The sequence below is a fragment of the Prosopis cineraria genome, unplaced genomic scaffold (genome assembly GCF_029017545.1).
Source record: "Prosopis cineraria cultivar Desert tree isolate PC_DT_omini unplaced genomic scaffold, ASM2901754v1 PC12, whole genome shotgun sequence".
In the NCBI taxonomy this organism is placed as follows: domain Eukaryota; kingdom Viridiplantae; phylum Streptophyta; class Magnoliopsida; order Fabales; family Fabaceae; genus Prosopis; species Prosopis cineraria.
The window spans coordinates 117,422-188,015 of NW_026555343.1; the positions used below are offsets into that span (position 1 = coordinate 117,422).

The window sequence follows — 70,594 nt, forward strand, 5'->3', positions numbered from 1 at the left end:
TCCAACAACTCTCTCATGGTCTTAATAATTTTTGTAAGTTTAGTTTAAGTAAAATTATTTTTTTTTAATTTTAGGCAAAATACTATCACTAGTCCTTATAGTTTTTTAAAAAATTGGATAACATTTATTTTTTGAGTCCCTATAATTTAATTTTTTTTCAACATTTTTAATTCCTGTAAAGACTAAAAAATATTAAAAAAAATAGACTAAAAGCAAACTATAAGGACTGATAATTATGTTTCCCTTGTTAGAATATTTACTTATGAATTTACATTAATTAATAAGCCCAAACAGATTGGTCTTTATAGTCTTATGTGGATTATGATAGGTGGACCACACAAGTGAGCCCAATGGGTAGAGGCCCAACCTATAACCCTATAGTCATCAATTATTCTCTATCTCTTAACTAACTGAGTCAAAGATAATGTAATATAATTAATTAATTTATTTATTAAAAGCGATTACTGATTTAGTCCATATAAGCCAATCAGCTAATAACTACAAACACATGATAGTTTTTATTTATCTTCATTATCTCTGAACTCTCTATAAAATTATGGGGTTTTTGTAGGTAGTGCATCTGTTTATACTCGAGGTAATCGAGGTATCTCAAGCAATAATGAATTCTTCAGGTACGTAACTTTGTTATTATTAGAGTTATATGAATTGAGATATTAAGGTTAACAAAAAGTACATTCCTTTTCCTCTATCTAACAGCAACGACCTTCTTTTGAGCTCCTCTTTAATCATCAGTGTTAGCTTCCTCTCTCCACCGAAAATCCCAAAACTGAAAAATCAAAGAAAAACATAGACTCAAAACCTTCAAGAGCAATATTCTAAAACTGTAAAAAGAGGGAAATTCATCATGAGGACTTCATTGATGCTGATGATGATAGGGACATCAACAACAAATGGCACTTTTGTTTGAATTGGGTCTAGGGCTTGAGCCATCCATGGGGATGCTAGCTAAAGTAAGTGCAAACATTGACCATGGAAATATATAATTCCAGCCTGATGAGGCTTCACATGGCTGCCCAATACGCGAGTTCTTGGTGATATGATAAGCATAGTCCTTACTTGTAACAATCTAGGTTCTGCAAATGGGAGCTCAAAGAATTGTGAGCACGCAAGGCTGAGGGGAGCACAAAATAGATGGCCGGGTGTTTCATGTTTGTTTCTCTTATTACTCATAAGGTTAAACAAGTAATTTTGTCAAAAAAATTTATGCCAATGAACTCTCTTTAGACTTCATAATAATAGGAAAATTAATCATTTGATCCTTTAGTTTTGATATAATTGTAATTTAATCCCTAAATTTTGACTCGTTGTAATACAATCCTTATAGTTTTAAGTCCCTATAGTTTGACCACTTAAATATTAGTTCCTATAATTTAAAAAATAAAATTATAAAGATTAAAAATATTTTGAACTTTTAATATTTGCAATATTTAAAGATTAAGAGATTAAAATTATAATATTTTGAACTTCTAATATTTATAATAGGGAAAATGACAATAAAGTCCCTCTAAAATATATAAATGACAATTTGATCCTCAAAATGCTATAATTTCCCCTAAAGTTTCGAGAGACTTTTCTGTCAGTAATAATTTGAACCCAATGCACAGCGGCCCAACCTACAACCAGTAGCCGTTAGTTATTTTCTATCTCTTAATTGACTGAATCAAAGATAATGAAATATAATTAATTAATATAGTAGTTACTGATTTGGTCCATATAAAGCGATTAGTCAATAACCACAAACACACGATAGTTTTCATTTACTCCATTATCTCTAAACTCTTTACAAACTATGGGGGGTTCAGTGGGTTGTGCATCTGTCTATACTCAAGATAATCGAGCTATCTCAAGTGATCATAGATTCTTTAGGTACACACATTATTTTACTCAATCTTATTTGATACATGAATTGAGATATACAGTTAACATCTCTTAATTTTAAAAAACTTGACCCTTAATTTTTCCTAATATTCCTTGATGTTAATAATATATCAAAATCAAATTTTATTTTAAAAAGTTAATGTAAAATTAATTAAATTTATTAACAAGTATAAATTTTTAGTAGTCTTGTTTTAATTAGAAAAGGAAGAGGAATAGAGAAGACTCCATGTTCGGAAATTATGCCATTGATTTTTTTCCTCTTTGATTTTCGCCCACGAATTTTCTATGGCTTAGAGGGTCATTTAGATACATTTTAATTGAATTCTCACTAAAGTAATTGTATCACGTTGTTTCATTTAAAAGTTTCTCCTCCTATTTCTATTTGTTGCTTGGTGTATATGTATTTATATATGGCTATTATATAAAGCCAATAACCTGCTTTCATTCCCTTTTTATATTTAATTTGATCGTGAACATATTACATAGCCGCACAATAATATTAATAAAAGTAACTCTTAACATATCGAGAAGGTAGAACGTTGAAGTATAAAAATAATGGTAAATGCTAAATATATCAGTCCGCAGAAAGAACGTTATTTATGGCTCTCCAAAAGGCCTTTCATTGAGTACCAATGCAGAATGTCAAGCAGAATTAACCCAAATCTTGTTCTCATAAAAAATTTGCCCTCGAGGTTCACTGTTTCATGCAAAACGACGCTTCAAGGGATAATTTTCGACGAGTGGGACTATATTTTGATAGAATAAAACGAGTTTTAAGAATTTTGCTAGTAGTATTTGGAATTCAGCCACAATTAAGTTCCTCGCGAACAGAAAGTTGGAGTTTAATATCACTTATATCCTTATATTATTTATGCCCCTCTCATTTTAAAAACGGTTACGAGGTAAAACGTAAAAGAGGAAGTTACGCGGGGTCCAGCCCACTCACAGCATAAGGCCACGTTGGCAAACATCATTATCGTTCGTTGGCCGCTGCGTTTATGGTTTTGCCTTCCTTGGGACCTCACTCTTCTCGTCTTTCTAAAATCTATTAAGGTCATATTTGATATATTAAAATTAGGTTTAAGAGAAATGAAATTGAAAATAAAATCATGATTTCAATGATTTGGTATGCATGAATTCAATTTAAGATAAATTCTAATTTTATCAAAATATCCATAATTCAATTTCATTTTCATCACGATGGAATTGTTACAATTCTATGGAATTGTTATAAGTGTCCCACATATATACTTCATTATGATGGTTGAATTTTTTATTTTTTATAAAGATATTTTGGTCTTTATCTATTTTAAATACATATATTTATTAATATTATATTTAAATTTTATTTTCATACTAAACATACATTTATAACTCAATTTTATTTTAATTTAATTTTAATTCCATCAAAAATTCTTCTATCATACCAAACAAGGCTTACATCATACCAAACAAGGATTACAGCATACATACATCGGACTCCATCTTTCCGGTTTCAACCATTGATTCTCTGCATGCTCGACACGTGTCTCCACCTGATCCCAATTCCTAATTCCACTCCATAAAATTGCTATCACTCTTTCAGATTATTCTTTCTCCCTTCTGTCCCCATCTTCGTTCATCAGTAAAATCTTTCTCCGCAAAATCTTTACTTCCTTAATTTTAGCTTCATCCCCTTAAAAATATCCACTTGTTTTTCCTTCCACTTCACCGTCTTTAATTTTTTATCTTCTTGGCTTCTTTTTCTCTGTTTACATATCTTCAAATTTTTATTTCTGATTCCCAGCGTATTGCTAGTGGACGAAGAGGATACTAAATTAAAAAAAAAATGAGAGGAAGAGGGGGAAATTACAAAGGAAGAAAATAATCCACAAGGTGTCCAACCTTTTTCGTTTTCCTCTCCTTATTACAGACGCCTCTTTATTGATGGTGCTCTGTTTCTCCTTGTTCTTTTGCAAGAACCGCACCACCTAAACCCCTTTTTTCATTTTTTTCATTTTTTGTTTTGTTTGCTGGTTTCTTCGAATCTTTAAAGTAAGATACAAGAGAAAGCCATGTCAGGTTTGTATAATCCCAACTTCTCCCCTGCTAGAGCCGCTTCGCCTCAGATTAGAAGCAACCCAGAAACCGAAAGGTGGGTTGGTATTGAATTTCTGATAATACATAACTAGGGTGGAAAAAAGAAAGATGGCGACTTGGTCCCATCTCGAAATTTCCATGGATTCAAGTTCGACATTTGATTTATGCTTTCGATTCAAAGGAAAAGACTTCTCGTTTTGCAGCCAGTACTTGTCGGAGCTGCTAGCAGAGCATCAGAAGCTTGGACCCTTCATGCAAGTCCTTCCGATATGCAGTCGACTGTTAAATCAAGGTCTCTTCCTTAGTCTCCTGTTGGTGGATCTACCTTTCTCCGTTTTTCACTTCTACTCCGTAGTACCATACTTGTGTTCAGATCGCATCTCAATTCTTTTAGCTCTCTCAACCTTAAACTAATGATTCTATTGGCTGTTTTCCTTGCAATGATCATTTTTTAGTCTCTTTGCAGCCATTGCCTGAACTGTGGTGCCACATTTGTCTTCTTAGTTCGCTTAATTCTGATGTTTTTCTTTGGGAAACTGGAAGCGTATTGGAAGTTAAAACTGAAATCAAGCCCGTTGTTGATAATGTCTGAACATCTGAGTTTGTTGTGGGTGATCCAGTTACCTAATCGATTATGCCTTTCACAAAATGTACTTTCATAATCTTGTACTAGATTATCAGTGTTTCTGCTCCATGATTTGTGGTTAATTTGACAATTAATGTGTGTATCAGTGCAAAGCAAACTGTTTTTTGGCAGCCATTCTCCCCAAATTTGAGTTTCTGCCATCTTCAGAGTCTGAGTAGTTTCTACTCTCGGGGTTAGTTTAAAATCTAAACAGATATTATAGTATATGCATTTTTGACGATATTGCGATGTAAAAAAGGAGTTTTTTTTTTTTTTCATATAAGAATTTGAGATGACATGTCAACGTACATTGCATAACTTCATTGGTTCCGTATAGTATATGGGGTTGGCAAAGAATCTCTGCTGACTTTCAGTTCGGGCCTTTTGGAGGATAGCTGTTAGCCTGCTGGAATACTATGCAGGGTAATGGTACTTGTAGCATATTGATACTTGACTGCAACAGATTTTCTTGATTCTAGATATTCAGGATTTGTTTATTCTCGTTGTTTGATAGGCCTTGCAAATGCAATGGAGTTTCTCTTTCAGTATGCAACCTTATTTGATATAGTGCATTATTGAATGATATTGAATGATTTTCAGATATAAATGATATTTTCTCTGATATATTTCATTTCTTAACGTCTCTTCTTCCACATTGCTTTATATACAAACTCCTCCAATCATTCTTCTACATTTTTAGTTGGGAAAAAGAGCAAATTTACCTTAAATTATTTTTCGAGGAGTATTTGGTATCCTATACTATAGGTGGAGCAAAATGATTCACCAACTATTTTTTCATAACACCCAGCACCTCCTGTTAAATTTACTCTGACATTCATTAGTTGACCATTTGGAGGAGCTTGGTTGACTGAAAAGTGATCTACCTAGCATCCACATGGAAAACTAAAAAGTGATATTGGGGCTTCTCCTACCGTTTTGTGAGAGATAAGAGAACGGGGAATGTGATGGATCCTGATTGATGAATCTGGTGGCACCCTTCACTTCGAATGAATTAGATTTGCATTGACAAACCAGAGCAATGGCAACGTGGTCTTTTACTGTTTAAATCCATTAGATCCATCACCTTGAAATCCAGGATGAAGAAAAACTTAATTGTCTACAAATCATCGACAGACAATTCCACAGCCTAAATGGGGAAAAAATGAAAATTACTTTTTTGAAAAACCAAGGATCAGTGAACTGAACCCATAAATTCTTGCATCAGGGTAAGAGGGGTTCATCGTGAAGAATCGTTAACTGAAAAAGCTTGTATCTCTGCAGTTGGATAAAGTTCATTTGTGCCTAAACGAAGGAGGAAAACGTGGCAAAATTAAGAGGGTAACTCAAATATACTTTTCTGATCTCTCTACTTGTGATTTCTGCAAAGTATTTGGGGTTGGAGATTGTCGAGCTGCCATGGCTGAACTACTTCAGAAAAATGGGGTTTGAAGAGATTAGAACAAAGAATCCAATCCATGCAACAGATTTTTCTCTGGTGGAGGTGCTGATCATCATGTCGGTTTCCTGCTCCAATGACTACTTCTGCGACTCCAACCTTTGCTGCGATAATACATCTGAATTTGGAATCTTGTCAGGAGATTTGTTGGAATGCTCTTTTGACCTTGATTCCTCATTATTGCCAATATTGCTGGAGGAGTCGATAATTGGATTCATTGAAGAGGTGCAATTAAAGAACTTATCTAGATTTTAATCTCACTTGCTTGATACCTCTGCCAGAGAAGAGATTAGAATAGAGAAGGCTAACACAAGAAGTCTATATGTCCGACACCCTACCACTTGTTAATTTCATGTGGGCCCCACAATATGGAATAAACGTCCGTTGGCATAAAACAGATGGTAGGGTCTGGGCACTATGAAAAAAATAGTTGATAAATTATTTTGCTCCACCCTATAGCATATGATACCAGATGTTTCTCAAAAAATAGTTCAAGGATAAATTTGCTCCTTTATCCTTGTTAGTATTATATATTACTTTCTTACTAAAATGTTTCTTTTTGTGCAGAGATATTAAGGGTTTCAGGAATGCTGTCCAACCAAGGATTTGGTGACTTTGATAGACTGCGGCATAGAAGCCCTAGTCCTATGGCTTCTTCGAACTTAATGTCAAATGTTTCTGGTACAGGTTTGAGTGGCTGGAATAATCTTCCTCCAGAGGTGAACACTTCTCATATTTCTTCTTGTTACATTTAAACTTTACATTATCAACTTATGCTTGTCACTGTTTGAGTATTTTTTGGTCCATGTAGCCGAGCATGCGTTTTTTGATGCTCAATAGAGCATATGACTGGCTAGTAACTATAATATGTGCTCAGTTCACAAAATGGTTGTCTGATAGAATTGGACACTTTTCATGATCACAGTAATAGTCCATTGGAAGCCATGCATGTGCTATATAAAAAGCTTCGAACTATTGTGATATTTCACATTTAAATTGACTGTTTAAGCATAGTAATCAGATAAAACAGTGCAATCTTGCAGTCACAATGTTATAAGTCAAAGTTCACTTAACTACCCAAAAGGATGTTACATTCTTGCTGGAAGCGATGCATCAATAAATTTACAAAAGATAAAGTGCCCTAAAGTCCTTCATGGGTTGTATGGATTTTGTTACCAAAAAGAGAGTAGGGGAGAGAGAAAGGTGGGGGAGGAACTGAGAAGATAAGGGACTAGAGGAAACGTGATACTAAAAGGTGTATTATGCCATAGCCTAAATTACAAAACTACTGTTGGTTATTAATAGGTGCCTCCAGCTGTCATGTCACTAACGCTTATGCACTCTAACTACCATAACTACTAATTCACTATACTTTTTCAATTACTGTATTGACACTTCCTCCCCTACAAGACCCTGTTGAAAGATAGAACATAGTATAATATCAATCCAAGATAAATTGCATCATTGAAATTTATGAAACCAGACCCTTGCAACATCTTCAGAAATCTCTCTTTCTACCATAAGACCCCTTACAATCTCCCCTTGAATTCCTTCCACAATTGACCTCTACCTACCGTTCCCATTTTAGGCTTAGCACTTTGACCTTCTGTCCATCCAAACTTCCTTGATGTGTTGGGGATTATGAAATAATAGATAAACGTTGCCACTATCAATTAAAATCTGCAGTGCTTCCCTCCTTACTTGGCCCTGTACCCTCACAAAGGAGGAATCTTCAACTCTTTCAAAGACATGTCAGGGGTTGCAGAGAGACTAAATCCCTTCCCCATCACCATTTTTCACTACTTGGGTAGCATTTTATTCTGGTTTTGCCAACTGATGCGCACAAATATGTAACAAATACGTGACGGACTTTGCAAGTGTATGGGTTGTAGTTTGTATGAGGTAAATCAAGCTCATTCTCACAGAGAATCAAGTTAATTGGTAAATAGGCATTAAATTTTTCATTTTCATTTAAGTTGAGCAAATCAATTTAACGGTGAGCAAGTTGCAAATCAAGTACTTAAAAGCACTAAAATTGAAGTTCCAACAGTCACAATAGTGAAGGCAACCTAGGGTAGCTAGTCCCTTCTTCAATTCATAGAGCATGCAATTACACAATTAAATGCACTTAATATTAGTTTGTTAATATAGAGTATTAATAGGAATAATTGTCTTTTGATTAATTACATCACTTTCTTGAATTAAAAATGTTATTTCAACACAATTACTCAAGAGGCACAAAAGCACAAATTCACTCTAATACAATTATATGGGTTCAGCAGGTATATTCCTATCCTATTGGCAAATTAAAATAAATTTTAATCCCACATTACTCAATCTAATGGTTTAATTTAGATTTCCCTTTTCCAAGGAAAAACCCAAACATCCAAATTCATATTCAATGGTGACCAAGGATTAAATAGACAGATAAGCACAATATTAAATAAACAAAACTAATATTAAGCTCAAATAAATGATTCATACATATTCTAATAGAAGAATCAGGTTAGAGCTATTCTAAATTAAGAAAAAATCAGCCACACATGACTCTAATGACAAAAAATCTCCACAATATATATATATATATATATATATCAATGTAAAGAGAAGAAGGAGAAGAAATGCTTCATCTAAGCAATCTTGAGCTAAACCCTTGATTTCCTACTAAACCTAAGCTTTCCAACCCTCCTTTGGCTCTTCTCCTTCACCCTCGATGTGCTGCAGCTACTGGAGGGTCGGAACTGTCGAAAATGAGGTCTCAACCCTTAAAATTCACTGTAGTGAAGTGCATTTTTGCTGCAACAAACATTATCTGTGCAGAATTCTTTTTCAGCTCCAAACTCTTGAACTTGGCCTTTTATCTTGACTATTTTAGAAACAAAATACACATGAATTAGTGCAGAAAATTACTATACTCCTCTATTTTAGACATTAGATGCTTGTCATCAAATTTCCTTAATCTCTTGTAAATATACACCCACTTAGTCAATAAAAACACCTAGATGACTCTCATTTTAATAAAATTGCGAGTGAAAATTAACAAAATATTTGGGATTCTTGCATGTATATTCAACATTACTTCCTCACATTTTAGCTTCCTCCTCTACTAAACCTAGTGGCATTCTTTGAATTCCTCCCTGTATCTTGCTCACTAATCCCTTGACTTCCACCGCCTAAACTATTAGAATTATTGAATTGCAAAGGTGGCTTGCTCTTACATTTCTGCATGATGATTTCTGGGAGCCCAGTAATCCTTCTGGCTTCAAGCAAGGTGGCAAGTTTAAAGAGCCACACCAAACCCACAAGATCTTCCTTGAGATTTGACATTTAGCAACTTATAAGATGGCTTTTAGGTATAGAAGCTTGCTGGAAATGTGGTTGAACAATTCATTGGAGTCAGTCAAACTACCATGCTGCCTTAGCACCATGACGTGTTCCATTGGATCTTTGCAAAATCTGAATTCATGTTGCATAGCGCCATTGTGGCCCCTTTGCAAATTTGTGGGACTCTAAAGATTCTGTTACGCATTGCCCTATTCATGCACCCTCATGGTCCCTGTTACTTGTGCTGACAGACCCACCTTTAATTATTGGACCTCTGCTATGAGACGCTTCACACTAGACAACCTCCCATTGATGTCTTTCATGCCACTTTGCTCCATTGTTGAACCTGCTCCTTCAAGTCTCTCAAGGATGCTTGTGTCCGTCATGTTGGTCTCAGGATAGACAGCTTTAATGCCACTATTACAGATAAGATAAGAGAGAAGGGGGGAGGGAGGGAGGGAGAAAGAGATGGAACCATTGGTTATTTATAGACACCTCCAGTGGTCATGCCACTAACGCTTATGCTATCTAACTACCATAACTACTATTACCTATGCACTCACAATTACTATATCAGTTTTTCTGTGTTTGAAATACGTAATTTGATAGGTATTAGTAATTGGGTGGATTTTTTAGGGTTTATATGTAAAAATAAACATATTGTGTGCAAGTGCACGGGGCGAGTTCCTTGCTTTCACCTGAAAGGTGCTAAAAGGCTCTGTCAAACAAGAAACAAGGCCCATTGCACCTGTCCCTGTGCTTCCCCCTGTCCTTCCTAGTTTCTCCTATAATATTTGCAGGAGGTTTTTTATACTCACACCCAGTATTTGCATATGATTTGATCACACTGAGAAGATGAATCTTTTCTTTGAATGATTAATTTAAAATGCTGATAATATCATGAGATCAAACTATATTAATTCAAAGGATGAGTTGTCTAACTGATCATGTTGTTAATATATTATCCATGAAAAACGTTTGTATGACCTGCAGATGACTGACACAGCCTCTTTCAATGACCCTCATTGCATATTGATATATATTGTTTGTGTCACTCATTTCTGTAAATTTATTAATTTCTTTCCAGTATTTGTTCCCTTTAAAGAGAATTCTGGTGCTTTGCTGATTTCATTTTTATCAAACGAAAAAAATAAGGGTTACCTTCACTTTGCTTGAAAAGCAGAGATTATGTGGACCCCTTGGAATGACGATGGATTGGCAAGGTGCTCCTGCAAGTCCTAGTTCATACACTGTGAAGAGAATCTTACGCTTGGACATTCCAGTAGATACATACCCCAATGTAATCTTTTTATACAAATTCCAGTTGTACACTGTCAAATTTGATTACTTGATCATGCACCTGTATTGCATCTTCTCTGAATCTGGAAGTTTTTTGATCTAGAAGTAATGGAAATTTTTTTACTTGTTTCATTAGTTCAATTTTGTTGGAAGACTTCTGGGACCTAGAGGCAATTCTCTGAAGCGAGTAGAAGCTACTACTGGTTGCCGTGTGTATATTAGAGGAAAGGGATCGATAAAGGATCCAGATAAGGTAATGCAAACCTAGTTATGATTTTCCAGGTCAAATATTGGAAGTCCAAAAAATTCCTTTTTTTTTTCCCGTCTTTTTGATCCAGTGTGTGACAAGTGAAACTGACTCTTGTTTCATCATTTTTTTGTTTTCCAAATCTCAAGGAAGAGAAATTGCGAGGAAGACCAGGCTATGAGCATCTCAATGAACAGCTGCACATTTTAATTGAGGCTGATTTACCTGCTAATGTTGTTGATTTAAGGCTCAGACAGGCGCAGGAAATTATAGAAGAATTGCTCAAACCTGTGGTATGTATATTACCTTAACATGTAATGTTGAGTAAGCTGGCAGTTCTGTCTTACTTTGCCTAAAGATCATCATCAATGTCCAGAAAAGGGCCCACACACATAGGTTATATCTTTGATATGAAGATTCACGCTTTTATTAGTCATTTTAAACGTTGCAGTTTGGTTTTTTGGTTTCCTTGGCTGAGTGCCATCATTTGTTTTTCGAACTGTGGAAAACCAGTTTAGGGGTTGAATTAGTTAGGCTACATTTTGCACATGAGAATGGAAAAAGGAAAGAATAGGGAAGGGAACAGCTACCTATTTAAATATTGATCTATAGGTAAATACACGATGTTTTTTATCAGCTTTAAATACATGATTTTACTTTAACTACTTATATTTTTAACTTTTTTGTAATTTTACATAATTATCTTATGATATTTTCAGTTAATAAGATTATCTTTAAAAAATTTTAACCCCCCTCACCCAAAAAAAAAAAAAAAATCACATGCTGGTTCGGCCCTTGGATATAGGGATTCGAATGAAAATGATAGGGAGTCTAATGATTCCATCGCAGCTTTGAAGGGATGTCACTGTATATTTTGGAATCACATGAGAAAAGTCTAATTGTCCTTAGATCTATTCTAAAAGTCAGCTTCGCATAATGTTGCAATGACCCAGATTTTGCTTGTAAGAGGAAATTTTTATAGGGGTATTTGAGTCTACAACTTTGTTTCCATTCCTATCTTAATTTTATTGTGCCAAACATTATTTGGAGAAGTAATCCTTTTTTCACGCATCTCAATAATCATTTTTCTGTACTTGTTATCTGATGGAACCAGGGCAAATAGACATAGGGTCCAGAGTTGTTGTTATAGTGGGTGTGAGGTGTCCAAAAGGATACAAAAAGGGTATTAATAAAAGGTCAGTACCTCACATGTGTCATGACTTGCTGGAGAGACAATGGGATTGAAACGGATGAGTGAATGATGAACGAATGCCTTCATAACTTTCTACATAAATGTCAGCCCGGAAACTCCTGTAACCCTTCCTAAGCTGTAACTCCTAATAATGAGCTATTTGTATTCCTGAAACTCCCATTTTAGCTTTAAGCTTTTTGTCTATTACTAAAGCCTCTAGGATCAGTATAAATGGGCCTACTTTTCTTGTGTTTTGCATCATCAAGCAATAATAGAAGAATTTTCTTTCATTTGAGAGTTTTCTCTCTTTCTGAACCAGTTTGGTATCAGAGTGTGTTCCAAAGACAAGGGAGTGTCTGAAATTTCGTCTGAAAGTGAGAATTTGAATTAGTCTGGGAGAAGCCATCACCGCTGCCAAAAAAAACTTCAATTTCCTATCACTTTTCAGCCAAATAGATATCACCATCAACCATCGTGTTCGAGAGGCTGAAAAACCTTAGGCACTGAGGGCGCGTAATTGCACTGTGGGTTTAACTCCATTTCCTTATTACATGAAGTATCGTGATTGGATTCCTCCCCCCACCCTGATATCATGAAGAAAGGAGTGGACAGAATGAAACTTCATTTGTGTGAAACCAAACAGGTGTTAAGTAAATACAAGCCAAGAAATCAGGGATATGCATATCAGAATCAGATCCCAGGATATTTGACTATTACAGGATAAAATAGAATTAAATGCTAATTAACTCTAATTTAATATTCTGATTTTCCACAAGGGGTTTTAGAATGATATTCAATCTTACTATGATTGATCATGTCACCATCTTTTTTGGATCCAAAATGAGTAGTCAAATATTAATGATAAAATTAAAACATTTTCGTCTGTCAATGAGTGTATAAAATAGTGCCTATGGCGGTTTGGAAGATTTGGATCTAGTGAATGATCTTAGATCTACTCACTATCGTTCGATTTGATCAAACGGTTGTACGAGATTTTGTTGTATAATATATTAATATTCAATTCTGATCTTAAGGATTGTCTTGAATTTTTGAAGAGAAATATATCTTGATAATTTTTAAGTATTGAGAAAATATAATTGTTGTAATTGAGACATTTATTGAATAAGCCAGTTAAGCTACTCACTGAATCCAAATCCTTGTTTGGGATAGCCATCTGCCAGTGAAAGTCATGACTCATGATGATACGATGATCATGAAAATTATACTGACCAGGATCTCAGTTATGAAAAGCTCTACTTTTCTCTCCTCTTGAATGAATGTCAATATTCAATATGCAGGATGAGTCACAGGACTTCATCAAGAGGCAGCAATTGCGTGAGTTAGCTATGCTGAATTCAAACTACAGAGAGGAGAGTCCTGGACCAAGTGGTAGCAGTGCATCACCATTCAATTCTAGTGGAATGAAAAGAGCAAAAACCGGTCGCTAGAAGTATTCATTGCTGGAATACACGGTTACTATCGTCCTCCGGTATATCATTGCTGGGAGTCTCTTCCCGTAAATCTCAGTCAATGCAGCTATGAAGAGAATAGGCTAACAATTCTTGCTGTCTAGCTTTCTGGTGGTTCACTCCCCTCGGCCCTATAACATTTTTGTTATTGAACAACAGGTGACGCAGCTGGAAAGAAGATTTGAAAGGAGAATATATATATATATATATATATAGTCGTGTATTGGGTTTAGGCGGCTTCAGGTCAGTCTTTTTCTTTTAAACTTGATACATTCATTGAATTTATTCTTGTGACAGTTGCTTTTTGAGAAATTTGGAATGAGTATACATGTTATATGTATATACACACATACATAGATATATATATATATATAAAAGGCGATCAAGATTTGAGAGGGACTGCTATTTAAGGATTTATAAGAGGCGGTTGGATTCTTTTACTGGTATCCACTTGCCGTATAAAGAGAAGCGTATCTATAAATAAATAGCAACAAATATATGATAATTAGAAAAACTTGCCTTCCATTGGTAGGGAGATGTTTGCTTTAAAAGAAACAACACGTACGTACGCACGCAAAAAATACGAAAATAGAAAATAATAATATTGTTTGAAAGTGTTATTGGTTGATTGTAACATATATACAATTAAAGTTTAAATCTCTGTTGTGAGAAGAATCTATACTTGGTGTCTACAAAGTTTTGAATATGATTATATTTTTCAATTGAAAAATATTTATGTACAGTGATATATGAAACACATGTCATTTGTATAACAAAAATTTCAAATTCAATATTATATCAAGAATAAAATTGTAATCTCATTGAAGTTTGAGATGTAATGTTGAATACTATAATCTTATATGTCACCTGATAATTAAAGTAGTACAGGTGGGGTGAGATACGGGTAGAGTTTACGTTTTTTCCCCCTTATTGTATAATCAAAATGGTTGGGCTGCTAAGTAAATATTAAAAAGGACTATCAGAAGGAACAAGATTAATTTATAATTATTTGTATTTTTATCAAAATTTTCAATCAATTCGTAATATACTGCGCACACACTTCTGCTATAACATGCATGCAATCAATATTAATTCATTAATAATATTAATATATAATAAAAAATTTTTGATTATTTACAGGTAATCAACTCAAGTTTCTAGTTTTTTTAAATTTATTTTAATTTCAATTATTAATTTAATTGTTCAAATTTAATTTTTATTGATTTGGTTTTGTTTAAAGAGAAAATAACGTTGTTAAAATTGCTAACATTATAAGGAAATATGGCAGTTATATAGATTAATAAAAAAAGAAGTTAATTATTTTGGTAAAAAAATTAAAAAATTTTTAAAACAAGATAACAAAATAGAGTTTAAGGAGTTATAGTGATAAAAATTAAATTGATTTGATGGCTAATTATTTTTTATTTAGTTACATACACATGTTAACTTATTAATATACTTTACATATTAGTTTAATTTAAAAGTGCATTTGTGTTTTAAAATTTAAAGAGCTTACATAATAATTTTAAAAAAAACTATATAAGATCGAATCAATAAAAATAAAATACTGTAAAAGATCAAATCGAAAAAAATTAAATTTGAAAAACTAAACTGATAATTAAATGCTAAGACAAACTTGTGGGTTGGTTAAAAAAAATTCAATTATTTTTAATATAAACTAGAAAACTCAAAAGGTCACGACAAAGAAACAACTTAATTACCTTCATGTTATAACTCAATTACAAATTAGTCAGAAAAGAATTAGATAAATTTCTACAGGTATAAAGACCAACAGATTAAAAGACTAAAATTTAAGAAATTGGCGTGGATTAGTTTAAATTTTAAGATACAATTGTGATTAAGTTGAAAGACCTTTTTTTTTTTTTTTGGGGGGGTAAATATCTACCCGTTCACTTCTATCTATAATGCTTCTTCCCATGGGAAGGGCATGCACGCACCCACCACAGTGTCCACTCATGGGTTATTAAGTTGAAACACTTAAATGTACGTAGGCTATATAATTGGTTTTCTAATATAAAATTTATATATTCGAAGTATCACTTTTCATAATTCATCCAATAACGTCGCTCATTTCTTGAAATCTAACACACAAAGAAAGGTAATACTTATATATTTAAACTTATATGCTTAATATATTTCTACCTAGTTAAATTATAGCAAGTAGATTATAAAGTGTTAATAAAATTAATAACAAAAATTTATTATTGTTGTGTTACGCAAGTGCATGGACTGTGACAAATAATAAAGTGTGAATAGAGTATAGTTCACATGAAAATTTGTATTAAAAATATGTTCAAGTAAAAGACATTACAAATTCAATTAAGTTGAGCATACTCAAAGTGTGATGGGTGCTTAACATATAAATTAAATGAGTGAAAAAGTATGAAAAAAAAAGAAATTGATTCAAGACTTTTTGAAAGTAATTAGGTCTAAAATTGTTTATCCCTCTTTATATTTCAAAAATATTCAATCAATCCCTATTATATTTTGCTTTTAATGATGAATTATGCTAGTCAAAGATATTAAATTACATACAAGTGCTCTTCCAAGCCTTCAAGTAGGTATTGATTTTAATTAATTCCTTAATATTTTAATTAACTAATTAAACTTCAATTTTCTTTGCAAATTCTATGTGATTATGTGAGGTTAATGAGTGTATTTCTACCTCATTAACAAACCCATCTATTCAACTTACAAACTTCAAGTTCTCACACAAATTTACCTAAGTTCTACACTCAAATTATCTTTTTTAAATATCATCTAAGTGAATCCAACATCTAAATGGTGGCCAAATACTTAGAAGCATTAAGTATAGAGTACAATTCACATAATCACATTATTAATCATAAATACAAAGGAGAAATGAGTATCTAATCCATAGAAAGGGTTTAAAATAATCTTAGAATAAAGGATTTAGCTATAAATGTTCATAAAACCCATAAGAAAATACAAATATATCCATACAAACATTGAACAAGAGGAAATGAAGGAGAATGGAGAAGAAGAATCAAAATATAAAGTCAAAATCTCTTTCAATATTCATATCTAAGCTCTATCTCTACCAAAATCCATGTCCTAGTACACTTAATGCTCCAAAATACTCTCAAGAAATCTAGCATGGCAGCTAAAGTAAAAAGTGGTTTATATATACTCCAAAATCTTAAATTTACTAGCTAAATAAAATGTTTCATTTTGTTATTGTGTTAAAAGTCGTGACTTTAAAATGACTTTGACAATTTTGCATTGTTTTTGTTATTAACGAATTGAACTTTTATGCACTTGATTTTTTCATTGAAAAGCCTTCTAAAAATATTAATAAAAGTTTAAAAATGCATCCAACGAAATCTTAAACCCAAATATCAATAAATTAACTTCAAAATATCAAAATAGAGCCATGGTTTGAATTTTCAAAACAATATGCATATTTTTCTAATTTGAATATTTAAAATATGCACAATTGTGCTAAAATATATTAAAAATTCAAGAAAAATGTGTTCAAATGATATGAAATTTTAGATGTTAACAATTATAAAGTGAATAACTTGTAAAAGACTAACATATCTTAATTTAATTGAAAATAAGCATATTAAATACATGGGCTCTATGATTGATTTTCTAACATAAAATTTATGCACCAGAAGTATCACTTTTCATAATTCATTCGACAATGTCTCCCATTTCTCAAATTTTAACATATAAAAAAGGATAAGACTTATATACTTATGTACTCTAAGTACATAAGTCTAACTTGTGTACTTAGTCTTATATATATTTAATACTTATATCTAACCAAATCATGATAAATGAATTTTAATGTGTTAATAAAATTGATGACAATAATTTATTATAAAATTAATGTGTTAATAACCTATGAGGAATATATTCTGTTATTTTTAAAATTTATTCATTTTTCAAGTTTTTTATTTTGAAATTGATTAATAATCAATAAATATATAAAAATCATATATTAATGTTATTCAACTAAAATTTTTCGAATCATTTGTTAACCAATTCAAGAGAAAAATCATACTTTCTCTAGTGAAAAAATATAAGTCATTTTTAGTTAAATTTTGCTACCTAATAAAGTAATTAATTATCTTTAAATTAACACCATCTTTTTATATTTATCCTTATATAGTAAAATATTTTATTTTAAAATAAATATAAAGTAATTTATTTATTATGGATACTTTTAAAAAAAGCACATTAATTATACTTTAAAACATTAAAAATTACTTGTATTTTTAAACATTAAATTTCTCCAAAAAAAAAACTTACATTTTTTAAATGATGGAATAAAATTTATGCCAAGGTGCACATGGGCCAGGCTACATGTAATATATCGTTTTTATGAAAAGCATGGACATTTTTTATTATTTTAATTTTTCTTAATTATCTCTAAAATTTTAAACAAGCCTTCTAATTTAGCTATAGGTACATACATAAAATGATAAAATGGATGTTCAAACAACAAATCCACGCAGTATTAAAAAAAACAGAGAGAGAGAGAGAGAGAGCAGCAACCACTGGGAACGAGGAAGAGGGGTTGCTAAACGTGGTGTGTTTCTCTTCATTTTTTCCCTACATTGCTTCTCCATGATAAATTTGAGTCATTGAAATTAAAATTAAATTTTAAAAAATTATTAAATTTAAATTTTTAAATTTAATTTAATGATTTAAATCTATACTGGTCTTTCTTCTGCTCTTCTTTACAAAGAAAAAAAAATCCAACTCCTTCCTAACTTCCCCACCTATTGTCTCCAAGTGCATGTTTAGAGAGGTTCTATATTCAATTTTATAAATCTAAAATCTTGGTAATTTATTTACCTATCTAAAATTAATTTTGATTAAAATATCTATACATTTTTAATTTTATTAAAATTAATTTTTAAAAAATAATGTTCAAATATTAATCAAGTTATACTCTCTCCGTTAAAAAATATAAAATATTTTTTAAAAAGTTAAATATTTAAAAATATAAAATATTTTTAATTTTTTGATGTGTAATCATTGTCTTTTTTTTAAAATATCTCTATTAATAATTACTTTATATTTATTGTAATATATTTAATAAAAAATATAAAAAATTAAATTAATTAAAAAATAAATAATTATATCATTAAAATGTGAAATTTAATTAAAAATATTTTATATTTTATTTTATATCTTTTAATGGAGGGGCATATATAAATTAATTTTTTTAACAATGAATTATATTTGATTGAAATCCCAAACGTTCCCAGTTCGGGCCTGAAACGCCACGTGCAACCCTACGGCTGGGAACATGGCGCATTCTCACTCCGCTTTCATGAGCTCGAAGCCCGCGGGTATAAGATTCCATCCTCCTCATTCGGTTGCGTTTTGACTATCTGTAGGGTTTGAACTTTCGAAGTTTAGCTTCCTGACCTCGCAGTCATACACACAAGCTCCCATTTGCTGTTCCTCCTCGTCCCAGATCTCAAATTCCTGATCTATCATCTGCCAGTACTTTTTTTTATTTTTATTTTTATTGCTTTTCATCTTCTTCGAATCCTCAATGGATGCTCTTGTTTTGAAGTTCCAATCTAGGTGATCTGATTTTTTCCTGTGTTTGCTCTCTTCCAGATCTAGGATCAAGTTGATATAGCATGGCGGCCGTGGCTCAGTTGCGGTTTTCTCCTCTGTCTGGGCATGACCGTTCGGTTTCGGACCGTCACGCACATCTTACCCGCCAAGTCTTTTCTTTCGCATCATCCCTTAACATTCAAAATCGCTCTCTATATCTCATCAATAGCTTGAAGATTTGTGATCACAACTTTCCGGAAAAATTGCGGCTTTCATACGCTGGAGGCGACGGCAGCAATGGGATTGGAGGCGGCGGCTGCGGAGGCAGCGGCGGCAGTGACGGGAACTTTGATGACTCGTCGTTGTCGTCTGAGGGCTTTGGTATCCTGGGTCTGTTTCTAAATGGATGGAGATCGAGAGTTGCGGCAGATCCACAATTCCCTTTCAAGGTTCTGATGGAAGAGCTGGTGGGAGTGAGCGCTTGTGTTCTTGGCGATATGGCTTCACGTCCTAATTTCGGATTGAACGAGCTGGATTTCGTTTTCTCAACCATCGTGGTGGGATCTATCATGAATTTCACACTCATGTATCTGTTGGCGCCCACAATGTCATCCTCTTCGTCGAGCCTACCTGCGATCTTCGCAAGTTGTCCCAAGAGCCACATGTTCGAGCCAGGGCATTACAACATAGTGAATCGATTTGGCACTTTGGTGTACAAAGGAACGGTGTTTGCGGCTGTGGGGTTCGTTGCCGGACTCGCAGGGACTGCAATATCAAATGGGTTGATCGCGATGAGGAAGAAGATGGATCCCGCATTCGAGACAGGGAACAAAGCTCCACCTACACTATTGAATGCCCTGACATGGGCAATTCACATGGGTGGAAGCAGCAATTTGAGATACCAAACTTTGAATGGGCTGGAGTTCATGTTGGAAAGGGGGCTTCCTGCATTTGCATTCAAGTCGTCAGTGGTAGTGCTGAGGTGCGTGAACAATGTTCTGGGAGGCATGTCGTTTGTCGTATTGGCGAGATTGACAGGGTCACAGAGTGTTGCTTCTGAGAAGCCTCCGGATGTGTTGGTTGCAGAGAAGGAGGGGTTGGAGGATGGGCAAAGGCAAGAGGATTTGGAGATCAACCAGTCGACATCGAAGTGACGGAGGAGATCATCTTTCATGATTTGTTTTGAGTGAAAGCCACCGTCTTCAGAATTGCCCAACTAGTCAAGAGATGAGGCTCGATAACACTAGTGTTATTCTTGGTACAAAATTAATGAAATAGGTCTAATATTTTAGGTGCAAAATAAAAAATATTGCTTATTTTGATGGCCATAGCAAATATGCAAGATGGAAGGAGGGGGATGGAGATGCAGAGCGATTTTGCAGGTTTGCTGGGGCTGACGGGTCCACCTGGCTATTCAGGTTGTCGTTTTGAGAAGAATAATGACAACTGTCGTTCAAATTTCAGTTGTTTCTTTCGTTTTCCCCGGAGGAAATTCCAACCATTCAGCAGCACTAGTATGAACAACTTTTTGTCTTGTTTTTTACGTAAACATTATTGCCGTGCCGGCTATGGTTTCTTTTCTAGGTGAGATTGCCAACTTTCTGCCCTTCCACCAACTGTTCTACTATCTTTCTCTGGGACTATTCATTTCACTGTCCACGGTGTTGTTCTTTATATCGCCTGCTTTTTTTTTGGGGGGGGGGGGGTAATCTATTGGCTGCTATCTTAGCAAATACCAGAATATTTGTAAAACTACTTGCCAAATTGTGTACTTTAAAACTGAGTAGTTTATTTATTTAGTAAATAAAGTAAATATAATTATCAATATACTCTCTCCATTAAAAAAATATAAAACATTCCCTTCATTAAAAAATATGAGACATTTTTTGAAGAATTTGATGTTAAAAAATATAAAATATTTTTAATCTTTTGAAATGTAATAATTTTTTTTCATAAGTGTCCCTATTAATAATGACTTTATATTTATTATATAGTGTTTAATAGGAATAAATATAAAAAGATAGAGTTAATATAAAAGTAAGTAATTATTTTATTGAGGGGTGAAATTTAGTTAAAAATGTTTTATATTTTTAAATGAAGAAAGTATATACATACATATATATTTAAAGGTAATAACTACTCTACATTTTTTGGTAATGAATATTTTTAGCGGCGCCTATGAATGATTATTGCTACTACAATCCTTTAAAAATGTTAATTATAATATTAATAGTATGTTTTACAACAGATGATGTATAAAAAATGGTCAAGAAAATAATGTATAAATTTTTTTTACATATGTTAATTTGATTGAAAATAAGTATTTTAAATATATAAGACTTAGGGCTTATTTAATTTCTGTTTTCAAAATTTATTTTTATTTTTTTAAAAGGGTCAAATGCATTTTTGCTCATGAACAATTCTTGGAAGAGTACCCAATCTAGTACCTTAAATTATTTGTTGAAGCATTTTTACTTTTAAAGTAATTAAATTGGAGCATCCTTTACCCTAGCATTAAATCCTCAAAAATGTTTATTAAATAAGAGTTCAATCCAAATTAGCTTTTTCTAACAAATATTTTTGGGGATTTAGCTGCAAGTAGAGGATGCTTCGATTTAATTATTTTAGAGGCAAAAATGTTTCAACAAAAACTTTAGAGTACTGAGTGTTTATCAAAAAATATTTCAAGAGCAAAAGTGTAACACACCAAATTTTTTTTTTTAATAATTTAACTCAACCATAGTTGGGTTACAGCCACCCAACACATTTTTATATCAATAATTTCGATATAAAATATTTTATAATTGGCTTCAACTCACACACTATAACATTTCAGATAAATTTTTACCTCCCACATGCCATTAGGCTAAATCACATTTGTCCATCCTTATACTCCCAACAAGTAAACTAAATCACATTTGTCCATCCTTATACTCCCAACAAGTAAAATAAGCAATTTAGTCAATTTTCAACACAAGCCAGTTATTTGGCCTTATAATCATGCCATTTTAACCAATCCAAAGTAAACCAAATATTAAAATTACGGTCATCCAAATTGTACCAAAAATAGAAATAGTTTGAAAGGCATGATTACATTTATATATTCATATAATTGACAATAAACAAAAAGCCCTAATATTGACAATATAACACATTATAAATCATAAATTAAATATCCAAAAGAGACAGTGGATCTATACCACTAAGCCTCTGGGACTCCTCCACGTGTCACTCGTGGCTCTTCTCCTGAAAATTGTTAACCACATAATGAGACTCAAAAGTCCCAGTAACCAAAGCCAATTTATGATAGTGTATACAAACAGTTAAGTGTGTGCTTACTAAGTGAGAATTAAAAATAATATAATTCCAACAAATATATGAAATATTATAATAAACACAAACAACCATCCTTATATCCCTCCATTAACATCGAGCCGTAGCCCTCACTCGGTGCTAAATTACCCGGCCAAAGGTAGATTAGCCCGAGCCCTTACAAACCACCTATTGAGCTCCAATAGGGGCGTACCATGTGGCACATAAATACAATAACAATAGCAAGTCTCCCAACACCTCCCACAATAATCAAACAAATTCATAATAATATTGCACAATTATACAATATTACAAAATTCATAATTTTCTCAATAATCACCCAATTAACATGAAGTAACACTGATCACAAATTAAAAGCATGGTTATCTTGTGGCTTTTTCAATAAATTATTCCTTAAAATTTCTCTCTCACCACAATCTTCACCAGTAATACAATCTACAAATAACATATTATTTATAAATATTAGTTTCAATTTTTGAAACTAATAAAATAATTCTAATAATAGAATTAAAAATATAACATAATTCTTAATCTCAATCTTAATACAAATCTATAGTTAATACTATTAAGTAAAATTTTTAACTCCTCTTTTAATTATCAATAAACATTAATAATCTAAAAATCAACTTCTAAACTAATTTTTATTATCAAAATTTTTTTTTATTTCATAAATTCGTACCTAAAATACTCAAAAAATAAAAATTAAGTCTCTAGCTTAGAATCATAATCCTATAGCAATAATAATTCATTTTTCATCCCAAATAATCATCTAAACCTCAATAAATCAACATATATTTTCAGATCTAGTTTAGAATTTGATCCATAAGCCACAGATTCAAAGATCATCAATAAATTTATACTCTAGAACATTTATTATACTACTGACAACCTCAAAAATCATATTTATTCAACATAAATTCATCCCTCTTCCAGATCTTAAATTTTCTACCACTACAAACTCAGAAATCAAAGAAAAAGGATGACTAAGAAAAAATTTTAGAACACTTACTTAGTCTTGAAAAGCTTAAAATCACACCCTAAATATCCTATTAAAAACTCTTACCTTAAAACCCAGCACCGGTGAATTTGGCTCACAGATGCTCTCTCTCTGTCTCAGCTTGCGCGCAGGAATGAATGAGGAAATGAAGGAAGGTGAGTTTTTATAAAAATTCAGTGGGTCCCACACATTTTTTTTTATTATTTCTTCTTCTCTCTCCCCTTTTTTTTATTATTATTTTATATTTACTATTCATGCGGCGCCGAAAGCAAATTCGTTTTCTCTTCTTCTTCCTTTTTTTTTGGCATACCTTTTCCCCTTTTTTTATTATAATAATAATTTAATAATTTTTTTAATTAATTTTTTTAATAAATTTATTTTTTAAAAAAAAATTTTTAAATTTAGAATTATATCTTAAATTAGATTTAATAATCATTTTCTACTAATTTTCTTACCTCTAAATATTATTTTTTTTTAAATTTCTATTAACCTAAATTAACTATTAAAATTTAAATTGGGATGTTACAAAAAGTACACTTTTATTCTTTTTAAAATGAAAAATAAAATTTTTTTGGATAAATGTTTTGAATTTAAATATTTTTAAACTGTTCTATTTTTTAATTTTTAAAATACACTAAATTTGATTTTTATAAATTGCTTTTAGTTATGACTAACTACTATTACATGCTATCATGACAATCACTCTATTGGTCATTTTCTTATCTCATTGTTTTCAAATTAAAATAATCAGACATAGTTTTTCATTTTTATGGTAAAAAATTTTTTTATTTTATTTTTTAAAAAATATTCTTACAAATAAAATGTAGAACAAAACCAAAACAAGTATTCCATGTGTCCTGAATTATAAAATAATTTGACATAAGATAATTTGACACTTTACTAACTTACTTTTTTAAAATGAAACTGTAAACTTTTAATAATACCCCCTACATGATTAATTATTACACTAAAATATCATTTCAATTATCTCTCTACTTAAAAGGTAATATTAAAAAAAAAACTTTTAATGAAACTTAAGTTTTTACAAATTGTCTAATACTTTTTTTGTTAAAAAATGTAAAACATTTTTTAAAAAATTAAATATTTAAAAATATAAAATATTTTTAATATTTTAAGATATAATCATTACCTTTCTTTTTAAAATATCCTTATTAATGATAACTACATTTATTATAAAGTGTTTTAATAAAAATAAATATAAAAATATAAAATTAGTTGAAAAATAAATAACTACTTTATTAAAAGGTAAGATTTAATTAAAAATACTTTATATTTTTTAACGAAGAGAGCATTTTGAGAGACAAAATTCCTTTAAAATTATCTTATAATTTAAAGCAAAAGGAGTACTAAGTATATATGTTTTTTCCCCTTAAAATAAATAGATGCAATTTCAATCTGCAAAACAGCCAAGGCAAATCGATGTAAACATATCAGTGCGCACGATATACAAGGAAACAAACATCAAATGTTGATAAAACTTTTTTTTTATTTTTTATTTTTTATTTTTTGGGCGGGGGGGGGGGGGGTGGGGTTTGGTGGGGAGTAAAATACTGGAACCCTGCGCCACCGAATAAGAAAAAATTTTGCATGATTGTGGAATACAGTCTTCTCACTGCCTGCAGATTCAAGAAACTGCGAGCTATTGAACAAAAACCAAAAAATTCAGAGAGAAGGGGAGGGGGCAAAAAAAGAGAAACAAAAAGAAAAAACCACGACCACACCAATAATTGCAGCATTGATGACAAATTTTTTATACTCGCAGATCTGTTGGGTTCCCGCCTTCCTGGACCAAGCTGCTGTTGCCGCAACGTCAACCAAGGGAAAAGATGCGAAAGCAGGCTTTGCAAGTTCGAAATTAGTACTTTGGGTACCAAAACATGCCTTTAATGCCCTCAGGATCAGGTTCAAAACCTAAATTGCGATAAAATTCCACAACTGCATGTAATGAAAGAAAGCCGAGTGAGACTCCAGCTTTGTATTTGCTCCTCAAGAAGGAGAATGAGATTTCAAACTTTCAATTAATACTAATGCATTTATTTTCCAGTTAAGAAGGAATGAGTAAATTTAAGTTGCATAAGAACTATTTACACAAGGACTAGTACTGGTCAGAATTGAAGTAACAATTGTGAAGAGAATGGAAGCGGAATGAAAATCCTGCAGCAGTCACAAACTGAGGCAATGAGACTACGTATAATTCAGAATATTCCCAAGCGGAGGTTCTTTCAGAAAGTTATGGAATATCTATCAACTTAGGCCGAACCACAAGATAACTTTGAATTGATGCCACATGCCAAACGTATTGTCCATGTTCATGTAAGATTCAACATATGTTTGTTGTTGAAGGCCTAACATAACCTTCTTTTTTTATCTGGGCATGGGACCGATTACAAGACATAGGTAGAGTTTATTTAAGTTTTTGGTGAAGTACAATAGTGTAATGCAATTCATGTAGCTAACCCTATTTAAAAAGATAAGGCTTGTTATTATTGTTGACTCCAGAAACATACACACTAGCCTGCACTAAACTTGGACCACATATCGAACACCAAAAAACATTATGCATTAAGGTTGTTAATATTGCTATACCTTGACTATCTGCAAATAGAGTTATATTTCCGATGTCTCTTTGCAGAAGAGCCCGAATCAATTTCTCTACAAGCGCCTTACCAAGGCCTTGGCCCTGTACATCAACAAAAACGTAACTAAGCAACTTTAATTCATATATAGCCAAAATTACTTGTACTTCTGAACAAAACCAGGATCCAAGACTAAATTGACTGGAAACTTGAATTGGAATAATGTTTCTACAATTCACCCAAGAAGCTAGAGTCAAGCATGCAACCTGGCTTCCTTTATATTTAGACACACTTATTAAACCCAGCACACTCTCCCAGCAGACAGCAGAAAAATACTGGTTCCCAAAAGACATAATGATGGTTAAGAGCATAGCCCCCCCCTTTTTCCTCTTGCTCTTGCTTTTTCCTAGATTAACATTTTTAACTACATAATCTAAATTATACTTCGAACTGTGCACTGCAACATTGCATTAGGAAACATACACTCCCTACAAAACAAGATCGGCTATCAATATAATCCTAATTCAGTCTTTACTGTGATTACTTCATTAGCCTAGAATACAAGACAGAAGCATTTGAGAATTTGCACAATTCATTAAGAAAGTGAATCCTCCAATAACTGGTCAAAAAGTCTTTGATCAGAAATCCATGTTCAGTTGACTGAAAATACCTGATAGCTAGGATCAACGAGGACATCCCATATTGTAGCATTGAAGGCATGGTCTGATGTTGCACGGGCCACGCCAATTAGTTTCTTCTCATTTTCCTCTGTCAAATAACTTCGCCAAGTACACTAAGATGTTCTTCAAATAGGTTTAGATACTGACAAGCATAAAGTACAAGCTCAGCCAACTAATTGATTTAATGGGCAGACACTGCAGATGTCATATTCTCTTACCTGAACCTGAACCAGTAGACTTTCTGATGGAATGCAGTGATGCCACCATATAGCTATTCTTCAAGGCAGCAGCTAGTTTTGACACAGGCCTCCGAGGCCACCCCACCTGCAAAAAGTGATAAAATCACTCATTCTGCTGACTACCTCTTAGACAAAGTGACGAATATAATTTGTTAACTTTAAATGTCCATTATTAGAGCCCAAAATAAAAGATTTGATACTTGTGAATAAGCAATGTAAAAATAAGCAGACTTGAACTAGATGTTGGTCATTCTACTTTTGAAAATAAATAAAGAAATAAGTACTAATTCCTAAATCTTGTCATATGGACAATCAAGAGATAATTTGTGAGTGTGTTCTTGTCTAGAATGGGCTTCAAAACATTCTTAACAGTAGTTATCCTAGGAGTAAGCATGGAGAGCTTGGTCTGGCATGGCTATGTAGAAATGGGTAGGGCTAGGCCAAATGAAAATTTGTAGCTTTGAGTCCAGCATGACTATGGAAATACTAACATCTTGTGAGAGAATATGGCTAAAAAGATAAGGGAGGTTGCAAAAGTAGTTTTGGGAGAATCAAAAGGTTTTGGTCTGAGAGATAAGGAGTCTTTGGTGGTGGAATAATAGTATATAGGATAAAATCAAACATAAAAAGAACTATTTTAAAGCCATACATTTGTGTAATAATGAGGAAAATTGAAAAAAGTATCGTATGGCTAAAAAAGAAACTAAGAGAGCTGCAAGTGAAGCTCGTTCTAAAGCTTTTGAAGAATTTTATAAGAGTCTTGAGACAAAGGAAGGAAAACGAAACATTTATAAAATTGCCAAGAGTAGGGAAAGAAAATCAAGAGACTTAGAACAGGTAAGATGTATAAAGGACGAAGAGAGAAGAATTTTAGTTACAGATGATGAAATTAAAAACAGATAGGAGACTCACTTTTCCAAACTTTTCAATGATGAAAAAGGTTCGTCTAGTAACTTGGAGGATTTAGTAACCCGTGAAGGATAACAAAATTTGTCATTCTATCAAATAATACGTGATAAGGAGGTAAAGGAAGCTCTTAAGAAAATAGCAAAGCCAACGGACCTGATTGTATATCTATTGAAATGTGGAAATGTTTAGGTAAAAAAGATATGAGAAGGTTAACTAAGTTATTTAATGTAATTTTACAGTTCAAGAAAATGCCTGACGATTGGAGGAGAAATACATTAATTCTTATTTATAAAAATAAAGGGGATATTCAGAATTGTACTAACTATAGAGGGATTAAACTCATGAGCAACATAATAAAATTGTGGGAGAAAGTAATTGAGTATAGGTTGAGATTGGAGACAAGTATTTCTGAGAATCAGTTTGGTTTTACGCCAGGTAGATTGACTGCAGAGGCGAATTATCTATTAAGGGAATTAATGAAAAAGAATCATTGTAAAGATAAAGATTTACACATGATTTTTATTGATTTGGAAAAAGCTTATGATCATACACCAAGAGACGTGCTTTGAAAAGCCTTGAAAAAAAGGGAGTATGGATTACTTATATTAAAGTTATACAAGACATGTATGAGGGGGTAAAAATTAGTATAAGAATGTCCAGTGGTCAAACAAAGGACTTCCTATAAAAATTGGACTATATCAGGGATCAACTTTGAGTCCTTATTTATTTAACTTGGTCCTAAATGATTTGATAGAAAATATTCAAGGAAAAATTCTCAAATGTATGCTTTTCGCGAATGATATAGTTCTTAGAGCAGAAATAAGAGAAGAGAGTAATTGTAAACTTGAATTATGGAAGAAGATATTGGAGTTGAAAGGTTTCCATTTGAGTAGGAGTAAGATGAAATATTTATATTGTAAATTTGATAACAAACTAGTCGACAGTAATTTGGAATTGAAATTCAAAGATTAAATTATACTTCAAGTGAAAAGTTTAAATATTTGGGTGCCATTATTCAAAATGATCGCAAAATCAATGGAGATATTTTACATAGGATTCAAGTTGAAGGGTTTAATTGGAGAAAAGCTAAAGGAGTTACTTGCGATCGTAAGGTGCTTAATAAACTTAAAGAAAAGTTTTATCATACTGCTATCAGACCGGCTATGTTATATAGTAGGGAATGTGGGCTTTAACTGAACAACAAGAATATAAAGTTGGAGTAGCAAAGATGAGAATGTTATGATGAATGTGCACACATACATGTAAAGATAAAATTCAAAATGAGCATGTATACAAAAAAGTAAGGGTAGCACCTATTGAGAAAAAAATAGCAGAAAATCGTTTGAGATGGTTTGATCATGTACAAAGAAGACCGCGAGAGGTACCAATGAAAAGAGTGAAACATAAATTTTGAGTCCGGTTAAGAGGGGTAGAGGAAGGCCTAAGAGAACACTCTTGAAAGTTGTTGAACGCGATCTCTTAATTAATAATATTTTTAAAAGCTTGGTAAATGATAGAGCACAATGGCGTCATGCAATCCATATAGTCGATCCCACTTAGTGGGATAAAGGCTTGTTGTTGTTGGGTCCAACATAACTCAATCCTCTGCCTTTTAGAAAAGATAATTATAGGAATTTTACATAAATTTTTTATTTTTGTGGGTGGCAAGTTGCACTTTTATGAGAACATATATGAACTTAAAAAAAAAATTGAAAAAGGAAAAAGAAAAATGGGGCCAAGTTTTGGGCCAAGTTCAAGATTAGGTCTGGTTTTCTGATAGGCTAAGATACGACCCAGCCCATTTTCATCACTAGCTATTAGATAAAAAATTACACCAACATTCAAAAAAAAAAAATTATTTACACTCACCTTATCACAAAGGGCTTGAAGATCATAAACATCAATATCTCCACCTGAAGAGAAAATAATTTGTTCAATCGTTCCATCAAGTTCAGTCTTTTCTACAAGGATAAACTCTTGAGGCAGAGAATCATCATCTTCTTCATCTGTTGAGGGTGAGTCAATGACTTGTGTTGTGTTATTCTTCAACAATCTAAAACGAAGGAAGTCAATAGCCTTTTGATGTTAGAGGTTGACTAATAATCAAATGACTGTCTTTGCATTTAACAGCAAGGAATACATATATTATCAATAAAGGAAAACCTTTTATGTTGATATGTTGTAAACTCTCTATAGTGACTGCATAAAAATAAATGTGCATAAAATTGTGAAAATTCTGGATGCCAAGGCTACAAAACGGAATAGAAAATTTAAGGACAATATTAGTCAGTTACAAGGACAATTTTTCCCAATACATAAGGGTGAACTGAAGAATAAGGACCTGATCTCAAGTTTTTAATAATGAAAAAGGATTTTGGAGATTTGTCGAAGATAATGACTATGGAAATGATTATAAAAATAGCATACGATTTTCCACAGGCAAGTTTCAAAACTTTTTCCAAAATTAAATTCTTTGAAGATGACCTGGAAGAGTTAGGCCCTATAGAATCACTGCTTAATCTGTTATGTATTGTGGAAGTGTCTTCAGAATCTGTAGGCAGAATGTGTAAGCAGCTTGAATTTTGGATGGCAAAGCTTAATTTTTCAAGAGATGAAGTGCTAAATCAAGCTTTTCATATGTATATATATCTATGTATGCATGTATGTATGTTATGTATAATACAAGAATAAATCCATTAGACAACAAAGTATTTCTTCCTTCTCTTTTCATTTATGACACTCTGCACATTAAAGATGTAATTTTAGTGCACAGAAGGGGTATCCAAAAGCAGACAACTGCACCAGATGATTACAAAAAAAAAAAAAAAACTGCATGATTTATTGAAGGTACCCAGTTTTTATTGATTCCCAGAATCCAGCCTTGAGCTGAAAAGTCTTGAACTTTCTACTTGCTGCAATGAAAAGAGAGAATGCCAGGGTCAAGGTATGTCAGCAGGTTTAAGTAACAAAATTCAACCATGCTACTCTTGCACTACTCAGTTACACAAGGAAAACTACTGAAAAGAAGGGGCTACAACCTACAGGTCATAGCAGAACAAGCATAAAACGTACGAGGCAGCTTATAGGAAAGCCTAAGATGTTGTCAATGGAAATCTATCCCTGGGCTGAGTCAAACTGGTTCGACTTTAAAAGCAACAACTCAACAAGATGTCCTAATATGGCCTTGAGATCCAGTCGAACTATTTTTTACGGTCCAACGTGTGATGGCAAATTAATTAAAGTTTGGCAGTATTAACTTAGACTTTTAACTTGAGTGACAACCAATGGATCGCAGATTCTGCAGAAAGGGCGATATTTTGTATACAATCAGCTGAATTATTATATGCAAACAGAAAGTATAGATATAGATGCTTCAATACAACTAAGAATAATAAATAAGATGTTCGAACCGTTCAGTGGATGATGTTATTGTACTGCGCAGACAGGCGAGTCAAACGTACCTCTTGTAAACCAACAATTTAGATTAGAAGCAACCACAAATTGACCAGACACTTGATAGCTGCCATCGAAGGGAACAACCGATAACCTACGACATATAAACTAAGACGTTGGCATAGGGAAAAAATCATTACACGCCATACACTCAAAAATAAATCAGTAGCGAGGCAACCCAGGTAACAATATTGTGACGGAAGCTGGAAATACATAGTAAGCATAAATATTAGGAAGATTGAAGTTAAAATTAGCTCATGATAGAGGAATTTGAGAATTGGGAACAGGTGAAGCTGGAGTAGAAACGAGAAACAATGGACATAGGAAACCGAAGACACGAGAAGAACTCACAAAGAAGGCCGGACTGCATCGAGGGTTAACATTTTCTAGTTGAAGAGGTGTCTGGGAGCCTAAAGAGGATATCTTTTTGCTTCCGCACTCCCACCACGATTTTTGCTGGGGACTCGCGAGTCGCTACCGCCAAAAATTTCCATTTCTTTTGTTTTATTCTTTCCTTCTTTTTTTTCTTTTTTTAATGAAACTATCAATTATTCAATTTCATTCTAAGCAACAACGCAACTTATGGCAAAACAAATACAGCCCATAAAAAATCAAGAAAAAGGGATCTTACATAACTTCGCGACCTTTAAGTAATTCCAGTTCCTGGACTGATCTTAATTTCTTTAGCAGACAAAATTGGACTTTTACGCAACTTTAATCTTCAACAATATCTGAACTCGGTTGAGAATACTGAACATTTGGAAGATCTTGGAATTTCTATCTTTACATATGAAGTGAGCTACTGTAACAGTAACGAAATACATGACATGCATGTTTCCTAATTTTGTTCACCTTGAAAGAATGTAGAAAGTGCCTACTCCGGTACTCCCATCTATTAAGCCCTCTACTCGCTAATTTAGCATTAATCCAATTTTCAACACCGCTAAAAAAACCTCCTTGAACGAATCACAAATGAAGAATGAGTGTTTAGAACTTCTCATTTTCACCATTACATGACATAACAGGTGTACGGGACAATCAATATGACAATTGTGCGAAACCGATCCCATCCTAACAAGCAGGCTATTTTTTGTGATCAACCATTAAAAAAAGAAATGCTTTGGTATATTGAAATTGTCCCACTTTAAAATGGGTTTGATACATCCGGTACCCTACCCTTGCGGTCTCTCGTACTCAAGTGCCACATGGATTATCCAGCCGGATGCCATTATGAAAACTACGTTCAAATTTGCTCTTCAGATTCCTTAGATTTCTCCAATACCAACTCACGTGATTGGCTTCACCATTTTCTTTATGGCTCCAGAGGAATCTATAACAAATTTTACTCATTTTCTATTTTGCGAGGCAGGAGAAAGATTTAAGACCAGTATAAATACTTGGATATCAGCCTACAACGACTACCATAAGAAAGAAAATTGGTATAATAAGCTCGACAACCATTTTTATTTTTATTTTTTCTCTATTTTACAGGAAAAAAAAAAGATTAAACTTGCTATTCTTTTAGGCTAAAACATGCAATTTTCTTTAGTTTTTATACATATTTTTTGATACAGTAAATTATTTTAGATTCAATTAAAATAAAATAAACTATAAACACCTAATTTACAATTAAAAATTCAGGCCAAAAGAAATATTATAAGATATGCAAATTAATTCTCTCTTATTTAAAGGATAATGGTTAAACAAATTATTTATTATGCTTGGAGACGGAGGGAATAAGATCTAGTTAGAACGCAGATGAACTCCGGCTGATGATCCCTCGGTAATTGAACCAAATCAGAGACAACAGGCCGTAAAAGGATCTTCCCGGCGTTGACTTTAAGGATGGGGGTAGACGGAATGTCGGCTTATTTTCCAAATCCCGGCACTTTGTCGATTAAGGCGGATTCTCTAACCAAGATAAATAATCCTAATTTCGTTCGTGTCTGCTTTATTCCCGCCATACCAGTAAATAATTCACTCTCCCTCTTTTATATGTGGGTGTGATCATTAACTAATGTCTCGTTTGGTACAGTAAAAATAATTTTGATGAAAATAAAAATTAAAATGGAAGTGAAAATGAATGTAGATATGGAAGTAGATATAAAATTTAAAAATATATTTGGTATGTTTATGAAATTAGAAATTTTTTTATTAAATATTAATATTAAAAATATGAAAAGACTAAAATGTCCCTCATCTCAAAAAAAAAATTGCCCCAGCCCAGATCATCTGAATCAAAATAAAGTTCAAACAAACTCTAGGTCCCTCATCCCAAAAAAATTTGCCCCAACCTAGATCATCCGAATCAAAGCAAACTCTAGGTACAAGTAGAAATCAATCAAATACATTTATGCAAAAATCATGATCCATCAAAAATTACAAATGCAGCCTCCATTAATGATTGATTCAAACATGTGGAAGCAAGGGATGGCACGGAGGAAGATGACGACATCGTCGAGGTTTTGGAAACTCATTGCCCACAGCAATGTTGCTGCCATCGCTGAGGACTTCCTTGGATGCGATGGGGTTTCAATCGTCGACCAGATTGTTTCGAAAGGAAGAACCGACAAAGTGAATCTGTGAATAAGAAAACCCAAAGCACCCTCCACAACTTCTCTCTATAAATTGATAAGAGAGGGGGAAGAAGACAAAACGATAAGGAGTGGTGGAAGTGGAATCAATGAGGGAGGAGGTCGTTGATGTTGGAAAATGAGCGATGGCGGCTAAGCAATAGAGTTCAAAGATTGAACATCGAAGGTCGACCTTCACTGTTGATGCTAAGGAGGTTGGCATCATTCACTTGTGAGAAGGTGTGAGGGGACAAGAGAGAAAGGGTAAAACCTGAAATAGAATATCTGGAATTGCAAAACTGACTTTTTTTTATAGAACCCAATTCCATCAATTTTGATGGAAATGATTTCTATGTGGAAGTCAATTTCAACTTCATTTTAACCAACCAAGTATAAAAAAAATTTCAATTTCATCTCCATATCCATTTCCACTCTTCAAATTCTACCATACCAAATAGGCCCTAAGGGTGGATTGTGGATACGTATTTGCAAGAAGCAGAGTAATTGACCACTCTTACAAGCATACGAGATCATAGTATTAAATTATTTGAAGTATTTTTGGTATTGAACTTTTAGAGAAATTACACTTTTATTAATTTAGATAATTAATAGTTCGAGAAAAATAAATAAAATAGATAATTGATAAAAATCTAAATAATAAAAATAAATCAATAAAACAATAATGATAAAAACACAATCTTTTAAAACGTTGGAGTTTAGGACCTACTCTATAAGTTGTTAGTTTCTACCCTTTGAGTTAACTTTGATCAATTATAATGACAACTATTTTTAAAATGTTCTAATATTCTCTTAAATTATTAGTCCCTTCTTAATTAGCATTGAATTCGTTCCCACAATATCCAAACAACTAATTAAACCTTCTTAATTAGCATTGAATTCGTTTCCACAATATCCAAACAACTAATTAAACTGTGAAATTATAGTTTAAGTCACTACAAATTTCTAAAACTATCCCTAGCTCAGTTATTTAGATTATTTATAAATTTAATTAAATGATGACCAATCATTAAATCAACATGAAGAGCAAGAGAAATAAATATAATTAAAAAAAGTAAAAATATTCATAAATATAAATACAACGAGTCAAAATAAATAAAGTAAAAAACTAACTCCCCAATTAAATTGCATCCCTACCCTAACTGGATAATTTAAAAATACATAATAAAATTAAATAACACCATTCTAAAATTTTCAATCATAAAAAAGATCACAGAAAAAATTAAGGAGTAGAAAAAAAATAATTATAATTTATAGAACTCCTCAATGATCTCGTTTTCAGCCTTTAAAATGCTTCTATAAGTTTCAAATATCTTAGAAAGAATTTTTGAGGTATTTAAATAAGTGATTGGATCACTCCACTCTTGATGGAGGGGATATTTATAGTGAAAATGAAGGTTCCTTCTCTTATTCCTAATCAATGTGGGACTCTAATGTATATATAATATTTAATTGCGTGCTGTACCCAGAATATTTAGTCTCTAAGCATATATTTACGTGCTTGTACAATTGCTTCCTACGTTCCCTTCCTTTGTGTGTGTGTTTATATATATATATATATATATATATCTCTTTTCTTTCTTTCTTTTTTTATTAGATTTATTCTTTTTCTCTATAAAATATAAAAATAAAAAAATATGAATAAATTTTGTATTAAAATCCCTTTCTATTTTATAATTAAGTGATGAGAGGAAAATATATAACTATTAATTAAATGAAAGTGAATCTTAATAAATATAATCAAATACAAATTAAAATCTATACCTATTTAATTATAAAATATACACTTATTAAATTTCTCCACACTTAGCTTGTTGCTTGTCCTCAAACAAATACTTTTGTGTTTAGCCTTATTCCTAATATAAGTATATCAAATGTAGAACCTTTGCTAAAAGCACTAGTAAAACTTAATTGTATAACCAACCTTCCAAGTTTTAATATGAGAGAAAAAGCCAATAATTCTACTAGTATCACCACAGGGAGTGAATTTAGGTCGGATTGAGTATTTATCTATAAAATGAATTTGTCTATACCTTTAAGCCTTACCTGTTTTTTTTTTTATGAGTTAGTGCAATGGGGTCACCATTCTTAGCTATTCATAAATTGCCTTTCTTTCTTAAATAATCCTTAGGTCTTTTTGAAGCGAACCCTCATATTGGTGATACAAGAGCCTGGTTACTCAGACTTGAGAAACTTTATTAGCATACTCTTGATACTTACTAAGCTGTTTGACGCAAAGGCTGATATTAGTGATGAAGGTCCCCGGTTACTAGGCCCAGTTGGTATCAACGGAGTGGGCACTCAACATTTTTTCTTTTTTTTTAAATCATTTCCCTTTTTAATTACTTTGTAAGGCGTTAGCTTTTCAAGTATAAACATAAATAAATGGGATAAATAATTCATGCATTAAGTATAATTTTGATAAACTCTTATGGTGTATTGGTAGCCTTAAATTCTTTCTTAAACACGTAGTTATCTTTAGTAGTTATAACAAAATAAAATAGTACAAAAGAACAAACAGTTTTAAAAATAATTCAAAATTTTTCAAAATTTTTAGAATTAAGGCCAATTACGGCATATAAATTACTAAAGAAATTATAACAGCATAAACAATAGAAAATTATCATGATATACCCTCCCCCACACTTAAATTTCACATTGTCCTCAGTGTTTTGTAGAAAAAGATAAAGATAAAGGAATTGAAACTCCTCTGGTTTGGTTTGCTTTGATGTGACTCTAGTAACCTTTAAGAAGCTTTCTTTTAAGCATTATGATCTCGCAATTCATCTCAGAAGGAGTCTTAATGATCAAATAAAATTTTATGAGAATAATAGATAGTAAAAAAATTAAAATAACAAAGAAAAGGAAAAAAAATTAAAAAAATTGGGTTGCCTCTCAACAAATGCTACATTTAATGTCTATAGCTAGACTCTACTGCAAAAATTAAGAGATGTCCTTTAAGTATGGTAGGAATCCTTGTCCTCTTGGATCACAAGACACCTTCCTATCCCAACTAACAATCATCCTCCCATTAAAGAGGGTTCTTGCTCATGAGCAAGGGACTTTTTAATTTGACTCCAATATATGAGTGCTTGAACTTTTGTGAGAACTAGTGAGTAGATCTTTAGGATGCTGTTGTAGCTTCTTCCTTTCTCCATTGCTAATTTCCTCCTCTTTATTTTCTAAAGTATATAAGGGAGGGTCCTTTGAATATTTCTCCTCTTCCTGTGTCACCTGTACGCTACATAAAAATTTCTCAAAAATAGGGAGGCTAATAGCTTTAGTAAATTTAAATATATCTTTTTCCTCATTTACTTTGAATATTAATTCTTCTTTAGGCACATTAATTACGGCACCCCCAATGGCTAAAAATGGTTTTTCTAATATAAGTGAGACATTCCAATTATCCTCAATGTCTAAAATAATAAAATCTGCAAGAATATAAAGTTTAGTGACTTTCATTATGACATCTCAACTACATCATATAGATATTTAAGTGATCTATCTACAAGTTGAAGAGTCACATTGATTGGCTTGATATCTGTTATACCAAGTTTCTTGCATAAAGAATAAGGTATTAAGTTAACACTAGCACCTAAATCACACAATCAATTTTAATAATATTTAAACCAATATCAGAAGGAATAGTAACACTTTTTAGATCTTTCAATTTAAGTGGTAGCTTTTTTTTTAGAATCGCATTGCACTCCTCTGTAAGTGTCACTGTGGCATATTCTTCTAACCTCCTCTTGTTTGAAATAAGCTCCTTGATGCATTTGGTATAAGCAGGCATCTTTACTAATGCCTATATAAGAGGAATATTGATTTGAATTTTTTTAAACATCTCATGGAATTTTTTAAAGCCTACATTTGGATCCTTTTTTTTAGGGTGCTTAGGGTACGGAATGGGAGATATATAAGGTTTGGCTTCAGAGGAAGATTCCTTACTATTTTGTAAGATAATTGCCATAACTTGCTCTCGTAAATTGACTTTAGTATTGCTTGGAAGTTTATTTTGACTCTTTCCAGTAATTAAGCTAGTCAAATTGCTTATTTGAGTCTCCATATTCCTCAAAGAATTACTCATTTGAGATTCCATATTTTTTATAAAAGCTTGAGTTGAAACAACTATTTGTCTTAGTTGGTCAATCTCTTAATTAATGTTTCTTCATGCTATTCACTTGATAAGTCGCCATTTGAGCCAAAGCTTCCTCCAACTTCATTGTATGATCCTTAATTATGTTTCTTTGTTGTTGGAAGCCTGGCTGTGCTTGAGACCCCTTGAGCAAAGGAATTCTTCCAAGAGAAATTTGAATGATTTTTTCACCTTGGATTGTGTGTGTTAGAGTAGGGGTTATTCCTAGGATTAATTCGAATAGTATCAGTTCTCATATAATTAGCCTCCTCCACATAGTCTTCATCACAGCCTATATGAAGAGAATTATTAGCAGAAGAAAGGGAATTAACAGAACTAAAATTTTTTAATAATAAATTTAATTTCTTTATTAAATCCCATAGTTCATGTGAGACATATGATGTAGAAACTTCATTAACCATCACCCTCCTTCCTCGAATTGCCTTTTACCTTGAATTTATTGCTAGCATTTTATATCCTCTCTTTCTTCAACAGTCATGTTACTTGGATCACCTCAAGCTGCATTATCAACTTTTGATTGGTATTTAGCATTCAGCCCATCATAAAATAAAATCTATCAAGAGTATGCGTGGAAATTGGTGATGAGGAGATTATAACGTTCCCAAGCTTTATAGAACAATTTACTATTTTGCTGTGTAAAGAAGTGAATCTTGTCCCTTAATTTTGAAGATTTTTGGGGAGAATAATATTTTAATATAAATTGTTCATACCTCTTCGTCCAAGAGCTTATGGAAGCTTTTGGTAGTCACAAAAGCCATTGATGAGCTTCTCCCTTTAAACAATAAGGAAAGCAACGCAACTTTAAATTGTCATCTGATAGATTATTTAATGATAGTGTATCGATTACCGCATAAAATCCAAGGCGTTTTTAGTTCAGTGTTCGTTGAAATTAGTTAGCGCATTTAAGTGAATATTCTTAAATTCATAATTACGCGCTCTCGTACTCAATTGGATGCATGATGGGTTAGATGTGATAAATAAGCATTGAATATCTTTAAATGTAATAGGTGGCTCTGGAATAACTTTGTCACCCATCTTTCTTCTTCTTTGAGATCTATTTTTCCTATAAAATTGTTCAATTTTTAGGTTAATAGGAATCAAATTTAAGTCACCAGAACCTCTTAGTTGCATAAAAAAATAAATAATTAAATAAATTAATTAATTAAAAGGGAAAAAATTTAAAATTAAAATGAACTAAAAATTAAGTAGTTAGTAAATTCGTAACTTCCTCGATAACGGCGCCAAAAACTTGATCACTCTTGCAAGTGTATGAGATCATAGTAATAAATTACTCAGAATATTTCACGTGTCAAACCCACAGGGAAGTTGCCTTTTATTAATTTAGATAATTAATAGTTTGAGAAAAATAGATAAAATAGATAATTTGTTAAAAATCTAAATAATAAAAATAAATTAATAAAACAATGATGATGAAAACACAATTGCTTGAAGCGTTAGGGTTTAGAATTTGTCTTATAGGTTGCTAGTTTCTACCTTTTGAGTTAATTTTGACCAATTATAATGACAACTATTCTTAAAATGTTCTAATATTATCTTAAATTATTAGTCTCTTTTTAATTAGTATTGAATTCATTCTCATAATATCCAAACAACTAATTAAACTGTGAATTTATACTTTAAGTCACCATAAATTTTTAGAACTATCCCTAACCCAATTATTTATGTCTATTTCTCTAGATCTAAGTTCTATCTTCATCTCTCAATCTATCAAGATTACCCATAGATTTGATTAAATGATGGCCAATCATTAAATCAACATGAAGAGTAAGAGAAATAAATATAATTGAAAAAAGTCAAAATATTCATAAATATACCATTTTAAAATCCCTAATAACAAAAAATGATTATAGAGAAAATTAAGGAGTAAAAAAGAAATAATTATAATTCATAAAACTCCTCAACGATATCACTTTTAGCCTTTAAAATGCTTATATGAATTTCAAATATTTTAAAAAGAATTCTTGAAGCATTCAGATAAGTAATTGGATCACTCCACTCTTGATGGAGGGGATATTTATAGTAAAAGTGAAGGCTTCATCTCTTATTCTTAATCAATATAGGACTTTAATATATATATATATATAATATTTTATCTTTTGCTGTGCCGTTTTTCCTTGTTTTGAAAATCGCGTGTTGCACCCTGAATATTTACTCTCTAAGCATATATTTACATGCTTGTGACAATTGCTTCCTACGTTCCCTCTATATATATATATATATTCTTTTCTTTTTTTTCCTTCTATTAAATTTATTTTTTTTCTGCAAAATATAAAAATAAAAAGATATCCGTAAATTTTGTACTCTCTTCGTTTAAAAATATAAGATATTTTTAATTGAATCTTACCTTAAATAAAATAGTTACCTACTTTTAAATTAACCCTATCTTTTTATATTTACCTCTATTAAATACTCTATGATAAATATAAAATTATTATTAATAGAGGCACTTTTAAAAAAAATAATAATTATATCTTGAAAGACTAAAAATGCTTATATTTTTGAACATCCAACTCTTAAAAATTTTTTTTACATTTTTGAACGGAGAGAATATTAAAATTCTTTTTTATTTTATAATTAAGTGATGAGAGAAAAATATATTAATATTAACTAAATAAAAATAAAATCTTAATAAATATAATTAAATATAAATTAAAATTTATATCTATTTAATTATAAAATACACACTTTTCAGCATTTGGAGTGTTATAAATTGATAGTTATAGGGATACGAGGGCGGGGTTGCGGATGCAGAGTAGGTAGAAGGGCAAAGACCGTGTGACATTCGGAAAATGATTTTTGGTAGGAGAAGGGTTTTCAGAGAGGTGAAAAAGACGCTGCTCTAGTAAATGAACTGCGTTATGGGTGCATCGGGTAAAGAGCTCGTTAACGGCGTGGGTGGAGTGGAGAAAAGCATCCAGTCTTAGACTTAAAGCGATCTAACGGGGGAATCGTGCATGTGATCAATGGATTCATTATTGGAGCTGCAAAAAGGGCAATCAGGTACAGCAGGAATGAGTGTGCCTATGCCTGATGAGTTGTCATTCAATTCAACCAAACTTGATTTTCCTGAAAAATGCGTCCATTCAACCCAGCCCTTTGAAGACGAATATTAAGTACTAGCAACATATCGTGAGTGAGTAGGCAGAGTGCGAGTGAAGTGAGATATAGAAACGACGGGAAAGCGTTTTTATTTAAATGAGGAAAAGAAGGGAAGAAAAGAAAAGGAGGGAGGAAAAGAAGTGTCCCAAATAATTGCATCTTTATAGAGTTCCGTGTTCAATGAGTCGCATTCTCATCTGACTGCCTTGCCACTTCATCTCTTTTCCTTCCTTCCTTTGCCCCTCCAGTTCTTCATTTCTACTCCCTCTGCCATTGCTACCACCTTCTCAATTACTGACTCTTATTCAATATTTTTAGGATCGGATCGGACATTAAATTAAAAAAGTCAACGATTTATGATTCGCATGATTTAATCAATTGAATCAATAATTCAACCAATAACGTAATAATTAAATTAAAAAAAATTATATATATATATAATAATTTAAATATAAGAAATACATATGAAATTGCTACTTAACTTAAAAAAATCAAATATTTTAAGTTTATCATGACTTAATAAGCCACATGATACAATATAATATCAAATGATTAAAAAAATTAGTCATTTTTTTAAAATTAGTCAATTTTTTTAAAAAAATTTGACAAAAAAAAAAAAATTTTTTTTTAAACAATCCGATTTTTGAAAATCAGATCTGGTTCTCTGCTTGATTTCGGTTCCCGATCCGACCGCAGGTTCAAAACGGCTCAATCTAGCTCAACTCTTAAAATGGTTTTTTTCTATAAACTAGACCGAAAATCAGACCGGTCGACGGTCCAACCGATCTAATCTTTCGGTCCGATCTGATTTTCAAAACAGTGCTCTTATCTTAATGTTATCCCCGCAACCACATAACGCACACATAATCTCATGAATATTTGACTGGGAGGAGGGCATTTCAGGACATTTGTTCCGCAGATTCGGGAATCAACAATTTCCCCTGTTCCTCTGCAGCGCTGCATAGCAGGGGAGAGGAGCCTCTTCTTCAAACTCAAACTCGTAAAGACATGGTTTCTGAGAGCTCCCTTTCTTCCTCTAAACGCTCCCCCTCCAATTCCTTCACTACTAGGTACTGCTTCTACTTTCTTTCTACATCCTTTTTACGTCTCTCCATCATTATCCTTTGCATTTCTTCCTTCACCAATTATGTGTGCTTATTTTCTCCGTGGTCTCGTTCATTTTTAACTTCTTTTCTGTCTCGCCATTTGCTTTGTATATTCTTCACTTGGTTTTGGTTGCCTTATAGTGGATTTTACCTTGGGAATACCTATTGGATTATTTTTACTTAAGCACAAAAAACTGTATCTTTGCAAGTTGAAACAGTGTTTTTTTTACTGTCCATAAAATCAAGGTCTCAAGACTGCTGCTATTTCACCGTCAGCCATCTAGAAGCCTAATCCTTCTGGCATATTGGCTGTTTGAAAATTCAAAGCAGGGACCTTCGTGAATGGTTTACTCGTTATTCAAACAAACCAAAAAACACAAGTTAATACCACTGTCTTCTTTTTTTAATACATAATACTCCTGTCATTTTTATCTCTTGAGATAAAACATCTGTAACGCTGCTACTGCACATTGCCCTTTTTTTTTCTTTGATTGTTGCTTTCTTTTTCATTATTACTACATAAGCAAGAAAGACTGCTATAATTGTTTGGGGAGGGGGGACACGAAAAGAAAAAAAAAAAGATATTGTTAGACTCCACTCTTCATTTTCTTCATTGCGTTGAAGTAACAGAAGAAATCAATAGATGCTGTGGATTTGTTTATCTACTTTCCAATTATTGATTGGTTTATATGGCAATTTTCATGTGTGATTATTATTACTACTATTACTATTTACGCAGAATTTTTGCTGATGTTGCTGGTGACATTACTGTTGTTGTTGATAGGGAGTCATTTCTACTGCATAAGGTAAAATCTTCTTTACAAGATGCGATGAAAAAATAAACCTTGTTTTGCTTATTCCTTTAAATTGCAGATATTCAATCCTAAATTGTTTTTGCAATGGCTTCAGATTTGAAAAGTTCTAACATCTTCATCGAAAACTCTTTGGGATGCAATAAACTTTTGATCATAAAATCCATAATATGCAAAGAAAGAAAGGGACATCCTTCGACTAACTTGTTTATTTTTGTGCTAATCTATGAAGTTCCCCTTAGTTTCTCTAAGTGGGAAGATCAGAAAGATGGTTGCTGATGCCAGGGGAACTGACATTTCCCATTTGGAGCTCCACAACTTCCCAGGAGGACACCAAACGTTTGAACTTGCCATGAAATTCTGTTATGGCATGAATTTCGAGATTACAACTGACAATGTTGCTGGCCTTCGCTGTGCTGCTGAATACTTGGAAATGACAGAAGATTTCCGGGACCAGAACCTTATAGCAAGAACAGAAACTTACCTAAATGAGGTTGTCTTTCAAAATCTTCAAAAGTCAGTGGAAGTGCTATCCACCTGCAAGATGTTACCCACAATAGCTGAGAATGTGGAAATTACAAGTAGATGTGTGGAAGCCATTGCGATGAATGCTTGCAAGGAGCAGCTTGTTTTGGGTTTGTCTCAACTAGATTGTGATAATAATGAATCCAAAGAACTGAAGGATGGTTCTTGTATAGATTGGTGGGCGGAAGATTTGTCGATATTGAATATTGATTTCTTTGAGAGAGTTGTTTGTGCAATGGGGAGAATGGGGGTCCAATCAAACAGTATCACTGCTTGTTTAATGCATTATGCTCAGACATCCTTAAAGGGTATTGGAAAATGTCAGATTTCGAACCCAGCAAGGATTAAACTGAGTCCTAGTATAGCAGAAAACGATCAGAGGACAATGGTGGAAACTCTTGTAAGTCTAATGCCAACAGACAATAAAACTTGTCCAAATGTCCCATTGACCTTTCTGTTTGGGATGCTGAAGATGGCAATCATGCTCGGTGCTACAATTCCATGTAGACTTGAGCTTGAAAGGAGGATATCATTGAGGTTGGAAATGGTATCATTAGATGATCTACTCATACCATCTGTAGTTCAGTGTGGGGATTCACTGTTTGATGTGGATACTGTTCATAGGATACTTCTGAGTTTCTTGCAAAGGATTGAAGAGGAAGAGAGTGAAAGTTGTGGGGGTTATGAATCTGATGGGTTAAGCTCTCCTGACCATGGTTCTCTATTGAAAGTTGGGAGGCTTATTGATGCTTATTTAGCCGAAATTGCTCCTGATCCGTACTTAAGTCTTCAGAAATTCATCGCTTTGATTGAGATACTTCCAGATTATGCTCGGGTCATTGATGATGGACTTTATAGAGCTATTGATATTTATCTCAAGGTAAATTAGTGCTAAAGCTATAATTTTTTTGTCTCCTCGTTTAAAACCTACAAAACTATTTTGATTAAAGTCCCATTTGATTGTCCAAAAACAAAATGGTCTGGCTTGGAAATTTGTGGCTCTTGCCGCCTTTTTCAGAATGAAGTCATAACTTTATGTTTGATCTCTTGCTTAGGGTGCTTTTAAAATTTTCTGTAAAAATAAAGTTCTTTTAAACATATATACTTTTCTTATCTATATAATGCATAGAAACTAAAAAGTCTCTTGTGTTCATTTTATAAGTTTGCTGCATTTTTTTTCTTTTCTTAAATTACCACGAAACTCTTGAAACAAACCCTAAATTCTGCGCTCATTCAGGCACATCCAGCCCTAACGGAACAAGAATGCAAGAAGCTGTGCAAGCACATAGACTGCCAGAAGCTGTCTCAAGAAGCATCTAACCATGCAGCTCAGAACGACAGGCTTCCATTGCAGATGGTGGTGCAAGTTCTGTATTTTGAGCAGCTGAGGCTGAAGAATGCCTTGTCAGGAAGTTCAGGAGAAGGAGACGGCTTCCTATCACAGAGAATGAGCAGTGGTGTTCCGAGCGCGGCCATGTCACCGCGAGACAACTACGCATCTCTACGGAGAGAGAACAGAGAACTGAAGCTGGAGATTTCAAGGATGAGGGTGAGGCTGAGTGAGTTGGAGAAGGAACAAACATTCATGAAGCAAGGGATGATGGACAAAGCAGGAAATGGAAGAACAATTTTTACTTCTCTTTCAAAGGGAATCGGGAGAATTGGGATTTTTAGCAGTCAAAGTGGAGGAAAGAGGCAGAAATCAGGTAGAAAGTCTCGTGGTTCAGAGGGGAAAAATGGTCGGAGTAGGAGGCACTCTGTCTCTTAAGATAATTGATGCTATCGTGTTGTCCTTTTTCCAGGTTATTATAGGTGTAAATGAGCTGGTGGTTAGAGTTTCTCATCATTATTGTGCGTTTTCCTTTCACCATGTATGAACGCTGCTGAAAATACTCGAGTCCATTCCTCGCGCTCAAGATGACATTTATAGGCTTTTGTCTTGGAGATAGTAGCATAGAATAAGTTGCTAATAGTCCATCAACGCATGAGTGATGCATGGGATTTTGTTGTTGGCCTGAACTGTTCCTTTTCTTTTATTTTTAGTACTTAAAACCAATACTTTAAAGATATAAATTCAAGTATCTAATATTTTTTTTAGAATATTTGTTGCATATCTCTTATTTCTTTTTTCCCCCCCTTTTTTGAAGGATTTTTTGATGAAATGTAACAGAAGGCTTCCTGTTATTATCATGTTTTGGTTTCAGTCTACAGTTTTTTTCCCAATCGGACAAAAGGTACAGAAGAAGGAAACGGCAAAGTGTAACCCGAGAAAGGTGAAAGGCAGAAACAAAAACCAATTAAGTTCTGAACATGGTTCGGTCGATCGGTTCGGTTCAAGAATTAAAGGTGTCCAACGAGGATTGTCTTGTCCCTTCTATTCCTCCACATTCCCTTTGCATAATCTCTTCAACTTAAAGTGACCAGAAAAGGATATCTTCAACTTAAAATGCGCTTCCGGATCTGCAACCAAAGTGACCACCCTCTTCATCTTTCAAACCTTGGTTGCTTTAATTTGATACTACTAGAACTAATACTTGGTTAAGAAACTTAAATATAGGGAAAATTACTCCCAAATTTTTTGAAAGAGTTAATTCTACTTAGATCCCTCCTAAATCTCCAAATCTCTTCATTGTAAATTCGTTTCGAAATATAATTACTAAAATGTTCTTACTTTTTCTTTTTTTTTTTTAAAAAAAAATCTCCAACCATCCGGGGACAACTGAATGTTTGCTAAAAATTTATGCCAAATGAATTTTTTGGCGAGAGTAGTCATTTATGAAATGATAGTTCTAGTAATCTTGCCACCAATGATAAGGTTCCTATGGTGACAGCTCTGCCAACGATGGATGGTTGGAAGAATTTTTTTTCAAAAAAAAAAAATGCAAGGACGTTTTAGAAATTATGTTTCAGGCTTCATTTACAGCAACAAAAGCTTGTCACTTTAGATAGTGGATTTCAAGGAACCAAAGTGTAAAATTAACGCTTCCAAAGAAGTTGGGAGTAATGTTCCCTTAAATATATCTTATTTCATTTCAAAAAGTATCCTCTTCTATGTTCAACAACCCTTGACATATATGTCACGAAACATGCCTTCTTACACTGTAAAGAATATAGATTGTTTTTTGTGATTTAGTTTAACTTAGACAGAAAATATATAACTGCTTTTAAATTAAATGTAAATAAAAAAAGAGGAAAGAAAAGAACCTGAGGGAGCTTCTGACGGAAAAAGACATCAAGCCTTGCGTCAAGAGTGTTCTCCAACACTATCTTCCCATCCTCCGATGCCAATACTATTCCTCCGGAGCTTCATATTTCAAACGCAAATGTTAGTTATTGCTCTCTTCAAACTCACGATGCTGATTCATGCTTCCACTAACGAAACAACATACCAGAAAGATTCGTGGGAGTTGCCAGATTTGGGAGCTGAAGGAAGATAAACTCGTTCATCGATCCTTATCTTTGGGGGCTGCACTTTAGCTTTCTCTGAATATTCCTTTTTGGCTTCATCCACCACCGACTCCACCAGCTTCCGATCAACCTCCCTGCACCGCAATATCAATGCCGGTTCCCTCAGCCGCATCAGCCCCTGCAACAAGCAACTATAATATATATTCCTCCATTTCCCTCCAGCCACTACAAAACCTAATTATCGTAATACCTGGACAATCAACGTTTTCATCAGATTCCTGTACACTTTCTTATCGTCAGAGATACGCGCAAGCGCCATGCTAGCAGATTCTTTCATGGCATTCACCACTTGATCTTGTGCTTCGAGTACTTTTATACGCGATGCTTTCAGCTGCATCGAGTATTCGCTGCAATATATAATTACTCCCCAATTCCATTACTTCCCTTTTTTTTGGCTGCTTTTTCTTGACCAATACTTTTAACTTATCCCAAAATTTAAAATCACACAAATCACAAATGGCATGGGATCCCAAATGAAGATCGAAGAACTCACATTTTTTTGCGAATGTCAACCTGCTTGGCTTTCCTTTCATATTCTTGCCTGATCTTTCTCTTCTCAGCTTCAAGTAATTGAAGTTTCTCGATGTTGAATTCCTGCCGTATCGTGATTTGATTATGAAGTTAGAATCTCCGCCTCTGTATATACGTAAATTTTGAACACACACACACATATATATATACCTCTTCGGCAGCGACGGAGATCTCGTTAGCCTTCTCCTCAGCCTCTTGGCGAATGAATCTGATCATCTGTTGGATCTGCTTTGACACATCGGCGTCGTTCATCTTTTATTTCTTTGTTGGTTTTTCAGCATAAAGTAGTTTCCAACACAATCAATGTACGTGCTTAGTTTTTGTCACTCATGTGACTCCAGACTCTCTCTAGTGCGTGTAAGAAGGGAAGTTTATTTATGTTTTCTGATAAAAAATTTCCCCTTAATTGTGTTTTAAAATCTAAGCGTAAACTGTGATGATGATGATAAAAAAATATTAAATATGGAAAATTGAGAGGAGATGGGAGACAGAGAAGAAGGTAGCTAGTTAGGGTTTCGACCATAAGGATATTAGTCAGCAGCGATATTCAGGGATCTGGATGTTGAACCAATCTAAGCCACATTTCCAAAGGGTTCACAGAGAGAGAGGGGGGAAGGGAAAAGGGGCCATAGGGAATTAATTGTAAAGGTCAAAAACGTAAAAAGAATTTTACTTTAGTTCATAACTTATTGGTTATTATTGGATTTTCAAACTAATCATGATCAACGTAAATAATTTTAAATTTGCGCGCGCGAGCGCGCCTATCAACAAAACAGCAATGAATCAATTTTTGAGTTTATGTTTGTGGAAGAGCATAAAGACAGAATTGGACACGAGGGAGAATTGAGTTAGGTGATTTTTTTTTTTTTTGGGGGCCGGGGGTGGGGTAAGGCAATATAATACAAATTTCGACTGTTTGTGTTCCACTCCATATAAAATTAATGCAAAATTTTGATAATGAAAAATATTATGGGATACAATTAAAATTTTTGCTGCTGGATCACTGGCTGCTGAATTGGCCAATTGCAGACAGTCTCTTACTTTTACACAACCACTTAGCTTGTTCAATGGAAGATGATTAAATTCAAGATGTCCATCGAGGATGTGAAGTAGTTGAAGAAGGCGATATATATCTCTTGGTAATTAAAAGCTTAAATGGGATACATATTGTCTAGAAATAGAGATGCACGAGAGTGAGGCATGCACGTACATGATATGAAGCCCTCTAATATACATAATAAGATGGGATGTGACTCCAGTGAATTTACGATCATACATGCATGCATGGTTGAGGCTAACTAAACAAGGAAAATCAAGGGATGCAATACATGGGATTTGGGAGTTTGAAAGTACGATTCCTTGGAGAGTAACCCTGGAGATCACTCCACTGGTCTCCCACGTTGCCCCATATTTTATATCCTTCTCCTTCTATCTTCCTTCGCATCTCTGACTTGTATTTTTCCGCACTCTCCGCCTGGTACTGTTCACTCCTGCACATCATTTGTATGTAGTAATTTCATAAAGAAACACAAGCCATCAACAAATATACTCGATCGTTTTACACTTGTTTAGTGTTCTCATATATATGTTAATATAATATATCATGCAGCTGCGTTCACTTGACAGTTGGTACTGACTGACTCGATCGGTTCAAGCGCATGACGCGAAAGCATGGTCTTCTAGTCTGTACTTGGAGTTGAAATGCGGGAAACATGATGGACGAGGCTTACCTGAAGAGGAGGCGGTGGTAGCCGATGAATCCCTGGCCATGCAAGTTGAGAGAGGTGATGTGGGCCATGCGGGCTTGGTCTCTGCCGGTGACGAGGAAGACCTTGAATCCACGGCGGACGAGCTCCTGGAACACGGCGAGCATGGCAGGGATGGCGTCGCACTCGGCCTTCATGATCCACTGCTTGAACTTGGCGGAATCAAAGGCCTGACAGCCAAAGCCGTGGTGTTTGTAATAGCCGAGGTTGGATATGCAGGTGTCGTCCACGTCCATGACCCACCCATCCTTGCCGGCCACTCCCACCTCGATGCTCTTCACATATTCCAATATCTGCTCTTTTGTCATCTCCACGTCCCGCCAGTACCGCCCCCCCATCATGTACCCCTCCACGTCCCTCATTTTCGTCTCCACCGCCATTCTCCCACGTTGCTCCTCCCACCGCTGGCTTATATACATGCACAGCCACAACCCCGGCCCAGCGCAAGCTTCGCGACAATCAAGACGAAGTACCCCATTCTCCTTTCTTTTCTAACTATAAACGCAATTTTGCTTCCTCCAAATCCATGTATCATTAAATACCCTAAATCGAAATAGCCGAGGTCATTCATTTTTCCCAAAATCACTTGGTAGATATCTTAATTATTCCGTCACTATCAACTTTCTCGGTCTAAATAATTCTACGGTATGTCGCGTCTTCCGACGAAGGAGAGAGGAATCAACGTGCATAATCCACCTTTTGCTACTCATGACCCTTCAAGCTAGGATATCATGGGATTAAAATAACGTAATTTCTTGGTCAAAAGTCGAAAGTCAAATCATTTAGATGATGATCATCAGCTTTGTGAGGGATGCAGCACAACGTGCTCTCCTTTTGTTTTGGTTTGTCTTTAATTATGGCGGGAAAACACTACAGCAATCTAAATGAACTGGAGGAATTCATTTGACGATCAGCATGCAAGCATTCCAGATACCAACAAGATATACTAGTATCAATATTTTATCAAAACCAAAATACGCAAAATACGGTGCTACAGAAGTCACATTACATACCCCTACAAAACAAAGAAAGTACACACATCATGAGGAAAGCATCGGTCAGGAACGTAGGCTCGATAACGGCAGAGTATTCTTCCACGAAACTAGGCTATTGGTATGAAGACCGACATCAAAGGAACCTTCCTGGATGGCGTCAATCTTTTTGAGCCTTCCTCCTGTCTTCATATCATAACTGAAAAATAATGTATTCAAAGTGGGTAGAAGGATTAGTTTAATAATCAGTTCTTGGTTTATCCACAAAGCAAAAAATTCTGATAGAAATTCAATGTCGCCCGTAGGATAATCCAAGCATTTCATCTCATGATAGAGATTCCAGTTTCCCGAATCAGGGTCAAATACTTGCATTTGAAACCCTTCTCCGGCCACCCAGATAACGGAAGCGAGACGATTCTCCATCTTCAAGTATTGTGCATACCATCGATGAGGCCCCTGTGGAAGCGGAAACTGCTGAAATGTTTCCTTCTCAACGTCCATCACAATCACTCGCTTCTCTGTGATCCAATAAAGATCATTGCCTCCGGTGTAGATCGGGGTGCATCTAAACTCAAAATCACCGGGTTCTACAGAAATTCTTGTCCAAGCACTATCTTTCCCAAGTCTAAGAACATGCCAGTGGCAATAACAAACTTCAGACTCAGTCAGGACACGAGAAGCAAACAGTTTGAATTCCCCAGTGCGAGGAACACGTACTACAGCACATGGAGGATACATCAGATTGGGACTGAGTAACATAGGAACCTTAACACGCTGTTTGGTAACAGGGTTTGTAACATTAAGAACTCCTCTAGCATTTTCGTAAAGTACGATCAAGCCATCACAACTATTCACAAAACGTCCAGGAAAATCAGGATTTAAAGTAGTCACACCAAACTCCCCATTATCTTTAACATCCAAGAACCAGGCACCATATGGACGCTTTGTGCTTTGAAGGAAAATACCAGGTTTTGACCGGAGGAGGTGTTTCTCAGCAAAATCAGAACTGCAGATCATTGCAGCCCAATATTTGCAAGTATACCTTGCACTGCTAAGGAGGCATTCAGCAGGAAGCCAAGTGAGGATATCAAACAAGGCATCTTCAGGGAGGCACCCTAAACAGTTACCCTTTTGGCTCTTGTTCTGAGGATGCGAGAAACTGCTGCTACTGCAATTCTTTCTTCCATCATCCTTCTCTCTACCCATTTTGTGTTGTTTCATCAACTGTATTAAGTCAAACTATTAAAACAGAAATTGGAATTCGAACTAAATTTTGAAATAGCATCTCTACCATCACAATTCACAAAAATTATTGTTGCAAACATCTATCACACACATAAATATATAGAAACCCTTATTGGCTTTTGAATTACACGCTTCTGATCATATTTATAGGACAGAGAGAGAATATTAATTTTAGTTCTATTTATAAGGTACTTCATTATTTTCTATACTTGTCTTTACCTTTCAGCCCTTATTAAATGCTAAAAAAAATTCTTTTTGTCTTTATTAAGGGGTAGAGGTAGAAACTTACTAAATTTTAAAGTTAATAAGATTTAAAGTTTTCCTTAGTTCTAGTGAAATATGTTGAAAGTGACTTATAAATAAAACTAGAGAAGTAACTATTTAGTTTGAAGTTGAAATTGCCAGATGCCTTCCAGATTAGCATAAAAGCTTACCAAGATTAAAGCTATTATAGTTGGGTGCATGAACCTAAGATTTATAAGAAAGAGAAGGATAGAAAAACCTGCAACTTTTGAATTGATCATACGACAGCTCAAGCACATATATGTAAACAAGGAGTCATCATGTATGAAAAAAGACTAAGCCTCACATCTAAGGCATTAGGCACTTCTTCGTACTGCACTTCTAAAAATAATGCCTACAGGTTCACTCAAACCATTAGTCTATGAAGTTGTTTATCCTGAACACACAAATTGCTCAAAGTTAGCAAAATAAACACATGAAACTGAGAAGTGCCTTAGATCTATTAGTTATCTCAAGGCAGGAATTCCCCCCCTTATCATGGTCACTACTTTGAGTACTATACTGCAATTCCACAAACAATTTTGTTTTCGGAAAACATTATGATTAATGAACAATTAAAATGAGGACATGCCCGAAGGCTTGTGGATATTTGTTCACAAAGAATTTTGTCACAAAGAAAGAAAGATAGGAAAGGGATATAGAAAGTAACATTTGGAATGAAATCCTTTCCAATTCCTAACAAAGATGCACGGTATGCTTTTCCATAAAACACTTCACATCATTTTATTTTGGAAGCTTCGAGGGACGCATTCAGGCCATTAACTGAAATACATTTGAGCCATCCATTTACTCCCTTATCTCAGAAACGTGCTGTAGACAATTTAACTTACCTCCATTTTCCTCCACAAGCACCAGTAATGAAGCAGGTCTGTTCCACTCAAGTGGGAGACCAAAATTTTCAAAGAACCAGCCAGCTTGAGGGGTTTACATGAAAGGGGTTTTTGTTCTGGTAAACATTTTTTTAACAAACACAGAATGATGATGGAGAAGAAATGAGGAAGAAGAATGATGGGCAGGCGGAAGACTAGGGGCTGGAGCCAGGAGAGAGAATGGAAAATGAGCTCAATGGAAGAGGGCAGCAAATGGAGCTTCAAACAGAAAACAGAGAGTGGGTTTGATGAACAATGGTTTCAATTTCAAATATTTCGAGACGACACGACATGGCAAGCATAAGTTCAATAGAGGTGAAAGAGAAGAATGGGGCTACGAGGTCTGGATTTTGTAGAGGAAGGAATCTGATAGGAGGAGACCAGGAGAAATAATGTCCATGATTACGCTAAATCGGGGGTGAGATGTGTTTGATACAAGATGTGATCTGGCCCATTGATGCAACAGAAGGCTGCAAACGAACAGAGTAAAACAACACTGCTTTTTTGACATGCACAGCATGTAGCTCCCAGGCATTATGCAGATCAAATGCAGTAAAATTTCAGCACTCTACAATACGTGGAAAGCCTTGAAAGTTATAAATTTCCAACAGTATGCGCAGCTACAACTGTGTTGAATGTTTGGCCACCAAAAGAAAGTTTTGGACGCTCTAAAGAAGGCCATCAACACTGAGTTGTCAAAAGTAGATTACAGGGACTACATAGCATCCATAACTTTTCCCAACACTTAGTGTTATAACAGTAAAGGATTTTTTAGGCAGTAAAAAAGAGCATGCCCCAAACTCCAAACTTTTGGAAGAGATCTAGTAATATTTGAAAATGAAAAACAACGATACTACAAATACAGCTAAGTAAAATAAAACACTAATTTAACTAAAGGCCACGCAAATTCAACTCCAATAAAAGGATAATAGATACATTGTTCATCATGTTATCATAAAGTGGGGTCCTGTATAAACAGTTTTAAAAGAAATTATTGAAGAAACAAAGGGTATAAGCACATTTCAATAACAGTTAGGGCTATAAATTGATAGAAACCACTAAAAAAGACTGAACCTTCATATTAAAATTTCTTTTCATCCAGCTAGAAGTGAAGCTTCTTAGATCCCTAACAGATGATAGAAAAATGAGATAGTTCTGGAAGAGAAAAAATGTATTAGAAATAAAGAGGGGAAGAAATGGAAGGAAAAGTGTGGAGCACGAATGTAATCGCAGGGAGCAAGGAAGGAGAGAATAAATCGATTCGCAAAAATCTACATCGAGGAAAAGAAAAAACAGCGGTTTTGATTCTGAAAAGACCAATTCAACTCATACTGCATGAACCAACCATTCAACGTTGTTACTCCTCTAATAGAAAGTGAGTCTGAGGATGAGTAAACCCACTAATCCACGGCTCACGAAGCTCAGATGACCAGGATAAACTTGGGTGGATCCGCGATGCCCCTTGCTTCCTCGTCGCCTTTTAGCTAGCTTTGCGGTTTGCCAGCCTCGCTCCTTCGGCAGTTTTCCGTCAAAGCATAACCAGGACGCAATTGGATCTCCCCCAAAATGTTGCCCAGAAAAAGAAAAGAGAGAGAAGGAAAACGGGAGGAGAAAATATATAAGGTAGATTTCTTATTTCTTAATTAAAGAATAATCTCAAAAGTAAATTTGACTAAAGTTATTCAAATAATAATGACAACATAAACAACTTGAAATTAAATTGAAACTAAAAATGAAATATATTTTTTGTTTTTTCAATATTTGAATAAAGCACTATTGTTCATAAAAAGAATGAAAAATTACAAAAATGTCTCATGTAAAATTTATTTATAAAGAAATTCCATAAATTTATAAAAATATACTCAACTCTCATAGAATTTGATTGTAATTAATTTACAATATAAAATAATACATAAACTCTTAAACTCACACCTCTTTGATGTTGATCAACCATCAATGATTGTTGAAAAATACTTTTTATTAAATTATTCATATTTTAATATTTATAAGTCAAATGTCTCAAATTTACAAGTAAATTTTTAAAACTTACAACTCAAATTTTTTACATTGACAAGTTGACCTCTTACAGTAGGTTAATATTAATATTTATAGGTTAAAATTTACAAGTCAATTTCATAGATTTACAAATTAAATATCTTAATTTACAAGCTTAACATGTAAAATTATATAAACTTTAATTTGTAAATATTAAAGTATTAATATTATAAGAGGTTGATTTGTGAATGTAAAAATTTTTACTTGTAAATCTCAAATATTTTTGAGTCGAAAAAGGAATTCATGAGAAAACTGTATAGGTACAAGCAACAACTAATTACATTAGGTTTTTAAAGTCAAAGAAAACTTTAAGAGCATGCTCCACTAAAATCCTAACGTGTGCGCAGAAAGTATCCACGTGGTAATGTTCTGCAGCGAAGATTAGGCGGTTACGAGCTTCCCATAATTTCCAGCAAATGATGCCAATGCCTACTTGCCAGGAAACTTTAGTCTTCCTTGATTGGAAAATACAGCATAGCTAAGAGTCAATGTTGTCCTTCCTAAATTCCGCATACATATCACTTGGTAATATCTTCCCCTTGACTGAAGCTGCAAAAGTGCAGTGTTTGAAGACGTGGTTAATGTCCCCTGCAGCCTCTATACAAAGAGAACATTGGGGATCATCAGTCATTCATCGTCGTACTCTTTCCGAGTTGGTTAAAAGTCTACCTTTGAGGAGAAACCAAAGAAATGTACAAACTCGCTGAGCCACTGGAAGTTTCCACAAATAAAGCCATTTCTCATCCTCATCAAGCCAGTTAAGAGATTGGAACGCTTTATATGCAGATTTAATTGAGAATGATCCATCAATAGTGAGTCGCCAAAAGCAAGAAGGCAGTGTTTCTTCATAAGATATATTAGTAGCTCTGATTTGGTCCAGAACTGTTTTTGGAAGTAAGCAGCTGAATGAGGTCCAGTTCCATTGCCCATCTGCAGTGAGAAATTCTGATATGCTTTTTTACTGCTCTGCTCTGTTAATTTCCACATAAGTTATATTTTTCAAAGGTCCCAAGTCACCTACCAAATAGTCGTTCCAGAATTTCAATTTGTTTCCATCCCCTGGTGTCCACTTGATATTCATCATTGTATCTGTCCATATGCTTGCAATACTTCGCCAGAGGTAAGAGCAGTTATTAGTCTTAAGTTCTGAGTGGGACAAATTTTGAATACCGTACTTACCCAGTAAAACCCACACCCAGAGAGATGAGGTTCAGCCACTATTTTGCATGCTAATTTCGAGAGAAAAGCCTTGTTTTGTCCTTCAAGGTTAGTAAGTCCCCAGCGCCCATTAGCCAAAGGTTGGCAGACTTCGCTCCATTTGATTAGGCTAACTCCCTTATACCATCAGAATAGCCCCATATAAATTTTCTAACTAGCTTCTCAATAGCTTTACAGCTGGATGAAGGGAGCAAGGTACTTTGCTTCGAATAGAATGGGATTGACATAAGGACAGATTTTGGTAGAGTAATGCATCCCGCAAGGGAAAGAGTTTTGCTCTTCCGACGTGCCCGTTTTTGATGCACTCTATCAATAATATACTTATAAGTACTAAAGCTCACTCTCCTAGTAATCAGTGGAACACCCAGATAGTGGCTAAGAGAGTTGGTTCGTTGAAATACTAGCTTTTGGCATATGGTTCTTGCAGAGGCTTCAAGAACATTCCTTGAGAAGTAGATCTGTGTTTTGGCTTGACTAACAATCTGACCTGAGGATTGACAGAATTATTGTAGGACTCTCTGAATAGTTTCAATCTATGTATTAGACGCATCATCGAGAAGTATTAAATCATTAGTAAAGAAAAGATGGGAGGGAGGGACATCTTTTCTTCCAAGCTTCATAGTGCGCCAAGAACCTTGATTGACTGCTGCAATAATGGCTTATGATAAACGTTTCATACAAAGAACAAAAATATAAGGAGAAAGGGGTCGCCTTGACGAATGCCCCTCTATGGGGGAAACTACGATTGAGATTTCCATTCCAAAGAACTTGCATCAAGGGACTGGTAATATACTCCATAATTAAGCCAATTAGAGTTGGGGGTGATCCAATATCCAGTAAAGTGTCATGTTTGAAGTCCCACCTTAGTTTGTCAAAAGCTTTCTCTAAAACAACTTTCATTGCCATCCAGCCATTTTTTGTTCTTTTCTTCCACATAGAATGAATGACCTCTTGTATAATATAATTATATTGTCAACAATATTGTGATTTTGCATAAAGCTGGTTTGAAATGGTAGAGTGATTTGAGGCATAATCTCACTTAGGCGACTGGCCAATATCTTAGTAATCACCTTATAAAGAACAGGGCAAAGGCTAATTGGATGAAACTCTCTAAGGTATTGGGGCTTGTGAATTTTTGGAATCAAAGTTATAAGGGCACAATTTAGCATAAGGTCAAGAGGTTTACCTTGCCAAAATTCCTTAATGTATTGGAAAAGATTTTTCCAACTATCTCCCATTGGTTTTAAAAGAAAAAAGCATGCAAGCCATCAATTCAAGGGGCTTTGAGAGGTTTCATGACAAAAAGAGCTATTTTAACTTCTTCAAAGGATACCATTTTATTAAGATTTGCATACAAAGGAGCAATGAGTTTAGGGAAAGCACCTGTGATCACATAGGGTGTGAAGTTGGCTTCATCCAGACTATAAAGAGTTTGAAAAAAATTCTTGAGCCAAGTATAGAAGTTGTTATGGGTCTTTGATCCATTCCCTTTGGGATGAGTGAAGTTGGGATATGTGATTTCAGCACCTTCAAAAAATTGCCTTGGTATGGTAAAAGGCTATATTCCTATCTCCTAAACAGATCCAATTAGCAGATGATTTTTAGAGCCAAAAAAGCTCCTCTTGCAAACAAATATTTTCATACTTCTCTCTCAGATATTAGTTAAGGTCTAAGACAGGTTTTGAGAGGGGAGAATATTCAAGCTTTCGCTACACCCTTGCAAGTCGTGCCAAAGTTCTCTCTTTTCCCTTCCCAATACTACCAAAAGTCTGAGTATTCCATTGTTCAACCTGATGAGAGAAGACCCCAATATTGTCAAGTAAACTTCTCGCTAGATCCCATCTATATTGAACAAAAGCATTGAAATCAAGATGTGAGGCCAATGAAGCAAGAAATTTAAAAGCTTTAGCTGTAGGCCCATGTTGCTTTTGTATACCTAATTGAACTAGAATGGGTCTATGATCTGATATAAGCTTTGGCAAGTAATCAACCCAACTTGCGTTATGTGAATTGAGCCAACTTTGATTGCATAAGGCTCTATCTAATCAGACCACGAGTGTGACTCTTTTCCACATATATTTTAGGCCATTGTAACCCAAGTCAATAAGGCTATGTTAGTTCATGAAATTTTTAAATAAATTACAACCATAATTTTTTCTTCTACTGCTTCCCCCTATACACTCATTACTATTAATTGTAGCATTGAAATCACCAGCAAGTACCCAAGGTACATTTGGATCAGTTATTACTTGAGTCAAATCCTGCCAAAAGAATTCCCAATGCCTTTCCTGTGGGCTTGCATAGACTGCCAAGAAGAGGAATTTTCTTCTATAGGAAGGGAAATCAACTTCCATATGAATGAACTGAGGATGATTGGTGAGCATGTTAATGCTTATTCTATCCATCCAGACGACCCAGATACCTCTTGAAAAGCCTGAAGCTTCTGCTTAGTGTGAGAAATGAAATCCAAGCTTTTTAATGACTGTATCTGCCTTTCCTCCTGAAATTCAAGGTTCTACAATGACAACAATGTCAAGTTTGTAATTAGTCACAAAAGATCTAGTAATTGAAGAAAACATTTTATCTAAGGCTCCTTGACAATTCCAAACAAAGATAAACATAATCATAAGAGAAAAATTATTGCTCAGAAGCTGAGCTGAATTCAACTCCTTCTACCAACATTACAATAGCCTCATCATTAGTCTTCTACTTGCTTTCCTCATGTAAGATTTTGGCAATTTCTTTCAAAGCTCAAACTGAAGGTCCTGAGGGTTTTTCATTAGGCTTATCACTTAGGCTTTTGATTTTAAGCCCAAAAGATAGATGAATGCCTCTTCTACCTGCTATTGGGTCGAGTGGCTTTGGTTGGAGATTCATTAGCCCACTATTATTATCATGGGCCCCGCTACTGCATGTTGAGCCCTAAGTTTGACCAGGGGCTGAGCTTTGTTGAAACTTTTGTGGCATTCTTGGGTATTCTGTGTCTTTGCATTGTGCAGCCTGACATGGTCATGCACTTGGTAGTGTGGCTCCTCAACCTCTGTTACCTCATTTAGTATATCAAACCTAGAAGAGGTAGCTATACCTTGGTCTGTTATGGGTTCCTCTCCTATCTCCTTTGCTCGCTCTTAGGTACATTAGTACACTTTTGTGTGCGGGTTGCCACTGTTTGCTATCGTACCTTCATCCAGGTTTTGATGCATGCATCCATTCACCATATTTCAACCGCACACGCACATTTGGGAATTCTGTTACCTCACACGCCACCTGTTATTGTTTCCCTTTAATAAAGGTTGACGTCTTCCCTAGGCATGCATCTTGGAGATGGCCATAGCATCCACAATGGTAGCAGATTAAAGGAAGACTCTCATACTTCACATATATAAGCTTACCATCAACTTGGATTTTTGAAATAAGGGGCTTTGTGAGATCAATAATGGCAACTAGTCGAGCAAATTTCCCTCTATCACTTGAGTCTGTGTTGTAATCTATTCTAATAAATTGCCCATAAATGCTTCCAATTGATCTGATAATATTCTTATAGTAATAATGAGCTTTTAAACCAAGTAATCTAATCTAGCCAATAACTTGATTAATGACATGATCCTTTAGTTTAAAGCTGGGTGTCTATGGTTGCACCGTCAAATAACATCCATAAACTAGCCAAGGGCCACTGAGCAAGACCTTATAAAAATCTAGTTCTTCCTTAAACTTAACTATGAAACAACCTTCTTATAAATATGTAAGTTGAAATTGGCCTATAAGTTTCCATACATTCTGTAGTTCTGTTCACAACTGTCTGTAGCCTATCAATCGTCCTAGTAGCTTCACCACCACGGCAAACCCCATTCTCTAGTTAAGAACTTGTAAAGCTTTTTTCGAGCAAATTAATTGCTAGTATCCCGTCATCCATTCCTATCTTCACATCCTCCTTTTCCAGCTTTATATCATCCTCCTCTTCCTTATTGTTAGCATTCATGAGTTTATCTTTGAAGGAGGGAACACACACTTCAGGTTGGTTGGCATTAGCCTCTTGCTAGGCTTTGATAAGTGCATGTTGAGCTTCAGATATGGTCGGGCGAGTGGCTTTCTCAGCAGGTTGTTCTTCATCTACATTTATGAGAGCTCACTATTCTCTTATGTCTCAAGAACCATCTTAGGATTTGGCGTGAGGGAGACATGTGGTTCATCATCAAAAATGAACTCTTCATCAAACTCGAGGATATCAGCATCAATAGCATCAATTTCACTCCCATCATCTTCTTGAAATTTAACTTTCTTCGTGGACTGGTCATTTGGGTACGGCGGTGGTTCATCTTTGGGGTAGCTTGTGAAGGAGGCAGAGTTTTCTGCCATTGTCTACTGAGAAAATATTTAAGTTGTAAATCTCAAATATTTAGTTGTTAATATGTGATACTTGATTGATAACGTTAATGTATTGATGCTTTCATAAAAATATTTTTTAAAAAATTATTCTTGACTGCTACGTTGGCCAATGCCATTGACCAATTAAAAATAAAATTAGATATATTAATTACATGCTCTGATCGAGTGTCAAATATTAGGGTTAGCTAAAGTGTTCGTTGTGACCAGGCTTTGCTTGAGCATGTCAATATCACTATCCGAGTTCATTGATCATAATTGTCTTCACCATTTCGCTCCTACTCGCATAGAGGAAGAAAAGAAGAAGAAGAAACCTTTATATCATGCTCTATCCGAGTGTATAAATAATTTTTATATGCAAATTAATTGAGGATTATTATGTAAATAATCTTCATTGCTAGATCAAACTATAAAATTCCATGACTACTGGGCATTGTGATTTTAATTAAACATGTAGCAAAAATGCAAAATCATATTGAATGAGCAAGATTTTTTTTTCTGGAGTGATACCATTGAATTTTCCTAAAACGGTGACATCTTACCTCAGCTTGAAACACGGTTACATATTTTATGGATATACTCTATCTGTTTAAAAAATAAGGTATTTTTAATTAAATCTCACCTTTCAATAATGCATTCCCGTCAATTTTATTTATAAAACATCTTTTAAAAGTAATTTTTTTATTAAAAATATAAGATACCTTATAATAATTAAATCACTTTTTTTTAATTTTACCCCTTTTTTATTAGTGTGAATATATTTAATGTAGTTGTATTATTATTTAAAATCAATGGTAAAAATTAAAATTCCACTCACTTTTTGATGATATCAAACGTGAAACGATTGAAAGTGTCATATAATAAGAACTAGAATGAGTAGTTATTTATCTTCAAATTAACATCATTTTTTTACATATATTCCTATTTAATTAATTATTTTATCCTAAAATAAATATAAAATAATTTATTTATTAGGGACACTTTTTAAAATAATGTAATCATTACACATTGAAATACTAAAATTGTAAAAATATCAAACCTTTCAAAAAATACCTTACATTTTTTAATGGAAGGAGCAGTTAGAATCTTCAAGAAACATTATTTTCTTTTAATTATTGGAGAGATCTAAGCTCACAAACAACATTGGATGATTTTTATTACCCTTGAAATCCCATATTGAATTCTAAATATGTTATAATTGAGGATTCCATGTATCTCCTCAGGGATTGTGATAATGAATTCAACTATTGGAAGTCTGTGATCAAACTGGAGCTATGGTATCAATTCTTCTTACTTCAAGGAGTCAATTGGATCAAATGAAATCTCGAGTTGAGGCAAGAGAAAGTTTTGCTAGGAAGATACCATGGTCTACTCTCTTTAGTTACGTTTGTTGCGATATATGGGTAATCAAATGTGATGAAATCTTTGTAGTAGAACATGACGGAGACTCTATGAATGCTTGTCAGGGTTTGTTTCGCACTTTTATAAACAAGGACCCTGTTGAGCAACTGTTCAACCTTAAAGATGAATAACTTAGACAATGGTAATGTGAAAAACAAAAGAGAAGGGTTCTTCCTTCTGGAGGTAGACAAATCTACGTCAACAAACAGTAAGAGTGGTTATGAGGGACTACTGTAAGATGACGATAATAATTGGATATGTGGTTTTACTTGTAAATTGAGTCTTGTTCATGGTTGCTAAAGTGATAGGCATCATACATGGCTTGAACCTTCATTGGATTGGAGGATGTACCGAGGTTGAATAAAGTTCACTTTGATTGTATCAACTAGAAATGTTTAGTTTGTATTTATCCCGACGTTTTGTCCTAACCCAAAAACAATTGGGACGGGACTTTGTGAGATGAAATAAAAAAGGAGTTCGGGATGAGACGGAACACAGGATTACCATCGGGACGTCCTGTCCTATCCCGAATATTATATATATTATTTTTTATTTTAAAAATATATATTAAATATATTAATTATGTTAATATAATTTATACTTATATTAATTATGTCAATTATAATTTCAATACTTGCAATTCTTATATAAAACTAAATTTTTTTATATTGATAACTTTAATGAGATAGAGTAAACATGATGATATCTTTCTTTATAGTATATTAATTATATCAATACAATTTATTCTTATATATATCTATTTAATAACTTTCACTTATATTATATTTCTTGTTTTATTTTTGAAAGAGTAATTAGCTCAACACATCTCAACTAAAGTAGAAGAATAATGGTTTGATATTGTGCTTGGCTTGCTTAGTATTACTGCTCTTATAACCTAGAGGTCACTTGTAATTACTATCATAATATGTAGTTGTAATTAATGTAATTCAATAATTGATTTTAAATTATTGTGATTTATGTACTTATGTTGTTTTAATTTTAAACTTAATAAATTATATGATTTAAAATTTTAATGAATGTTATTATCTAGATATTTTTTCAACATTGTTTGATTTAGTAGGACAGTGAGACGTCCCGATCTCGTCATAATCCCGATCCTGTCCTAATTCTTAACGAGACAAAATGACTTTCAAGACATGACGGGACATGTGACTAAAATTCAATCCCATTTTTTTTTAGGATGGGACATGGGACATTGGTGTTCTAGTTCCATCCCATCCTGTGAACACCCTTAGTGTCAAAGTTATTTGAACACTAGATGGTATAATTATCAATACTCTTATAGGGATACTGTCAAGGAAGCGAAATTGTTCTTCTTTTTTTTTCATACAGAAGCCAAATTGTTCTCTCATAAGAATTGACAGATTTATTTGATTCATATAAATAAGAATAATAATTTAGAAGCTAACAACCTACCTAAACTTTCTCAAAATATTAAGGGTAATTTTTGCCTCTTTAATCACCCACCACTCCTTTAAAAGTTTGACAATAATGATTGAGTTTTGATAAATAATAATTTTATATATTTTTATCTTTTTAATTTAGACTTTTAAATATTTATTTAAGGCTAATTGAGTTTAATTGAATATTATTTAATTTTATTAGCCAATCTTCTTCTTTTTAATTTTAACTAAGTCTTTAATTTTAAAATATAAATAATATTTTTCATATTTTTGTACAGTTGCTATTTATTTTAATTTTATTTATGTAGATCTTCTAGATTCAATTTAAAAGATATTGATAGAAATCATTTTGGATAAGAAGAATATGAGTATAGTCGAAGTCAAATTAAGAATTAAATTTAAAAAAAAATTAATAAAAAATTTTAAAAATTTTGTTTATATCTCTTTTAAATTTTTTAGTGTAGTTTTCAATTAAGGTTATTTGAGATAATTTTATCATTTTAATAAATTATTAGATTTTATTTGAAAAAAAGAGGCGCAGTTGCGCAAGAGACGCACAACGCTTGGAATGGAAATGGGATCCACAACTTTTAAATAAATAGAGAGGAATTGGGAAACACACAGACGACTTGGACGAGAGGAAAAAAGAAACAGAGCTGGCGGCAAGAACTGGGAAAAGGAGCAGAGGTGATAGCTTCGTCTTTTTTCTTTTCTTTCTTCGCCTAAGCGATGGCTGCTCTTATTCTCACCTGTTAGTGTTTGATTTTTCATTCTATGAATAACTAATTTTTTAATATGATAAGTTACAAATTATGATCTTAAACTTTAATTACAGTCTTTAATATTTCAGAAAAGTTTTATTTTAGTTTTATTTCAAGTTACTCTTCTTCTCTCTACCTCTAAATTTTATATTTTAATTGTTATTGTTGATTAAAATAGTTTTATTACCTAATTTTTGAGTTATAATTTTTATTTGAGGTTTTGTTGCCTATAATCAATTAATATAGTAATATAAGAGTAATTTGCTTAGCTTGAGTAATTACTTATGCTTTGTTTCTGTTGTAACTAATATAAAATAGTTGTTAGGTTATGGGTTAAAGAAGATTTTAATTAATCTATAACTTACTTTATCATTTAATTCTTGAATGATAATTTAAAAAATATATAATAAAATTAGGTAATAAAGTTAAATAAAATTAATTTATTTGATGGATAGTGAAAATTAAATTTAGGTGATTAGGTTATAATTGATTACGCTACTTGTTCTTGACAATTTTTTTAGTTAAGTTTTTTTTATTTATTTAATTTTAATTTAGTTTGTTTAAAATTAATTTCATCAAAAAAAATCCTCCATTATTTACCTTTTTATAATTATAATTCAAGTAGTTAATTCATTGATTCTTAGAGAGACGACCTAAATTATACTTTACTATAAAATTTAATTTTTATTAATTTTGATACTATTCGACAGTAGTATTAAGTTCCTCCCCTTGTTTATTTTGTAAGTTGTTGTTTAGCAATTTCATATAAGAGTTTTCAGTTCTTATTCTAAAAAAAAGTTATAATTGAAAAAAAAGTTAAATGACACAATTTTGCTTTTAAATAATATGTTCAGGGACATCTAAAATCTCAATTTTTTTTGTTTGATGTTTTCTTTTAACAATTAAAAATGATATAATGCTTCCCTTTATGGACTTTGATTATTAGTTAATTAAAAAATTATAAAAAATGATTTAAAAAATTATAGAAAACTTCCATTATTTACAATTTTCTAAGTCATTATATGTGTGTGTGATTTTTTATGTTTTCTTTTTATTATTTTCTAATCAATTAACTGTTAAAATTAACATTTGTTAATGGTGATGACAACATTACATCCTTTTTCAATTTGTTGAAGAAAAACATTGCCCCAAAAAAGTTGTTAGGCACTTTTTAATATATAGTTTAATAGAAAAATATAATGATGATGGTGATGATGAAATTGTTAAAATTTTTTTACATAGATTCATATAGCAATATAATATGCTTTTTTGAATTTGATAAATTACATGTTTAAAAAAAAAATAGTATGTGGCTTGTGCTCTGCACGAGTGTCAAAATGAATCAATAAAATATATAAAAATAAGTGTTATGACATTGTTCAAAGGTTATGAACATTGTGATTTATTAAAAAAATATGAATAAATAAACATGTAAATATTGACTTTAGTGTGAAGAAAAAATTAAAATTTATCATGTGTGCATAGGATGGAATGATAAACTATGACGATTTTGTAGCAATGATGGGAAAGGGAAATCCAAAAGCTGCCCAGCAAGTAGAGGTATGAGTGATGTTCGGTGTCTATTGTCACTATATATAATTTTTTTTATAATGTTTTAATTTTGGAAATAGTAAGTCAAACATACCATTGATGAGATAACTTAATTTATTATTTAGTGATTCATATTATTTAAATTAATTATAAAAATTACTAATTTGATTTCACATAAGAAATTTCATTTTTAGCTCTAATTCTATTTAACTAAATAAATATTAAACGGTTTATTTGTTTTGTAAAAATTTAATAAAATTATTGAAATTTTACTTATTATTAGTTAAGCATAAATTAAAATTTTAAAATTGATACCAATATTGCATCAAAATATTGATATTATTTTATCATATTTAAAGACTGATTATATATGCCTTCATTAATTTAGATTAATTTGAATTAAGAGTTGAATTCTTTTGATTTATAGTATATTAAGTCATTGTTTTAGAGGCAACAACTTTATTCTCAATTTCTCCCTTTCTCGTCTGTAAAATTAAGCTTTTAACTCTTAATAAAAGAGACAAAATCAAGGTGATACTAAGCTTTTTAGAGAATTATAGATTAATATACAAAAAAAAAATGTAATAGAGGACATAGCTGGCACAAGCTTTGATATATTTACTTAATTGGAATTGAAATTCTATATTTGAGCAGTTTTATCACTCACATTGACCCTATTTATAAGATTATTGAAACAATTATCTTTTAAAAATGTTCTTGTCAGGCTGTACCCATGACAAAGAAGGATTTAGCTCAGCCAAGTATTGAGAGGAGGAAAAAATTAAGCTACATGCTTACCCTCCATAATCACCAAAATCGGATAATGTAAAAAATAAGAAAATGAGATAGAACATTTTATTGGGTAGAATTCATATCAACCAATTATTGCAATAGACCATGATAACAACTACCATATTTCAATCAAATTGAATGGAAGGGAAAAAATAGTGTTCTTACTTTTCTAACCTTAAATCTTTAAGGGAGAGATTTGTCAAAGAAGGCTAAATACCAATAAAATTGGCAAAAATTATAAAATTCATTGATCAATAAAGGGGATATTAGGTAAAATGAGTCAAGATTTTCTCCCATTAATAAGGAGGGTTCCAAAGCAATGCACAATTAATTTTCCATTGAGCCCCCTAAGTAATAGAATAAATACAACATTAACAATAGTGAATGGAAGAAAAATTATAGGAAAAGAAATTTTCAAACAAATTATATATATGTTTATCTGAGTAGTCAAATACCAGTAAAAAAATAAAGAGAAAGAAAAGGATGTGCTTAGAAATTTTGTTTCAAACCTATTACAACCAAACAATGTTCATCAAAAATAGATCAAAGATTGAGTTAATTTTAAAAGAGATAAATGAGATTAAGAATAAAATGTAGATTGAGTTTGAGAGGGAGATCATTTGAGAGTGAGATGGATGGAAAATCTCACCAAGAGAGATGAGGTCTTGTGGCTTATGGACTTCAAAGCTTGACCTTTGACGACAATTGACATCATCTTGATGTCAAATGAGGATGAAATTTAAAAAGGCCATGTACACTTGCAGATGTAATTGAGGAGTTTATGTTGGGAATAATGCAAATTTCAATCCCTTATATTTACATGAATTATCGATTTAGTCCCTTATGTTCAATTTTTATTAATTTAATCATTTACATTTTTTTATCATGTTAATCCTCTAAGTTTTAAAATACAAATTAGCCCTTAAAATAAGATGACATGTAAATTATGTTGTTGATATGAAATATGCACATGGATAAATGAATACAGACCAACCTTTTCTATATTCCTATCTTATAATTTCTAATTTCTAATATTCTAATATTCCGTTCCATTTTCTAATTAGGGCATTTCAAAACAGTTTCAAAGGCAACTCATGTAGAAGTCATGGTTGTAAAATCTCCCTCACTATTACCCAATTAACTCTAAATCTTAAGTATTTAAGAGATTATCACCAAGTAATAATGACAATTTTGTCAAATTATATAAATGGATCCCAACTTTTTAATACTTTAAAACATCCCAAACAATATTTACAAACTGAAAATCAAAGTTTGGTAATTATGCAAAAGCATAAGATCACTAAAAGAATCAGTGCATTCACGTAAAGGTGAAAAATAATAAAGTTGTGTAGAAATAGAGGCATGTGCTATGGCTCATTGCACCTGCATCGTAAAGGTGGAAAACAATAAATTTGTGTAGGAATAGAGGCATGCACCGTGGCTCTTGCACATGCACCGTGGCTCACGAATTCTGTGCCATACACCGCGGCTTAGACACATTGTGCTACTACATATTGCATGCTTTTTGACAGCAAAAATCTATTGTCATTTGATAGCACTCGAGGCAATTTTTGAAGCACTCCATTTCTCAATTCGACGTCAGATTAACGTGATTTAGGTATCTATAGAAAGCTTTTTTCTAACTTTAGCTATTGACTTACGTTTCACAATTAAATTATCTCTTAGTAAAAAGTTGGACACTCATTTTAAAATTTCCTCTTTTTCACTATTTACATAAAATTTGAGTGTTCAAAACTCATACCAAAAGCCAAAAGCCATAATTACCACCCAGACCATAATCAATAAATTAACACGAACTTATGCAATGCACCATATCACTAACAATACTTATAAAACATATTTTTATTTTTCAACCCCTTAATCTCAAAAATAGAAAGAGGAGCTCTAATCTCATTTTTATTTCTCAACCCCTTAATCTCAAAAATACGACTCTCACTTGCACCAGTATTTTAACTTTGCTATAGATTTTACAATCCATACATATATACCCTAGAGCCTAAAATATACTATGAAATTTAATAAAATGCATAGTGTAAATAAGTCACAATTTGAATTATCTCTAATTAGCAATATCATGCAAATTATACACATAAATACTCGAAAAGTAAAGGAGGCCTACCAATAAAATAACAATCTTATGCCTCCAGCTGTTTTTCTCTGTCTGGTTTCCTTGAGCTAGTTCCTGTAATATTAAAAATTGTAGGGTGAGTACAACCACTTGGTGACTAAAGTCCATTTAACTCATATTAATGCATGTCAATTAATTTAAATGCAAGTGGTAAAGATAATCAATTTCGAATCTTTTAACATGTTTAAGAGCATAATTTAAACTCTCATTCATAGTACACATGCTCATGAATAATGATTGAAATAATACTTTTCATATAGAAACAGGAATCATCACATGATTTGTTTCACTAGGGTCACAATACAGACAACCATATATCCTTTTATTACTATATGCATGATTATACATTCCTTATATCCTCCTTATTCCTCTGACATTAAACCGTGAGCTATAACACATTAGGATTGTCCATGTACAGAGACCACCCTAGCCAAAACAAGTATGAGAGGTTAGCCAAGGTTTCTCAATTCACTAGTAGGTTATGATTTCCCCCATTTCTCTCACTATGGGGTGTCATTTTCCCTAGACTAGTTTCCTCATTAGACAAATGGATAACTAATTAGGTTCGAGTCCCTCATTGAACCAGTGGGATAATCTCTTGTTGAACATATGGGATAATATAAATCATAAATCCAGGCTAACCATCGAGTTCTAATGGAAGCCTTATTATGTGAATTTAATTCTCTGCTTCTCTTTCAAGGTGAACTTCTGCCTCTCATGATCATGCAATGCATAAGTTTGCAATAACTCACAGCATACAAGTGTTCGCTACCCAAGCATGCATAATATCTCATATTCATCACATATTTACATTTGACACACATCATCGAACTTCACAATATATCTTGTCATTAAACTCCTCTATCATATAATCATTGAACTCCATTTAACATATAATCACATTATTGAACTCCAACATTATAAGCATTCATAGAACTCCCATAAAATATGATTTTCATTGAACTTTTCACTTTTCAAGTCATTAAACACCATAAACCACGTTGTTGAATTTCATCCAATCACACAAAATCATAGAACTCCATTACACATAGTGATAATTGATTTTAAAAATGTTTCATTCCACATTACAATCAAACAACTTCACATACTTTGAATATAACATTTTAAAATAATAAATCAATTAACAAACAAAAGTAGAAGAAAGAATTTTCTATTGAAAATTGTGCCCTACAGCTAATCATTGTACTATGTACATTATTATTTAATGAATTTCTCTTTTGTTATCATAACAATTGCATGTTCAATATGATAATTATATCCTTGGATAAACTATAGTGATTGTCCTAAATATCTCTGGTCGGTCATCTTTAAGGGATCATAAATGAAACAAGACTAGTATGACTTTGATTAATTATAGAGATATAAATTAAAGTCATAGGCACTTGAAAGAGTACAAGGTACTGAACCGACCCGCTATGAGAAAGTTACATGATATAAGTCATAAGCTTATCTTATATGTAACTATATCACTAATTCCTTTGACTTGAGATCATCATGGATTCTTACATGATGACCACTGAACTTTAACCTAGTCAAAAGTCACCTTTGACTAGGTGATCATAAAAGCTATAATTAAGTTTAGTGATATTCATCTAAAGGAATATGAGTGGTTAAGATGGAATTTATCCCTCACATTAAGTGAGAGATATTACTAGGCCCCTTGATGGGTAAGATTGAGAAAATGTATGACCATACTACAATGGAAAGGGTTTTTCCATTACTACTGTCAATCTACTCAGAGATCAAAAGAGTAACGATCAGGTAAAGGAGAATGACAATTTCATGTCTCATGCTTGATCAAAATATCGCGTGATAAAAGGAATGTGATATGGTTGCATGATAGGTTACATTGAATTATCGATCCCCATGTGAATTGGATAGTTGTAATGTCTTACTAGAGGCCACTTGTAACTTATGGGTTAATAGTGTAGTTAGCCTATTGCCAATTTCATATGGACTTACAGGGTCCAACACAAGAACAGCCCAACTCGA

General features: G+C 33.1%; 7 protein-coding genes and 1 long non-coding RNA gene across 14 annotated transcripts; 3 read left to right on the plus strand and 5 right to left on the minus strand.

Moving 5' to 3' along the window:
* Positions 1-3,599: 3,599 nt before the first annotated feature.
* On the plus strand, positions 3,600-13,930 carry LOC129288361 (KH domain-containing protein At3g08620). Of its 4 annotated transcripts, XM_054924888.1 has the most exons (10): positions 3,998-4,033; positions 4,182-4,270; positions 4,445-4,628; positions 4,711-4,796; positions 4,941-5,026; positions 6,627-6,778; positions 10,567-10,683; positions 10,819-10,935; positions 11,079-11,222; positions 13,420-13,930. In XM_054924888.1, exons 5-10 carry the CDS (start codon positions 5,020-5,022, stop codon positions 13,567-13,569), a joined length of 687 nt encoding a protein of 228 aa, XP_054780863.1. In that variant the 5' UTR covers positions 3,998-4,033; positions 4,182-4,270; positions 4,445-4,628; positions 4,711-4,796; positions 4,941-5,019; the 3' UTR covers positions 13,570-13,930. The 4 variants fall into 4 exon arrangements, with proteins under 4 accessions (XP_054780860.1, XP_054780863.1, XP_054780862.1 ...); XM_054924887.1 differs by having other exon boundaries at positions 4,445-4,796; XM_054924885.1 differs by lacking the exons at positions 4,445-4,628; positions 4,711-4,796; positions 4,941-5,026 and having other exon boundaries at positions 3,600-4,033; positions 13,420-13,610; positions 13,750-13,930.
* Positions 13,931-18,862: 4,932 nt separating this feature from the next.
* Positions 18,863-20,829, plus strand: LOC129287746 (protein RETICULATA-RELATED 3, chloroplastic-like). Of its 2 annotated transcripts, none has more exons than XM_054923973.1 (2): positions 18,863-18,938; positions 19,216-20,829. In XM_054923973.1, the coding sequence occupies exon 2, from the start codon at positions 19,239-19,241 to the stop codon at positions 20,307-20,309; it is 1,071 nt and encodes a 356-aa protein (XP_054779948.1). In that variant the 5' UTR covers positions 18,863-18,938; positions 19,216-19,238; the 3' UTR covers positions 20,310-20,829. The 2 variants fall into 2 exon arrangements, with proteins under 2 accessions (XP_054779948.1, XP_054779947.1); XM_054923972.1 differs by lacking the exon at positions 18,863-18,938 and adding an exon at positions 18,945-19,095.
* Positions 20,830-22,204: 1,375 nt separating this feature from the next.
* On the minus strand, positions 22,205-23,605 carry LOC129287928 (uncharacterized). Its single transcript, XR_008587843.1, has 2 exons — positions 23,552-23,605; positions 22,205-22,401 (listed from the first exon to the last, which is right to left on the minus strand). It is a non-coding gene; the product is annotated as an uncharacterized LOC129287928 (long non-coding RNA).
* A 1,472-nt stretch (positions 23,606-25,077) lies between these two features.
* Positions 25,078-31,873, minus strand: LOC129287640 (histone acetyltransferase TAP1). Of its 2 annotated transcripts, XM_054923860.1 has the most exons (9): positions 31,715-31,873; positions 31,372-31,457; positions 30,762-30,822; positions 30,074-30,109; positions 29,780-29,963; positions 26,981-27,086; positions 26,753-26,850; positions 26,093-26,186; positions 25,078-25,441 (listed from the first exon to the last, which is right to left on the minus strand). In XM_054923860.1, exons 1-9 carry the CDS (start codon positions 31,744-31,746, stop codon positions 25,362-25,364), a joined length of 777 nt encoding a protein of 258 aa, XP_054779835.1. In that variant the 5' UTR covers positions 31,747-31,873; the 3' UTR covers positions 25,078-25,361. The 2 variants fall into 2 exon arrangements, with proteins under 2 accessions (XP_054779835.1, XP_054779836.1); XM_054923861.1 differs by lacking the exon at positions 30,074-30,109 and having other exon boundaries at positions 31,715-31,872.
* A 10,266-nt stretch (positions 31,874-42,139) lies between these two features.
* On the plus strand, positions 42,140-45,589 carry LOC129287539 (BTB/POZ domain-containing protein At3g08570). 2 transcript variants are annotated; one of them, XM_054923739.1, is made up of 5 exons: positions 42,140-42,300; positions 43,076-43,142; positions 43,381-44,553; positions 44,911-45,379; positions 45,476-45,589. In XM_054923739.1, the coding sequence occupies exons 1-5, from the start codon at positions 42,239-42,241 to the stop codon at positions 45,493-45,495; spliced, it is 1,791 nt and encodes a 596-aa protein (XP_054779714.1). In that variant the 5' UTR covers positions 42,140-42,238; the 3' UTR covers positions 45,496-45,589. The 2 variants fall into 2 exon arrangements, with proteins under 2 accessions (XP_054779714.1, XP_054779712.1); XM_054923737.1 differs by having other exon boundaries at positions 42,141-42,300; positions 44,911-45,589.
* Positions 45,590-45,731: 142 nt separating this feature from the next.
* On the minus strand, positions 45,732-48,450 carry LOC129287541 (V-type proton ATPase subunit E2). Its single transcript, XM_054923741.1, has 6 exons — positions 47,823-48,450; positions 47,635-47,735; positions 47,332-47,488; positions 47,063-47,259; positions 46,878-46,977; positions 45,732-46,133 (listed from the first exon to the last, which is right to left on the minus strand). Exons 1-6 carry the CDS (start codon positions 47,922-47,924, stop codon positions 46,110-46,112), a joined length of 681 nt encoding a protein of 226 aa, XP_054779716.1. The 5' UTR covers positions 47,925-48,450; the 3' UTR covers positions 45,732-46,109.
* Positions 48,451-48,782: 332 nt separating this feature from the next.
* On the minus strand, positions 48,783-50,589 carry LOC129287542 (acid phosphatase 1-like). Its single transcript, XM_054923742.1, has 3 exons — positions 50,452-50,589; positions 49,403-49,981; positions 48,783-49,162 (listed from the first exon to the last, which is right to left on the minus strand). Exons 2-3 carry the CDS (start codon positions 49,855-49,857, stop codon positions 48,985-48,987), a joined length of 633 nt encoding a protein of 210 aa, XP_054779717.1. The 5' UTR covers positions 49,858-49,981; positions 50,452-50,589; the 3' UTR covers positions 48,783-48,984.
* LOC129287540 (uncharacterized) lies at positions 50,370-54,440 on the minus strand. The gene is made up of 4 exons (XM_054923740.1): positions 54,249-54,440; positions 53,922-54,002; positions 52,265-52,312; positions 50,370-51,654 (listed from the first exon to the last, which is right to left on the minus strand). Exons 2-4 carry the CDS (start codon positions 53,943-53,945, stop codon positions 50,497-50,499), a joined length of 1,230 nt encoding a protein of 409 aa, XP_054779715.1. The 5' UTR covers positions 53,946-54,002; positions 54,249-54,440; the 3' UTR covers positions 50,370-50,496.
* Positions 54,441-70,594: the final 16,154 nt, after the last annotated feature.

Bases quoted from the DNA above. Each gene is read 5' to 3' on its own strand.
- LOC129288361 (XM_054924885.1), top strand. From the start codon at position 3,954: ATGTCAGGTTTGTATAATCCCAACTTCTCCCCTGCTAGAGCCGCTTCG. The intron at 4,271-6,626 runs GTCTCTTCCTTA...CTTTTTGTGCAG, and splicing joins CAGTCGACTGTTAAATCAAG to AGATATTAAGGGTTTCAGGA. The intron at 10,684-10,818 runs GTAATCTTTTTA...TTGTTTCATTAG, and splicing joins CAGTAGATACATACCCCAAT to TTCAATTTTGTTGGAAGACT.
- LOC129287746 (XM_054923973.1), top strand. From the start codon at position 19,239: ATGGCGGCCGTGGCTCAGTTGCGGTTTTCTCCTCTGTCTGGGCATGAC.
- LOC129287640 (XM_054923860.1), bottom strand. From the start codon at position 31,746: ATGTTAACCCTCGATGCAGTCCGGCCTTCTTT. The intron at 31,458-31,714 runs GTGAGTTCTTCT...TATATGTCGTAG, and splicing joins GATGCAGTCCGGCCTTCTTT to GTTATCGGTTGTTCCCTTCG. The intron at 26,187-26,752 runs GTATTTTCAGTC...GTTGATGTACAG, and splicing joins TCGTTGATCCTAGCTATCAG to GGCCAAGGCCTTGGTAAGGC.
- LOC129287539 (XM_054923737.1), top strand. From the start codon at position 42,239: ATGGTTTCTGAGAGCTCCCTTTCTTCCTCTAAACGCTCCCCCTCCAAT. The intron at 43,143-43,380 runs GTAAAATCTTCT...TAATCTATGAAG, and splicing joins AGTCATTTCTACTGCATAAG to TTCCCCTTAGTTTCTCTAAG. The intron at 44,554-44,910 runs GTAAATTAGTGC...GCGCTCATTCAG, and splicing joins CTATTGATATTTATCTCAAG to GCACATCCAGCCCTAACGGA.
- LOC129287541 (XM_054923741.1), bottom strand. From the start codon at position 47,924: ATGAACGACGCCGATGTGTCAAAGCAGATCCAACAGATGATCAGATTC. The intron at 47,260-47,331 runs GTATTACGATAA...TGCTTGTTGCAG, and splicing joins TGAAAACGTTGATTGTCCAG to GGGCTGATGCGGCTGAGGGA. The intron at 46,134-46,877 runs GTTCTTTTCTTT...CTTTGGTTGCAG, and splicing joins TCCGTCAGAAGCTCCCTCAG to ATCCGGAAGCGCATTTTAAG.
- LOC129287542 (XM_054923742.1), bottom strand. From the start codon at position 49,857: ATGTATATAAGCCAGCGGTGGGAGGAGCAACGTGGGAGAATGGCGGTG. The intron at 49,163-49,402 runs GTAAGCCTCGTC...AATGATGTGCAG, and splicing joins TACCACCGCCTCCTCTTCAG to GAGTGAACAGTACCAGGCGG.
- LOC129287540 (XM_054923740.1), bottom strand. From the start codon at position 53,945: ATGAAAAGAAATTTTAATATGAAG. The intron at 52,313-53,921 runs GTTCAGTCTTTT...GTGAACCTGTAG, and splicing joins AAAGAAATTTTAATATGAAG to GCATTATTTTTAGAAGTGCA. The intron at 51,655-52,264 runs GTGAGGCTTAGT...GACTTAATACAG, and splicing joins AAGTGCCTAATGCCTTAGAT to TTGATGAAACAACACAAAAT.